The sequence below is a fragment of the Triticum aestivum genome, chromosome 7D (genome assembly GCF_018294505.1).
Source record: "Triticum aestivum cultivar Chinese Spring chromosome 7D, IWGSC CS RefSeq v2.1, whole genome shotgun sequence".
Taxonomy (NCBI): domain Eukaryota; kingdom Viridiplantae; phylum Streptophyta; class Magnoliopsida; order Poales; family Poaceae; genus Triticum; species Triticum aestivum.
The window spans coordinates 105,084,713-105,156,801 of record NC_057814.1 but is presented as its reverse complement, the minus strand read 5'-3'; the positions used below and the strand labels follow the sequence as shown (position 1 = coordinate 105,156,801).

Genomic DNA, 72,089 nt, shown 5'->3' with positions numbered 1-72,089 from the left:
ATAATAAGGAGGCACTTGCGTACGTGAGGCTATGGACCTGGTGGGTCCCCATTGTCATCCTCTCCAAGTAAAGTCATCTCCTCGCCCGCGCGCGCTTTTCGCCCGAAACAGTCAGCGCCGCCCGCCCCGCTTCCCGGTGCAGGCGATTGCTCCGCCTTCAAACGACACAAGTGTCGTCCGTCCGCCCATCTGCCGCCCACATTAATGATACGCGGTTGCCGAGGCGGCTACTCCGGCGCCACACGTCCGTCCCTCCGCCCGCCCACCATTGCTATATAAACTGCTGCGCCGGCCATAGCCGCAGTCATCTGCATCTGTTCCCTTTCTCCTGTCCACACCACTACTGCCCACCATGGCTTCCTCGCGCTCCAGCGCTCTTCGGGACGGGCGGACGACGGACCACAAGGAGATGGCAGCCATTGCTGCCGACCGGCTGGCCGGCAGGCAGTCGAAGGACGACGACGTCCCAATGGAGAACATGGTAGTCGACGATCCGGCACCAACCCTCTCCTCCGCGCCATCCTCGCCGGTGCATTGCACCATGACCATCGGCGAGGCCCGTGCCCAATATATGGACAGGGTGAGGCAGATGTGTGAGGAGCAGTTCCGGGAGGCGCAGGCCGACGCCGCCTACAACCACCATCTCCTCCAGGAGCACCTGCAGGCGGAGGAGCAGATCGCCGCGGAGTGGGCGGAGCAGGAGGCGTTGCTCGACTCGTACCGTCCGCCCACAAGGGCCGCCTCGAGCGCTGGCGGTACCGCATGCGGGTGGCGGAGGCTGCGGCCGCCTACAAAGAGGCTAGCAAAGAGGGCGATGAAGCGGGCGAGGCGCTGTTTGGCGAGACCGAGGACGAGGCAAAGGACAATGCCGGCTCCGATGAGTCCCCGCTCCGCTGGCGTCGACGAGGCCCTGCTCCGCCGAGGCCCCGCGGCGCCAACAACGAGGCAGAGGACACCGCCGGCTCCGCCGAGGCCCCGCCCCGCCAACAACGAGGCAGAGGACATCGCCGGCTCAGCCGAGGCCCCACCCTGCCGGCAACGTGGGGGAGGATTTCCACCGCTCCGCTGAGGCGCCGCCTGCCGGCAATGAGACAGAGGACATCGCCAGCTCCGCCGAGGCCCCGCCCCGCTGCCAACGAGGCCGCGCCACACAGAAAACAAGGAAGAGTAGAACACGGTAGGTCGCCGCCGCTCGGGTCCAAGTAAGGCCACCGCTGCTACCCTCCGGTTGAAGCCAAGCTAGGCGGGTTGACCATTGACGGCCGATTAGCTTCTTGGCGGCGACATGGAGTCGGAGAGCTGCGCTGGAGAAGAACTCTGCTTCTACTTAACTGCTGGTGCAGTTGGCTGACTGACACATGGGCCCAACAGGCCACATGTCAGTTACGCAACTGCACCTGCAGTTAAGTCACTGAAGCTTCTGTTCGGCTCAGCGGGACACAGGTGGGTAGCTTCGGTTAATTAATTATACCTCTAGCGCACCCCTTTTTAGTTGAAGAATGTATGAAATGTAATGAAATCCGGCATGTTTATATGAAATCCGACCGTGTATGAATGAATTTATTTCGATTAGTTCGAATTCCTGTATCACTGGCATTGGATGAACATGCAAAACAATACGTACTAGCATTATTCCCAGGGTGATCACCTCGTTTGCAGCAGTTTCACATGTACTCCCTCCGGTCCTTTCTAGTCGTGCATACAAGTTTTGTCTGCAGTCAAAGTATCTCTACTTTTACCAATCTTATACAAAAAAGTATGCACTTTCACAATGTGCAAAGTAAAAAGGAACAGAAGGAGTACAAAGAGTTTGAGCAGCTTTTTAGCGTTTCTGTACATTGCAATCAAACACACAGGCCTGGCAATTCATAGAGAACATTCAAAACAATCGATGATTATGCATCTTAGCGACTCACATGTCAGAGGCAATATTTACTTCATAACTAAAGAATAAAGAAAAAATTGATCCACGCTGCTGACAGCAAAGGGCGTCCCATTCGAAAATATCAAACGCATGTCTTGCTAAAATCAATGAGCAAAATTTGACAAGGTTGTCCCATTCCAAAATATCAAATGCCTATGATTGTGGAATGGGCAGGGTTTGCCATCAGTTCGGACATTGACATGGCACCTCGTGCTAAATAAACCAGCTATTCTTTTTGTGCAGTTCCACCAAAATCAACCAAATTCGCGCATAGCTTGTATGATTTCGCCCTTATATGTTGCAACGCCTTGAACTTATCGGCACCTCCTTTCTTGTGGTGGAAATGAATGATTTGATGTATTCATGAACATTTTGTGTAGTTCCCATTGAAATCAAGCTGAGCACCCCTGTTTGCACAAATACAAAAAAGTGATTAGTATAAAGCAAACTGTACTATGAATTGACAGTTTCAAGAGGCACATACATGGTCCATGTAGAGCACACTTCTAGAAAAATGGAACTCACCAGAAAGAATCCTAGAACAATGTTGTACTCGCGCGTCACAGCAAAAAATGGAGATTTGTCAGTCCTTCTGAGCTGAAGTTAGTTTAGTCTTGTGGGGAGTAATGTAACCATCCTTCAACTGCTCCTTCTGATGAGAAGATAGACAGGGCTTCTTCATCCTAGCATAATCGGAACTAGTCACTTCACGTACTCCATATTCTTCTTCAGAGGAAGATGATCCTGCTGTGCAAAGATAAGAGGACTACTAAATGCTAGCATCCCTGTTTGCTCGAAAAAAAAGGAAAGGAAATATTTAAAATAGCACAGATGAAGCACTTCTTAAGGACAATACCACTTTTTCATGACAGTATCTAAACAGTAGCACAACACCAATAGAGATGACAAAGCTCAATCATATGGATGAAATCAGTGGGCGAGTACCAACCTTTGTCAGGAGGCTTATTGTGTAGAGCATACAGATGAAGCACTTCTCCGGAACCATCTGTTGCTATCTACGGTGGTGGCCATGCTTACTATATACTCCTCGATTAGTTTAATGTTTCCAACATCTTCTTGTGCAGTTCCACTAAAATATATGGTATCTTCAAAGAAGATCCCTCTTTGCACAAGTAGAGATAATTACATATTACATTAAGAGTGGCATCAAATCAGTGGCAAAACAATTGCTCGTTCCAGCCATAGCAATAAATTAAGATGCAAAACTATATCATTACTTGTGTCATCACAGTTCCAGTGCTTCATTACAGCACCGGGAGTTGATTTTTGTTTTTCTTCCGCTTGTTCTTCCCCTTCATCACTTGGTTCAATAACAGACAAGCTTCGCCTTCAATGTAAGATTTGGCATGTCAATTAGGGAGCACAAGTATAGTACTAAACTTAATTTTCTGATGAAAGTGGCAAAATACAGGCCAGCAGTTGTGAAATATCCTTATCTTACCTCAATGGGATATTACGGTGCACATACAGATTGGAAGTCTTGTCTCCATTTGTGCAGTTCACTAAAATCAAGCAACATTATCATACAAGTAGCACAACATATGAAAGCACACTGCAGAATCATGTGAAAGAAGGCTAGTACTGACCTCTCATGATGCGGAATTCAAACAACTCACAAGAAGAAGATCTAAACCAAATTCGCCTTAACGGATAGGAAGTAAGATCTCCTCTTGTGCAGTTCCACTAAGATCAAGCAATCAAGCGACGTCGTCGGTGTGACATTTTGGTTGAACTGCACAAAACACTCTTAAAACAAAAGTGTTTGTGCAGTGCAACAAAAGGTCACAATGGCAACGAGGTGAAGTAGATAACCCTGTTTACACAGAGGTGCAAAGGAAACAATTAGTGGTCAATAACGGTGGATGACACAGAAGCCATCAAAAAGAAGCATCTACCTTATCTAAATGGGAAAGAAAGCAAGACAGTAGCATTTCTCAAATGGTGGCATTGATTAATATTAACATAGAGATTATATTAACAATAAAATTCGTTAAACATGTAATTTGCTTTTAACTGTGGCATTGCATCAATTTTCCAGCGGCATTATTAGAGGGTGTTTGTTTACAGGGACATTTTGGTGTAGGGACTAAAAAAACTCCGTGTCAGTCCTATCTAAACCAAACAGGAGGGACTTTTAGGGACTAAAAGTGGGCATCTGGGACTAAAGAAAGAAGACCCCGAGGGAGTCTTTTTGGGTCCAACAGTTGCCCCTGCCACGCATCGCACCTTGTCTCTATTAGTTCATTACTAGGGGTAACATGGTCTTTTAGCATGTCATTTAATAACCTCTAGATCATGTTTAGTCCCTGGAACCAAGCAGGTAGGGACTAGGGAGTTTTTAACCAAACAGGGCCTTAGATTAACAACAGCTAATGAGTTGCACGGGACAGTGGACGCACCAGCACCATGTGCATCTACCGATGTACTGTGGTCATCCACAGTCTGTTGCAACAAAGAACAAACAACCAAGGAGCATATTTGTGTTGGTCCCAGTTTTGTTATCTTTAGACACCTTTCCCTATGTGAGCGCAGCAAATCTAGTCCTGCTCAAACTCTACAGCCTTGTCCCTTCCTTTCCTTTTTGAACTAGTACTTTCGCCCCTTCCTTTCCTCTTTGAACCACGTCCTAGATTTATGCGATACAACTTTCCCCACTACTTTCCCCCATTCCTTTCCTCTTTGAACCACGTCCTAGATTCATGCTATACAACTTTCCCCCTTCATTTCCTCTTTGAACCACGTCCTAGATTCATGCTATATACAACTTTTCCCACTACTTTCCCCCACTCCTTTCCTCTTTGAACCACGTCCTAGATTCATGGTATACATGCAGCTAGAGCAATGCATGTGGAGTAAGTAAATTATACCTTAAGGTTCTTGGGGCGTGGTTCGGTGGGCGACGGGACGGCGGCGAAGAAGAAGGGGTCGGAGGCCCTCCCGCGCCGCCGCTGGGTGGAAAGTGAACAGCTGCGCCGGTAGTCCCTCGCCGACGGCGACAGCGTTAAGCCTCCTTCCCTTCCCGGCGGACGGATCCTGCCGGCTCTTTGAGCAGCAGTGAGGGGAGAGAGAGGCCAACGAAGTCTTGTTTAGATCTGGAGAGGGCGAGAGAGTGTGAAGAGAGCAACTACAAGCGCTGAGGCTCCAGCGGGAGAGGGCGAGAGAGTGTGAAGAGAGCAACTACAAGCGCTGAGGCTCCAGCGTGTATATATATACTGGAGAGAGAGTGTGAAGCGTGCAAACCCTAGAAAACATTTTGACCAGTCAAAGAATCCTCCTGGCACAAATTATGCTCAAGTGTAGTTATCGAACCCGAGACCTCAAGTTTGATGAGCGAACAGGCTAACCAGCTACACAACCCTCCCGTTATGTTCAACGAGAGGGAAATAACCTTTTATACATTCCTGCATTCGTGTGACAAGCATGCCGTGTTTTTTGTGTGTGTGTGGGAGTCATTGGGATTTCAATCATAATCGTGTCATGTGGCTTTGGTGGTAAGACTATCCACAGTGGTGCAGAAATAATGCAGCCTTAGTCACCTTACCTCTCTCCACGTAGTACGTTGGGTCCCACCAGTCAGAGGGTGAAACAAACAAATTAATAAGAAAAATTAAAAGCGCCAGCGGTATATCTTACCTCACACATCTCGCTACTGCTCGGGAACACTGTCCAATTGATCCCTCTGTTCGCTCACGTACTATTTTAAGTGAATCCTTATTATAACATGCACACAAATTTTGGGCACTTGTATTCGACTTAAGTCAGTGTGCCACCGTATCTCGTATACTTACTACTCCCTCCGTCTAGGTGTAATAAGTCACGTTAGAAGGTGCAACGGGACCAAGGTGCGTGCGTGTGCGTGTGTGTGTGTTTAACAGCATGTGTGTGTTAGAGAGAGCGACAGATCGACCTACTCCTACAGAGAGATGTTGTGTAGTGTACGATTTTAGCCGCGAGAGTCGGTGCATCCTCTCGTTTCCGGGCGTGTCCGGTAGGGACATGCGGACAGCTGCCACGCCCGCTCCTGACCAGCCTGGCCCACCCAAAGCCCCTCCATCGCCCGCGCGCGCTTCCCGCCCGAAACGGTCAGCGCCGCTCCAAAGAATCGGTGCCGCATTCATGCCCGGGCAGAGCGGACGCGACCTCTCACTGGCGCAAGAGTGATGGTTGCTTCGTCCGTCCAACTTACTGCTGGGTCTATGTGATTTGACGGCTCATTGGTCTTTATTACTGAGGTGGTAGGACTGCTGGATGTCCCACGCTTTCGGCGAAAGGAGGTACTACTACTAGATTACAATTTTCTCCATTCTTACAGCGGAGGCGTGCAAGAGCAGTGAAAACACGCAGGCTCAGTGATTACATGGCCCACCTCACACTATCACCGTGCGACACCTAACTCTTTACATAGTACTCCCTCCGTTCCTAAATATTACTAGATGAGTCCCCGCGCGTTGCCGCGGAACAGCGGTATATCTCTCTGCGCAAAATTATCGATTTCATAGAACTAAAAAAACTCTATAACCGCATGACAAATGTGGTAGCCAAACTAAATAAACTCCCATCATCATTTAGATCATCCCACGTAAGGAAAAAAGATCAGCCAACTCCTACTGCATAATGGGATTATATTTTTCTTTTTGACATGTTAATGGGACTTAAAAGCTCACTTACATGCATGCTACCGGTGCATGCTTGCATGCAGACATGTTGATGTGATTTAAAACCCACTCACATGCATGTGCCACGGTATTTCTGCATGCTTGCATGTGGCTTAGTGCGGAGCCTCTCAACGTCTAGATCAGACGGCTATTATGGACTGATTTACTTCATCTAACGGCTACATCAATTTTGATGATGTGGCTCAAGGAGAGGATAGAGAATTCCTAGTAGTGGGGGCTAGCTATTACTAGTAGATAAGTCTTTGTAGAGATTCCACTACATACGGAACAAAATGAATGAATCTACACTTAAAATGCATCTATATACATCCGCATGTGGTTCATGGTGAAATCTCTACAAAGACTTATATTTAGGAACGGAGGAAGTACTAGTATAGTACGTACTGTAATTTATCAGCGAGATAAATTTGTACAATGCTATGAAGCTTCCAGCTTCTGTTACATGTATCTTGCGTCCAAGGTTGCCCGTTGCAACATTTCATCAAATACAAAGGAGACTAACATGCATGCTATTGCATCTCAATGATTGACAGATCATAGCAAATATGTACTCCCTCCGTTCCAAAATAAGTGTCTCAACTTTGTGCAAACTTTAGTACAAAGTTGTACTACTACTAAAGTTGACACTTATTTTGGAACAGAGGCAGCTAAAGAAAAAAACGATCCATGCAGTCCCTAGCCCTTGAACCGTGAACCCTGACCAGGCTTCAATTTGCTGGCAACGTTCGAGCTTCCTAATAAATGAAGTTTGCAACCTTTTGACCATCGGATCATTTTGTGCAGTTTCACCAAAATCGAGATGAGCATCCCTGTGGCAAAGAAATTGAAGAAGCGTGATTAGAATAAGATTACTGGGACTAGTTGATGAGACATAAACTCATCACAAATACAGTACGTAGAAGCCAGTAGAGGTATGTGCGGGGCAAAGAAGTAGAGAAATATCCACAGGGAGTGATGTGGGCAGCTGGAGCAGTGGTGCAAGCCGGCTGTAAAGGGAGTTGTACCTGAGGGACGTAGCACAACCTTGAGGAGGGCGGCGGGAGGCGGCAACTGCCCACGTCGCGGCAGTGAGCAAGGGACGAAGGCAACCTCACCGGCTTTGTGAGAGAGAACGGCGGGGACCCCTGATCGGGACGTGCCGACAGTGGGTTTTCGCCGTCGGCGACGGCCACCGCATCTACACTAAGCATCCACCCCTTCCCCAAGCGGACGTGATCCGCCGGGATGTTAGAGATGTGGCCACAGTCGTTTTGTGCGAGAGAGTGTGAAGAGAGCAACCCCAGCAAGCAACCGTGTAGGCTGGCCCGTCCTGACTATGTATATAGTGGAGCGGTTTCCTTTTCTCTCCATATGAACCTATCATATTGCGTACGTGCCACTGAAGAAAAAAAACTTTATTTATAAATGACGCGGCACCTACTACTCGTTCTCCTATAACCTTGCGCTTGGCATCTCCAAAATATTAACCTTGCGATTGGCTCTTCGCCTCTTCGGGAAGTCGAGCAATAATGGTAGTGCAGTATATATCGTTCTGGCTATATGAGACCGAATGAATTGCTGCACGTCCACCACGTGGGCGAGGGTCGAGGGGCGAGGGAGAGTGCTACATACGGAGCAAAATGAGTGAATCTACACTCTAAAATACGTCTATATACATCAGTGTTTGGAGTATGTACTAGTAGTTCATATTGAAATCTACTAAAGGACATATATATTCCAAACAATATGATATAATCTCTATAACCAAGGTAGTAGGGACGAGGAGTAAACGGAGGGAGTAGTAAATTTTTCTCCTCGTCCTGCGAGCCACCGCGCGCATGGGCGAGGGAGCGGGCGTAAGGCGGAGCAAGCTTCACCTCATCCTGCGAGCCACCGCGCCCGTGGGCGGGGGAGACGGCGTACTAAGCAAGCTTCTCCTCGTTCTGCGAGTTGACGGGACACATCAAAAGTACTCCAGTGTATAGAGCCTTGCCTCTAAGGTAGGCCCCACATGGTTTGCCTCTTTTTTTAACATAACACGTCAAGTCGCAATTTGTTTGTTCACCCGTGGTAGACGATCCTCCCTCCACCAAGTGGACAACCAGTACACGTGCCAAATTACCACGTGGGCTGCCTTTTTCGTACAGAAATGAGCTCCACCGTGTACCCGCGCGGGTGTGGTTGGGAAAGAGACGGGAGTACGTGCGCCGTGCATGCACCTCTTCTCTTCGTGCACGTCCCCCACCTACGTGGGTGTGTGTGAGAGATACAAACCGCGTTCGTGAGTGTTTTTTGTTTTGGGGTGGGGGTGGGGTGGGGGTTGATTTCGTGAATTATTTGTGGGAATATGTGTCGATGACATCTCAAACAAAATTTTGCATGCAATGTGTGTGAAATGGAGGCCTATCCATATCATACATAGAGGGTCGGGCAATCCACGAGAAGAGAGGGAGGGGTCATAGCTATCGATAGAGTCGAAGAGAGGATCAAGTGGGTGGGTGCGAGATCGATGAAGAGAGCCATCGAAATTGTGTGTGTGTGTGCAAGTCAAAGATATAGGGCGACTGGCCTACCGGAACGTTAGAGGGCACATGTCAAGTTTGTGTGTGGCAGGGAGACATGACTAGAGCGCTCGATGTATCGGTGTGTGTGGGGGGAGGGGGTGGGGGGAGGGGTAGGCAGAGGCCTAACTATAGAGGTAGAACGACTCGTATATGTGTTGAGAAGGAGAGACCCAGCTATGTCTTGAGGGAGATCGGTCGACATCCATACATAACTGAAGGACGGGAAATATGATGGGACAGAGAGAGAGGAGAGAGAGAGGGAGGGAGAGGGAGGGAGAGGGGTAGAGTGCTGGATGGGTGATGGAGTTGCTTCTCGAAGATGGTGGGAGAGGCCTACTAGACAAACTGAGGGTGGAACTGCAATGTTATCAATAAGAGTGGGGATGTGTTTCTGTGTGTGCCTGTGCGTGATAGATCTGTCGGGACGCATCCATGGATGATGAAGGGGAACCATGTGTTTGGTAAGCAAACCTAACTAGATCGGTAGATCAATTGTTGTTTGTCGGAGGAAGGGAGAGACACAACTAATGAGGTAGATCGATTGACGTGTGGGTAAAAACGAGTTATAAGGACCTAGCTAGCTATATGTATAGCGAGAGATCGGTCGGTGTACGTCCATTTGTTAGAGGCAAATAAGGCCCAGCGAGACGGATAGACAGAGAGAATGGAGCTAGGAGGTGGTGCGAGAGGCCCAACTACTAGCTAGATAGGGGGAGGAGTGTGCGGTTGTGAGATCGATGAAAAGAGGGGCGAGAGTTTACACGTGTGTCTGACCGTATGAGAGACACGAGGCAAGGACACATAAAGGAGGAGATTGAAGGTGTGTGTGTATGTTGTAGGCAGGCATCGCTGGAGAGGTTTATCGATCGGTGTGTGTCGGAAAGGAGTTGTGGAGACTCTGGGAGAACGACCTAAAGAAAAAAATGAATGTGCCCGGTGGATAGAATGCCGAGGGAGGGGGAGGGCGAGGAGGGCGTGTGCATGCACGAGAGAAAGTTAGTGGTAGCTACAAAGGTTAGAGGATTGTGTGGGTGTAAGAGACTAACAAAGATCATAATTTGATATGAAAGCGGATTCATATATTTGAATAGGAGATCATAGTGTTTTAAACATTGCATGCATGAATATAGCGGTGATACACGTGTTGTGCACATGTTATACCATAATGTGATAATGCATGGCGTTTGCAACTCACAGCTAAATGCCGAACAATCTAAACCATACTATACATCAAACAATCTCACATTTTATTTGAATTTGTGATAATGTGTGGCGTTTGCAGCTTACAACTAAATATCGAACAATCTAAACAATACTATATATCGAACATTCTCACATTTTATTTGAATTTGTGGTAATGTGTGGTGTTTGCAACTCACATCTAAATACTTGTAGGCGTAGGGGGCGGGGCACCATACATAATGTGATAAACACATTATACATATGAGACATGGTTTAGATTATGAAGATCTAGCTAGAGCTAGAAATGTAATGTGATTTGAAATCAAAATAAAGTGGATTCAAAAAATCTAGTTCGAGTTCATATAGTACACATAGTTCATATGTAACTCGAGACTAATCATGTGGTGTGCTGTGAAGATAATACACAAACGATGGTTTAACTTGACAATAATGATGATTGTAGATCTTATTAAAACAGAGAAACGAATTCAAATGCTTTGACTTCACAACAATCATTACTGTAGATCTTATTCAAATAGAGAAACGAATTCAAATTTAGTTCATATTGAAGCGGTAGTATATACGTTTGGAATGCACTAAAACGTTCATTTGAGTAGTAGGTTGCATGCATTATACACGTAGCGAAATATTTTAATTGAACATAACATGAATTCAAAGTTTTGAATGACATTTGTAGTGCGCATTGATTTGGTACAGTACACGTTAGGCTTGTCCGGAAATTTCAACCCGCGCCTTGTTAGCCCGAAATATTTAAGATATATCTTTGTCTCGTTGTGCTCCGACAACTCCCTCCATCTCAACCCGCGCCTTGCTATTCCGAAATTACAACGCGCGCGAAAACTCCCACCTCCTGTGAAATCCCGACACGCGAAATGCCCGTGGTACCCCTGAACCGAAAGAACCGCCTCAAATCGGTGGGGGTACTTTCGTAACTTACCCCACATTTCGGACAAGCGCGTCTCTAAGCCATGGTTCCCCACTGCCATCCCATCCGCCCACCCATTCGTACACCGAGGCCGCGAAAACCCGCGACGAAACCCCACACCCTGCTCCGTCCGCCACCCAGCCGGAGCCTCTTCCCCGACGACGTCGTCCACAGCAACACCTCGACGTCCCTCATCCACCGTACCGGATGAGGATCCGTCGTCGATCTCATTGTCCCGCCGGTTCAGCCACCCCGTCCTCCACCTCCAAGGAGCTGCCCCGATGTTCCCCTCGTCTTTCGCGCCACCTCCATTCCCACACCGCCGTCTTCACCTGCACCACCGGAAGAGCATCATCATCACCGTTTCCTCGGATGAAGCTGCGGCCTAATCGGCGCCACCAAAGAGGTTGTACACTAATCGCCGCATTTTCTTCTTCATTCGATCTCACGGTGCGGCCGGCGCTCGGTCCCGAGCCGACACGGCGCGGCTCCATCCACGGCGGCGTCGCCGACCACTTCCTCCAGGGCGTCGCCCCCTCGGCGGTGACGTCCACATCAGTAGGAGCTGCTGCTGCTTTAGCTCTCGCTCGCGCTGCTGCTCTGCTCTTGCTCTCGGTCCCCTGCCTGGTCTGCTCTTGCTATTGCTCTTGCTCGCGCTGCTGCTCTCGCTCTTGCTCTTGCTTGCGATGCTGCTCCGATTTAGCTACACTTCAGTCGACTGAATCGACTTTTGGGTCAGTCGGTTTTCAGGGGGGGGGGCTCGCCGGGGTGAAGGAAGAACCAGCCGCAGCGGGGAGGGGGCTCGCCGGAGAGGTACCCCACTATCTATCTTAGGGTTCAGGATGGGGGCGGTGGTCGCCGGCGGTGGCGGGGCGTTGGCGGGGCGGTGGCGTGGGGATCGCCGGAGAAAAAGCTCGGCACGGGGGGGCCTAGAGGGATGGCCGGGGCGGCGGCGAACCGGCGGTGGGGAGTGTTTTCGGGGCGGGCGGGGCGGCGCACCGCCGGCCGCGGGCGGCGGGGGGCTGCTGTTTGGCCGGTGGTGGCTGGCGGCTCAGGGGGGTGGAGGTTGAAGATGAACCGCAGGCCCTTGATTTCGTATCCAACGGCTGCAAAATCGACTGACCAGAGATGAAAAAGTCAGTCGACCGACGTGTAGCCTCACCTTGCTAGTGCGTTCAGTTTCGACAGCAAAATTCAGTTTCGACAGCAAAATTCAGTTTCGACAGTTAAGTTCAGTTTCGAAGTTAATTAGTTTCGACAGTTAAGTTCAGTTTCGACAGTTAAGTTCAGAGATGAGCGGCTGATGTATTTTACATCTAGCACTTTGTGGTTATGTATTTTACGTCATGTATTGGAGATGCTATTAGAATTCCACTCAGGTTAACGTTGTTCGTTGTCTCTCTTGTCCTGCTTCAGCCTCGGCGTCGTACAACTCACCGGAGCTGCTCCAACGACGAAACCCTCCATCACAGCGGAGCAGTACCTCGGGCTCCATCTCCAGACGCCTAAGATCTTCTTCCCCTCCTCCGACAGCAAAGTCAGCCGGAGCATCCTCACCGGCCAACCCAATCACGCTGAGATCGACATGGCTTCGCCAAAGAGGTTGTACACTTGTTGCATCTCTTTTTTACTCTACATGTTATATATATTGTCCACTGAGCACACGGATTTGTTCCTTTAGTGTCTCCTTGAAAGAAAAAACGTAGGAATTTTAATTTTCACTTGTCCTCCTTTTCAAATTCCTATTCATGAAGCACAAGACTAAGAGATAGTAGCATAATAGCATTATAACCGTACATTTTCTTGTGGTTTGACTTAATCTCACCATGCTTCTTTGCATCCTGTGATCTTCCAATTGTTGTGAATCAAACACCCAGATTGGCAGAAATCCTGTGTTTTTAAATTCTCTGTTTTGCACGTGCATTCCTATCCTATTCCTGTCTATTTCCTATCCCTGCATTGTTGGAATCCTCCAATTCAAACGAGCCCTTACAGAATTACTTCTCTTACAGATAGTTGTCAAAGAAAACCTTGCGTGGTTTGTCCCGCTCCTGCTGCGCCGTCGTCCACCCCAGCTCAGCTGCTCCAACGACAGAAGGGTCCAGCACAGCAGGGATCCGGCCTCCAGACTGTCTTTCGCCGCCTCAGATCTTCTTCCCCGCCGCTGGCAGCCATGAAAACTGCATTACCATCATCAACCGAGCAGATGACCTCGAGGACTACACGGGTCCGCAAGAGAGGTCGCACTCTTTCGTGTCTGCTTACGTTATGCATCGCTTAATATTACATGCTACTTTATCGTCCTGTTCACCGATTAGACTCTGAGTCAGCTCCAAACTAATGGTCAAACTTGAGTTTTTAAATGGTTGTGGGGTACATATCGGGGCCGCTATCAATAGTATCTATCTACTATCTGGTTAATCTCCGGTGTCTACTATGAGTTTCATGTTGGGTGGGAAACAAACAGTAAAGAAGCCATTATCTGTATTTTTTAACTGAAGCCATTATCTGCCTGCTATTATTGGTTTTGGGTCTATCCACAGGTTGCTACCATCACTCTGGATTTCTGCATGCACTCCTTACATAATCTCACTATGTTTTATTCCTATGCATGACAGTTATTGTAAACAATGGAACTGAACATGTAGAGCAAAAGAGACGAGCCTTGCGTGGCAATAAAATTTCATGCAGACGTCGCTCCATGGTAGGCGCAAAGGCAGCCCCCCTCCACGCATTTCGGATTGTAATCGAGAGGAAGATATCTGTTCTGAGGGGGATTCAGAAGGAGAAGACAACTCCTATTTACCCCCTGAGGTCTTCGCTCTAACTTGGCATGCTGATGTTGGTTATATCATGCATATGGTGTCTTGCATTGCTTACTTTATACATCAAATATGTCATCTGCTTAGTTTAGACATCCTTTGTGCGAATGCCATCTGTTTAGTTTATTCATCGTTTATGTGAATTATGCAACGCCATCTTGTTTAGCCAGGCATCATATATGTGAATTTTGCAATGCCATCCTGCTTAGCCAGTCATCTTATATGTAAATTATATCAGGCCATCCTTTTTTTCGTTACATATTACATTTGTCAACAATGTTAGTACATTCAACTGCTCTTCGTGTGCATCAGCCATTTGACACGGTGATGGCAAATTCTGGAGTGAAAACAAGGTCTTCAGAGCAGACTATGCTATCTGACGAAGCGCATATCTCGCTGGTTACGGATAGCTCCTCAGAGGAGGATTCAGAGACAGATGACCAGTCCTATCCCCCCCCCCCGAGGTGTATGCTCTAACTTGGCAGGGTTATGTTGCTCATATCGTGCGTATGGTGTCTCGCATTGCTATGTCATTTGATTAGTTTAGACATGCTTTGTGTGAATGCCACCTGTTCAGTGTCTAATTACCATATATGTGAATTATGCATTGCCATCTTGTTGCAAGACATTATATATGTGAATTATACAATGCTATCTTGTTGCAAAGGCATTATATATGTGAATTATGCAATGCCATGCTGTTTAGCCAATCATCATGTATGTGAATTATATCATGCTATCATTTTTTTGTATTACGTGTTCCATTTGTCGACAACGTTTGTATATTCAACTACTCTTCCTGTGCATCAGCCATTTGAAGCGGTGATGGAAGTATCTGGAGTGAAAACAAGGTATTCAGAGCAGACAATGCTACCTGCTGAAGCAGACATCTTGCTGGTTACAGAGAGCTCCTCAGAGGAGGATTCAGAGACTGATGACCAGTCCTATTTCCCCCTGAGGTCTATGCTCAAACTTGGCAGGGTTATATTACCCATGTCATGCATGTTGTCTTGCATTGCTTAGTTTTTACATCATATATGGATTGCCATCTGCTTACTTGCTTACTATATAAATCATATATTTGAATTATATCATGCCATCATGTTTACATAGTACATACACATCATCTATCTGAATTATGGCATGGCAACCCATTTAATAAAGACATCATATAGTTATATCATCTCATCCTGTTTAGTGTTTACAGTCATCATATTTTGAATTATGGCATTCTATCCGTGAATGTATGTGAATTATGGCATGCCAACCTATTTAATAAACACATTATATAGTTATGTCATGTCATCCTGTTTACATAGTCTCATATTTTGAACTATGTCTTTCCATCTTTTTTAGTTAGCCATCATAATGTGAAATTGTGTCATGCTATCCTGTTTAGTTAGCCATCATATATGTGAAATTGTGTCATGCTATCCTGTTTGGTTAGACAACATAAATATGAATTATTTCATGCCCTCTTTTATTCCCCACTATCCATTGCACCTGTCTATCATACAATGTCTATACTTTCAATTACTTTTCTTGTTTATCAGCCATTTGAATTGGAGAGCGTGATGGCAGTATCTAAGGGAGTAACAACACGGTCTTCAGAAAAGATAGTGCTACCAGTTGATGCAGATAGAACCACGGTTGTACTTGCCCAAGGACCAGATCCACCACACATAACCCAGACTCTCGCAGATTGTACCCCTACCCAGTTGGACAGAGAACCAGCTACACCCCTTCTAACCCCAACCCCGGCAGATAGTAACCCAGTTCCAGTTGACACAGCACCGTCTCCACCACAGAGCACCCAAACACGAGCAGTTAGTAAGGGAACTGCAGTGCCCAAAGCACGAGGACCACCACTCCGAATCCCAACTCAACGCTTACAGGAGAAGAAGATTTGTTCTCAGGTCAGGTTCTGTAGCTATGGTTCATACTCCTTTGCTCTTGCATTACTGTATTTACTCATACCAACTATTTTCAAATTTGAAGGATGGAATTGAAACTCCAATGGCGCAACAGGTATGTTTTAAACCTGTTTCTTTAACTGGTTTGCTGTTGTAACCTGCTCTATGTTGATTTCAGTTTCAATTGAATAAACAGTTATGTTCTCATGTCATGCACATTACAAGTGTTGTTATTGCTCTATAGTTACCCACACTTATATTCTGTCTATTCTGCTTTGTCTTGAACAAATATTATTTGAACTGTGTCTCTATCTTGATTTGGCAACAAAAACTAGAATGATATAGACCATAAAGTGACCATGGTACATAGATATATGTTTGTTTCATGCTGTTATCCTGTCCACTTTACTACTGAACTCATTTACCAAAATGAGTTTCATATACAACATGGTAAACATGTGATGTGTCTGCTTGTTTCTCTTTTAGAATGCGGACAAAATATTGGAGAACAGTACCGCGTTATCCAATGGTAAAGGAAGTAATGCAGATAAGGTTCAAGATAGTGAGACATCCCTGTTGGTCTCCAAGAAAGCTGATAAAAACTATCTTGACGACAGTGAGGGAACCCAAAAGTCATGTCTTGATGTAGTGTTCGAGTTACTGGCCACTACTGCTGGCACAAGCTCTTCGAACTCGCTGCCTGAATCAGTTCGTCTTCTTGAGTCTCAACTTCAAGTTGAAAGACATCGATCAGATGTGCTGCGATAGGAAGCTGAAGGACTGAGGAAGTCCCTGCAGAATTCAGATGCATATTTTCTGGTGCAACAGCAAGCGCTGGAGGATTTAAGCGCCAAACAAGAGAAAGTTAATAAGCTTGCTAAGCATCTTGCCAGCATTATGGGTACCCAGGATATTGTTTCTTGAGATCTTCTGAAGTGGTTTCAGTTCTGGATTTGTTTTGCTGCGGTGTTTATTTGCGCTGGTCGCCAACTTTGACAACCAGTGTATATGATATGCTGCTTTGTTCCCTATATTTGCACTGGTGGTGAACTTTGATGCCCAGTGGATGTAATATGTGTAATAGCCGTGATAGCCTAGCGTTAGTTGCTTGCTTATTTATTTCCTTGTTGTCTTGTTTATTTGTTTGCTTGTAGTCATTGCAGTTCTTTTTCCGCGGTTAGCTAGTGGCTGCAATAACCTATTTTTTAAAACTAGGCCACAATAACCATGGGCTAATATTTATTGTAGTGACACTGGGCCTCCTACTAGCCGTAGAACAATGGGCCTTCTACGGGCCATAGAAACAATGGGCCTTCTATGGGCCGTAGAAACAATGGGCCTTCTGCGGGCCGTATCATCAATGGGCCTTATACGGGTCGTATGATCGATTGGCCAAACATGGGCCAAACAGACCGCATTATGGCCGTAAACGGGCTAGAGTTGGAATCGTCCGTTCATGGGCCGACCATAACAGGCCATCGTTAATAGGCCGTATTTGGTGATGCTATGAAAATGGCCCAACAGATTAACGGTCCACAAACGGGCCGACTGTAACGACGGGCTGAATTTGGCCCACAAGCAGAAAATGACAGTAACGGGCCGTAAGTAACCGAATGCTGCAAATGAGCCCAAGAATAAATGGGCCCTCAGAAGGCCGAAAGTTAACTTGGGCTGGAAACGGCCCAACGAAATAACGGGCCGTTAATGGGTATAAAGTGATACACTGCTCATTACGGGCCAGTTTCACCACGGGCCGTTAATGGGTGTAAAGTAATACACTGTTCATTACAGGCCAGTTTCAGCACGGGCCGCTAATGGACCAAGAGTTACAAAGGGCCTCATATGGGCCGAAAGACGTCATGGGCTATACATGGGCCAGAAGTGAAAACGGGCTGGAATCATATTGGATGGCCCAGATGACGCTACTGGGCCTAATTCGGATAGGGCGTAACGGGCCTTCGGTTAGCGGGCTGTAAATGGGCTATATGCGAACATGCCGTTAACAGGCTTTCCATGGGCCGGCCCGCCAGCTTTTGACCAAGTCAAACGGGCCGGCCTTTTCACAGGAATGGGCCACTATTGGGCCGTGCCACGTGTCGACGTATCATAGGCGCCTTCTGTCCAGTGAGTGGATGACATCTGTCCCAACGATGAGCCGACACGTGTTTCCTCTAGCCAATGATGATTTCACACGTGGAAAATCCCCATTGGTCGGGGATGTTAACGGGTTATCGGATCCAAAACCCGACCCAATAGCTTAACGGCGTTCCGTTACGGTGGATGCCACGTGTCGGTCACCCTTGACGAAAGCACTTCTGTGACGCGCGATTTATCGTCATGGAAGTGGACACTTCCGTGATGATAAGTTTGGTAATGTCATGGAACACTTCTATGATAGCACAGGTATTACTATCTTGATTCTGTCATAAATTTGTCATGGATGTACATGCATGACAAAAAACGCGACCTACTGTGACAAACACGTATCATCACGGAAGTGTATTTTTTTTGTAGTGTGCGCCTACAATCCCATTGTCAAACTCCTATGGCTAAGTGAGAGCGATAAAGCCACATAGTCTGATTGCCTGGTTCGCCGCACTAACACCTCCTTCAAGGACCAAGCCGTTGGGTCAAGTGTGTTCAGGTGCTCTTCCGAACACCCCCGTACTACCTACGTGGGGGCTGAAGCCGACGACTGGCCAACTCTCAGATACCATGAACGGCTGCACAGGAGGAAAAGAATTTGAGGTAAAACAAGCAACATATTATACATAAGCCTTGTTTCATAATACAAACTTCGGGTAGCATGGATACATTCATTCAAAAATAATGTCCTTCGAACACTGGCCCTCTACAATGCGGGATCCTTCCAGGACTTCATCAAAATACCGCTCCGGCGTGCGGTGCTCCTTGCCTGCGGGCGGCCCCTCGGTTGCAAGCTTGGTGGCATGCATCTTCGCCCACTGCACCTTGACACGGGCGAAGGCCATCCGGGCACCTTCGATACAGACCGACCGTTTTATAGCGTCAAGCCGGGGGCAGGCATTGACTAGCCGCTTCACGAGCCCGAAGTAGCTGCTGGGTATGGGTTCGGCTTGCCAAAGGCGGACTATAATATCCTTCATGGCCAATTCAGACACCCTATGCAGTTCGGTCAGCTACTTCAGCTAATCACTGAAGGGCACTGGATGCTCTGGCGCAAGGTATTGCGACCAGAACAGCTTCTCCGTTGAGCTGCCCTCTTCGGCTCAGAAGAACTCCGCAGCATCAGCAATACTCCGGGCTAGATCCGCAAACAATCCTGGAGAACTCCAAACGCGGGTCAGTAAGATGTACCTTCTCCTTACAAATTTGCTCTACATATTAAAGGCCTTACCCGCCGCGATCTACTTTGCCTCTTGGATCTCCCAGCAGATACTTTGGGCTTCAACCCGAGCTTCCTTCGTGCTTTGGAGGGCCTTAGCAAGTTCGGAATCTTGATCCGAAATCTTGTGCTCCAAGGACTCACATTTGCTTATGGCATCCTTGAGCTCTTGCTAGACTTCCTCCACCCTTGATTCATGTTTTCGGCGGGCGGCTCATTCCTCCGCCTCTTTCTTGGCTTCGGCCAGCGTGTTATTGAGGGTCTCGAGCACACACACATCAACTATGAGCATAATCATAAAACTCATTCAGATAACCAATCAGAGCTCATATCATTTCAGATATGTTTCGGTATCACATACCTTGCTTTTCCTCCAATTTCCTCTTTAGTTTGGACACTTCGGCGGCATGGGAGGTTGCCGCTAACATCAAAGCCTGTTTATCCTAATAGACATGTATGTTATCTCCTGTGAAGAACTACTCGATCCTCTATTCGGCCTTTCTTTGCGAACGCCAAGCAGAGTCTCAGGGGCTACTATCTATACACAGGCATTCCTTTTACATATACAAATAGCTAAAAAATATTACATCACATACCTCAAAGCCTATTAGAAGGCTAGTATAGGCCTTGTTCAATCCGTTTTTAGCGGACCGAACCTTTTCAACCACCGTACCCATAAGGGTACGATGTTCCTCCACAATGGAAGCGCTCTGAAGCGCTTCCACCAGAGTGTCCGGCGCCTCCGGATTGACAGAGGTCGCCGGTGGAGTTGATGCACCCCCTTCTTTCAAAGGAGGCTGCTCACCTGATTCCGGAGCCGTGCGGGTCTCCGGAATGACATTCGGTTGGGGGCTGAATTGGGCATGGCCCCCATCGCCAGTCTCCATGGGGGTCGGTTCCCCCATGTTTTCGGCAGCAGAGGTATTACCCTCTGGCGCCACCTTGACGGCTTCCCGCACCTCTCCATGGCCTGGAACGGTCCTTTGGGACAACACTTCAGTGTTGTCCATAGCAGTGGGAGCTCGCTCTCCATCATGTTCAGACCCAGCGAATTCCCAAAAGATGATGATCGTTGGGGTATATCACGCGCCAGACTATAGCACGCAATTCAATGTGTTAGAACCACAAGGCGAAAAGCCGGATATATGTACGGTGTCTTTGGATACTTACGATCCGGCCATGGGCTTCGGCCTGGGGCGCCACTCGGGGATGGCGTCGGCGTCCGATTCAGAATCGTTCGAAAGGGAGATTCCCCCTTCTTGGACGCCTCCGCCTCTAGATCCATGGAAGCCGCCCTTTTCTTCTTTCCCCCTTAAGGGGAGAATTGCTCTCTTCCTCCTGCTCTTCATCTTCGCCATCAGAGGAGAGAGTTTCAGTATCTTCGGACACTACGTCCGAAGCGCCTTTACGGCGGAGGCCACCTTTGGCCTCCTTGCCCTACTTCTTGGCCTTCCTTTCCGGCGCTTGATACGGCGCCGGAACCAGCATCCTCGTTAACAGAGGAATGGATGGGTCTTCGGGTAGCGGATCCGGACATTGGATCCGCTCCGCCTTCTTCGTCCAGCCCTGGGGGAAGAATGGAAAGCTCAGTATACTCCTTGTATCTACAAATTAAGGTTATCATAAAACTTACGGGAGTGGCCGAATGAGTGCAGTCGAGGCTGAGGTCTTCGGTCGTTTTCGGCCACGACTCCTGGGTCTTGAAAAGTAGCTTCCATATGTCTTCGTGCGTTGTGTCGAAGAACCGCTGCAGGGTCCAGGGACTGGCCGGATCGAACTCCCACATATACAGAGTCCGGCGTTGGCAGGGGAGAATCCTGCGGAAAAGCATCACCTAGATCATGCTGGCAAGACTGGTGTTCTTGTCTAACATACTCTTGACGCGCTTCTGCAGCATCATCACCTCGTCGGACGACGCCCAATCCAGACCCTTGTTTAGCCAGGATGTAATTCGCATTGGAGGCCCGGACTTGAACTCGGGAGGGGCGGCCCATGTGGCGTCACGGGGTTCCGTGGTATAGAACCACTCATGTTGCCATCCCTTCACGGTCTCCACGAAGGTACCCTTGGGCCAGGTGACATTGGGAAGCTTGCTCACCATGGTGCCGCCGCACTCCGCGTGTTGACCATCAACCACTTTTGGCTTCACATTGAAGACCTTGAGCCATAGGCCGAAGTGGGGGGGATTCGGAGGAATGCCTCACACACGACGATGAACGCCGAAATGTTGAGGAAGGAATTGAAGGAAATATGCCCTAGAGGCAATAATAAAGTTGTTATTTATATTTCCTTATATCATGATAAATGTTTATTATTCATGCTAGAATTGTATTAACCGGAAACTTAGTACATGTGTGAATACATAGACAAACAGAGTGTCACTAGTATGCCTCTACTTGACTAGCTCATTGAATCAAAGATGGTTAAGTTTCCTAACCATAGACATGAGTTGTCATTTGATTAACGGGGTCACATCATTAGAGAATGATGTGATTGACTTGACCCATTACATTAACTTAGCATTTGATCATTTAGTATATTGTTATTGCTTTCTTCATGACTTATACATGTTCCTATAACTATGAGATAATGCAACTCCCGAATACCAGAGGAACACTTTGTGTGCTACCAAACGTCACAACGTAACTCGGTGATTATAAAGGTGCTCTACAGGTGTCTCCGATGGTGTTTGTTGAGTTGGCATAGATCAAGATTAGGATTTGTCACACCGGTTGTCGGAGAGGTATCTCTGGGCCCTCTCGGTAATGCACATCACTATAAGCCTTGCAAGCAATGCAACTAATGAGTTAGTTGCGGGATGATGTATTACAGAACGAGTAAAGAGACTTGCCGGTAACGAGATTGAACTAGGTATTGAGATACCGACGATCGAATCTCGGGCAAGTAACATACCGATGACAAAGGAAACAACGTATGTTGCTATGCGGTTTGACTGATAAAGATCTTCGTAGAATATGTAGGAACCAATATGAGCATCCAGGTTCCGCTATTGGTTATTGACCGGAGATGAGTCTCGGTCATGTCTACATAGTTCTCGAACCCGTAGGGTCTGCACGCTTAACGTTCGGTGACGATCGGTACTATGAGTTTATGTGTTTTGATGTACCGAAGGTAGTTCGGAGTCCCGGATATGATCACGGACATGACGAGGAGTCTTGAAATGGTCAAGACATAAAGATCGATATATTGGAAGCCTATATTTGGACATCGGAATAGTTCCAGGTGAATTCGGGAATTTACCGGAGTACCGGGAGGTTACCGGAACCCCCCGATAAGTGTATGGGCCTTATTGGGCCATAGTGGAGAGAGAGAGAGGAGGCTAGGGCAGGCCGCGAGCCCCCTCCCCCTCTGGTCCGAATTGGACTAGGAAGGGGGGCGCCCCCCTTTCCTTCCTCCCTCTCTCCCCCTTCCTTCTCTCCTAGTCCAACTAGGGAAGGGGGGAATCCTACTCCCAGTGGGAGTAGGACTCCTCCAGGGCGCGCCATAGGAGGGCCGGCCCTCCCCCCTCCTCCACTCCTTTATATACGAGGGACGGGGCACCCCATAGACACACAAGTTGATCCTTGATCTCTTAGCCATGTGCGGTGCCCCCTTCCACCATAATCCACCTCGGTCATATCGTTGCAGTGCTTAGGCGAAGCCCTACGCCGGTAGCTTCATCATCATCGTCATCACGCCGTCGTGCTGACGAAACTCTCCCTCGAAGCTGTACTGGATCGTGAGTTCGTGGGACGTCGCCGAGCTGAACGTGTGCAGATCGCAGAGGTGCCGTACGTTCGGTACTAGGATCGGTCGATCGTGAAGACGTATGACTACATCAACCGTGTTGTCATAACGCTTCCGCTTACAGTGTATGAGGGTACGTAGACAATACTCTCCCCTCTCGTTGCTATGCATCACCGTGATCTTGCGTGTGCGTAGGAATTTTTTGAAATTACTACATTCCACAACAGGAATTCGGGGCTAGATCATGGAAATCTAGCCCGTAGTAAAACATGAGGCCGCGGACGAAAGGATGGAGGGGAAACCCTAGTCCGCGAAGGAAATGGGGGATAAACACTACCCTCTCATTGGGCTCCGGGGTGGGAATGATCTACTTTTTGGTAGGAAGCCGGTGGGCTATGTCCGCGGCCAAGTACCCCGCTCCTCGGAGTTCCTTGACGTTCCCCTCTGTAACGGAGGAAGCCATCCACTTTCCCTGCGCTCCAGATCCGGACATGGCAGGAGTATTTGGTGGCGAGGGAAAATGATCAAAACTTGGGCGCTAGAGCTCGGGGACGGAAGGGCATAGGAGGAAGAAGGCGTGAGGTGAAAAGAGGGGTCCTATCCTCTTATAAAGGTAGTGAATATCAAGCGCCCCCTCACAAGCCTTAAAACTTGCCTATTCCCAAGGGGTCGTGCGGATGGCATGGTTGGATTACCCAAGCCCTCATTGACGAGAATCCCGCAATAAGGGGACACGATCTCTGCTTTGACAAGACGTGTCACCGGAGGTTGCGTCTCGAAACGCGAAATGGGAGGTCGAAAAATGATTCGAAATAATGAAGTGGCCAGACGTAACGTCTCACCAGTAAAACTGTCAATAAAGACATACCATGTTCTTTGATTAAGTATTATGCCCTTGCGGCTGTGGTTTGTAACCGTTAAACAGAGCCGAATACAGTTCTCATGTTCGGAAGACTACTTTGGAGTATTCGGAGGAGGAACCCGCCTTGCAACGTCAAAGACAATCTGCACGCTGAACACATCGTCATTGAAGCCTAGTTCAGGGGCTACTGAGGGAGTCCTAGATCAGGGGGTCCTCGGGCGTCCGGGCTATGTCACCTGAGCCGGACTAATGGGTCGTGAAGATGCAAGACAGAAGGCCTTCCCCCGTGTCCGGATGGGACTCACCTTTGCGTGGATGACAAGCTAGGCATTCGGATATGTATTTTCCTTTCTCTGTGCACCGACTCTGTACAACCCTATGCCCCTTCGGTGACTATATAAACCAGAGGGTTTAGTCCGTAGAGGCAATCATAATCATACAGGCTAGACATCTAGGGTTTAGCCATTACGATCTCGAGGTAGATCAACTCTTGTAAGCCCTATACTCATCAAAGTCAATCAAGCAGGAAGTAGGGTATTACCTCCATTAAGAGGGCTCGAACCTTGATAAACATCGTGTCCCCTGCCTCCTGTTACCTTCGATCCTTAGACGCACAGTTCGGGACCCCCTACCCGAGATCTGCCGGTTTTGACACCGACACCCCCCGCCGTCTATATATGCTATGGGGTTTAGTCCATAGAGGAACGACCAAAATTACTATCACCTAAACCCTAGGGTTAGATGAAAACTCACGATCTCGAGGTAGATCAAGCTTGTACTCGATACACAATCATCAATACAATCAAAGGAGGACGTAGGGTATTACCTTTTCGAGACGGCTCGGACCTGGGTAAACATTGTCTCCTTTGTCCCCCGTTACCCATAGATCAGAGATCCATAGCTCGGGACCCCCTACCCCGAGGTCTGCCGGTTTCACTACCGACATTGGTGCTTTCATGGAGAGTTCCATTGTGCGATCGACAAGGATCAATGGCTCGCCTGTAGATCAACTGCAACACCGGCTGTGGTGACATCTGTTGGGGAACGTAGTGGAAATTCAAAATTTTCTACGCATCACCAAGATTAATCTATGGAGTAATCTAGCAACGAGGGGAAGGGGAGTGCATCTACATACCATTGTAGATCGCTATGCGGAAGCGTTGCAAGAACGCGGATGAAGGAGTCGTACTCGTAGCGATTCAGATCGCGGTTGATTCCGATCTAAGCACCGAACCACGGCGCCTCCGCGTTCAACACACGTGCAGCCCGATGACGTCTCCCACGCCTTGATCCAGCAATGAGAGAGGGAGAGGTTGGGGAAGACTCCGTCCAGCAGTAGCACAACGGCATGGTGGTGACGGAGGAGCGTGGCACTCCAGCAGGGCTTCGCCAAGCACTGCGAGAGACGAGGAGGGAGAGGGGTAGGGCTGCGCCAAGAGAGAGATGTTCTCATGTCTATGGCAGCCCCAAAACCCCCACTATATATAGGGGAGGGGAAGGGGCTGTGCCCCCATCTAGGGTCCCCCCCCCCAAGGGGTGCGGCCAGCCCTAGATGGGACTTGGGGGGCGGCCAAGGGGGGAGAGAGGGGGGCGCACCACTAGGTGGGCCTTAGGCCCATCTGAGCCTAGGGTTTCCCCCTTCCCCCCTTCGTGCGCCCTGGGCCCCTTGTGGGAGGTGCACCAGCCCACCTAGGGGCTGGTCCCTTCGCACACTTGGCCCACGCAGCCCTCTGGGGCCGGTGGCCCCACCTGGTGGACCCCCGGGACCCTCCCGGTGGTCCCGATACGTTATCGATAGCACCCGAAACTTTTCCGGTGACCAAAACAGGACTTCCCATATATAAATCTTTACCTCCGGACCATTCCGGAACTCCTCGTGACGTCCGGGATCTCATCCGGGACTCCGAATAATATTCGGTAACCACATATATCTATTCCCTATAACCCTAGCGTCATCGAACCTTAAGTGTGTAGACCCTACGGGTTCGGGAACCATGCAGACATGACCGAGACGTTCTCCGGCCAATAACCAACAGCGGGATCTGGATACCCATGTTGGCTCCCACATGTTCCACGATGATCTCATCGGATGAACCACGATGTCGGGGATTCAATCAATCCCGTATACAATTCCCTTTGTCAATCGGTATGTTACTTGCCCGAGATTCGATCGTCGGTATACCGATACCTTGTTCAATCTCGTTACCGGCAAGTCTCTTTACTCGTTCCGTAACACATCATCCCGTGATCAACTCCTTGGTCACATTGTGCACATTATGATGATGTCCTACCGAGTGGGCCTAGAGATACCTCTTCGTTTACACGGAGTGACAAATCCCAGTCTCGATTCGTGCCAACCCAACAGACACTTTCGGAGATACCTGTAGTGCACCTTTATAGCCACCCAGTTACGTTGTGACGTTTGGTACACCCAAAGCATTCCTACGGTATCCGGGAGTTGCACAATCTCATGGTCTAAGGAAATGATACTTGACATTAGAAAAGCTCTTAGCAAACGAACTACACGATCTTGTGCTAGGCTTAGGATTGGGTCTTGTCCATCACATCATTCTCCTAATGATGTGATCCCGTTATCAACGACATCCAATGTCCATGGTCAGGAAATCGTAACCATCTATTGATCAACGAGCTAGTCAACTAGAGGCTTACTAGGGACATGGTGTTGTCTATGTATCCACACATGTATCTGAGTTTCCTACCAATACAATTCTAGCATGGATAATAAACGATTATCATGAACAAGGAAATATAATAATAACCAATTTATTATTGCCTCTTGGGCATATTTCCAACAGTCTCCCACTTCAACTAGAGTCAATAATCTAGTTCACATCACCATGTGATTAACACTCACAGGTCACATCACCATGTGACCAACACCCAAGAGTTTACTAGAGTCAACAATCTAGTTCACATCACTATGTGATTAACACTCAATGAGTTCTGGTTTGATCATGTTATGCTTGTGAGAGAGGTTATTAGTCAACGGGTCTGAACCTTTCAGATCCGTGTGTGCTTTACGAATATCTATGTCATCTTGTGGATGCTACCACGCGCGACTTGGAGCCATTTCAAATAACTGTCTACTATACGAATCCGGTTTACTTCTCAGAGTCATCCGGATTAGTGTCAAAGTTCGCATCGACGTAACCCTTTACGACGAACTCCTTTTCACCTCCATAATCGAGAAAATTTCTTAGTCCACTAGATACTAAGGATAAGTTCGACCGCTGTCATGTGATCCATTCCCGGATCACTATTGTACCCCTTGACCAACTCATGGCAAGGCACACTTCATGTGCGGTACACAGCATAGCATACTGTAGAGCCTACGTCTAAAGCATAGGGGACGACCTTCGTTCTTTCTCTCTCTTCTGCTGTGGTCAGGTCTTGAGTCTTACTCAATACTCACACCTTGTAACACAGCCAAGAACTCCTTCTTTGCTGATCTATTTTGAACTCTTTCAAAATCATGTCAAGGTGTGCGTTCTTTGAAAGTATCATCGGGCGTCTTGATCTATCTCTATAGATCTTGATGCCCAATATGTAAGCAGCTTTATCCAGGTCTTCCTTTGAAAAACTCCTTTCAAACAACCCTTTATGCTTTCCAGAAATTTTACATCATTTCGGATCAACAATATGTCATTCACATATACTTATCAGAAATGTTGTAGCGCTCCCACTCACTTTATTGTAAATACAAGTTTCTAACAAACTTTGTATAAACCCAAAAACTTTGATCACTCCATCAAAGCATATATTCTGACTCCGAGATGCTTGCTCTAGTCCATGGAAGGATCGCTGGAGCTAGCATACCTTTTAGCATCCTTAGGACAAAACCTTTCTGATTGTATCACATACAACCTTTCCTTACGAAAACTGGTAAGGAAACTTATTTTGACATCCATCTGCCAGATTTCATAAATGCAGCTAATGCTAACATGATTCCGACGGACTTAAGCATCGCTACGGATGAGAAAATCTCATCGTAGTCAACTCCTTGACCTTGTGAAAATTCTCTTTGCCACAAGTCGAGCTTCATAGACGGTACATTACCGTCCATGTCCGTCTTCTTCTTAAAGATCCATTTATCTCAATGGCTTGCCGATCATCGGGCAAGTTCACCAAAGTCCATGCTTTGTTCTGATACATGGATCCTATCTCGGATTTCATGGCTTCTAACCATTTGTCGGAATATGGGCCCACCATCGCTTCTCCATAGCTCGTAGGTTCAGTATTGTCTAACTACATGATATCTAAGACAGGATTATCGTACCACTCAGGAGTAGTACATATCCTTGTCGACCTACGAGGTTTGGTAGTGACTTGATCCGAAGTTTCATGATCACTATCATAAGCTTCCACTTCAATTGGTGTAGGTGCCACAGGAACAACTTCCTGTGCCCTGCTACACACTAGTTGAAGTGACGGTTCAATAACCTTATCAAGTCTCCACCATCCTCCCACTCAATTCTTTCGAGAGAAACTTTTTCTCGAGAAAGGACCCGTTTCTAGAAGCAATTACTTTTGCTTCCAGATCTGAAATAGGAGGTATACCCAACTGTTTTGGGTATTCTATGAAGATGCATTTATCCGCTTTGGGTTCGAGCTTATCAGCCTGAAACTTTTTCACATAAGCATCGCAGCCCCAAACATTTATGAAACGACAACTTAGGTTTCTCTAAACGGTGTCGTCTCAACGGAATTGCGTGGTGCCCTATTTAGAGTGAATGCGGTTGTCTCTAATGCCTAACCCATAAACGATAGTGTAATTTGATAAGAGACATCATGTTATGCACCATATCCAATAGGGTGCAGTTATGATGTTCGTGTTGGGGATCGTAGCAGAATTTTAAAATTTCCTACGCGTCACCAAGATCCATCTATGGAGTATACTAGCAACGAGGGGAAAGGAGTGCATCTACATACCCTTGTAGATCGCGAGCGGAAGCGTTCCAATGAACGGGGTTGATGGAGTCGTACTCGCCGTGATCCAAATCACCAATGACCGAGTGCCGAACGGACGGCACCTCCGCGTTCAACACACGTACGGAGCAGCGACGTCTCCTCCTTCTTGATCCAGCAAGGGGGAAGGAGAGGTTGATGGAGATCCAGCAGCATGACGGCGTGGTGGTGGATGTAGCGGGATCTCGGCAGGGCTTCGCCAAGCTTCTGCGAGAGGGAGAGGTGCTGTAGGGGGAGAGGAAGGCGCCAGGGGCTGTCGTACTGCTGCCCTCCCTCCCCCCCACTATATATAGGCCCCTGGGAGGGGAGGGGCGCCGGCCTGGATCCCATCTAAAGGGGGGCGGCGGCCAAGGGGGAAGGGGGGTGGCTTCCCCCCAAGCCAAGTGGGGCGCCCCCCACCCCTAGGGTTTCCAACCCTAGGCGCAGGGGGAGGCCCAAGGGGGGCGCCCCAGCCCACTAAGGGCTGGTTCCCTTCCCACTTCAGCCCATGGGGCCCTCCGGGATAGGTGGCCCCACCCGGTAGACCCCCGGGACCCTTCCGGTGGTCCTGGTACAATACCGATAACCCCCGAAACTTTCCCGGTGGCCGAAACTGGACTTCCCATATATAATTCTTCACCTCCGGACCATTCCGGAACTCCTCATGACGTCCGGGATCTCATCCGGGACTCCGAACAACTTTCGGGTTTCCGCATACTCATATCTCTACAACCCTAGCGTCACCGAATCTTAAGTGTGTAGACCCTACGGGTTCGGCAGACATGCAGACATGACCGAGACGCCTCTCCGGTCAATAACCAACAGCGGGATCTGGATACCCATGTTGGCTCCCACATGTTCCACGATGATCTCATCGGATGAACCACGATGTCGAGGATTCAATCAATCCCGTATACAATTCCCTTTGTCAATCGTATGTTACTTGCCCAAGATTCAATCGTCGGTATCCCAATACCATGTTCAATCTCGTTACCGGCAAGTCTCTTTACTCGTACCGTAATGCATGATCCCGTGACTAACTCCTTAGTCACATTGAGCTCATTATGATGATGCATTACCGAGTGGGCCCAGAGATACCTCTCCGTCATACGGAGTGACAAATCCCAGTCTCGATCCGTGCCAACCCAACAGATACTTTCGGAGATACCCGTAGTGGACCTTTATAGTCACCCAGTTACGTTGTGACGTTTGGCACACCCAAAGCACTCCTACGGCACCCGGGAGTTGCACGATCTCATGGTCTAAGGAAAAGATACTTGACATTGGAAAAGCTCTAGCAAATGAACTACACGATCTTTGAGCTATGCTTAGGATTGGGTCTTGTCCATCACATCATTCTCCTAATGATGTGATCCCGTTATCAATGACATCCAATGTCCATAGTCAGGAAACCATGACTATCTGTTGATCAACGAGCTAGTCAACTAGAGGCTTACTTGGGACACGTTGTGGTCTATGTATTCACACATGTATTACGATTTCCGGATAACACAATTATAGCATGAACAATAGACAATTATCATGAACAAAGAAATATAATAATAACCATTTATTATTGCCTCTAGGGCATATTTCGAACAGTTTGAACACACCATCACACTATGGTGTTCCAGGCGGTATTAGTCGTGAAACAATTTCCACAATGTCTTAATTGTGTGCCAAACTCGTAACTCAGATATCTCTATGATCATATCATAGACATTTTATCATCTTGTCCCGACGATCTTCAACTTCACTCTGAAATTACTTGAACCTTTCAATAATTCAGACTTGTGTTTCATCAAGTAAATATTCTCAGCATCTACTCAAATCATCTGTGAAGTAAGAACATATCGATATCCACTGCGTGCCTCAGCACTCATTGGACTGCACACATCAAATGTATTACTTCCAACAAGTTGCTCTCTTGTTCCATCTTACTGAAAACGAGGCCTTTCAGTCATTTTGCCCATGTGGTATGATTTGCATGTCTCAAGTGATTCAAAATCAAGTGAGTCCAAACGATCCATCTGCATGGAGTTTCTTCATGCATATATACCAATAGACATGGTTTGCATGTCTCAATCTTTTCAAAAACGAGTGAGTCCAAAGATCCATCTACATGGAGCTTCTTCATGCGTTCTATACCAATATGACTCAAATGGCAGTGCCACAAGTATGTGGTGCTATGATTACTATTTTATATCTTTTGGCACGAACATGTGTATCACTGCGATCGAGACTCATTTTAGGTGCAAGACCATTGAAGGTATTATTCAAATAAACAGAGTAACCATTATTCTCCTTAAATGAATAACCGTATTGCGATAAACATAATCCAATCATGTTTATGCCCAACGCAAACACCAAACTCGATGGTAGAGGGAGCATGCGATGCTTCATCACATCAACCTTGGAAACACTTCCAACACATATCGTCATCTCACCTTTAGCTAGTCTCCGTTTATTTCGCAGCTTTTATTTCGAGTTACTAACACTTAGCAACCGAACCGGTATCTAATACCCTGGTGCTACTAGGAGTACTAGTAAAGTACACATTCATATAATGTATATCCAATATACTTCTGTTGACCTTGCCTGCCTTCTCATCTGCCAAGTATCTAGGGTAGTTCTGCTTCAGTGACCGTTTCCCTCATTACAGAAGCACTTAGTCTCGGGTTTGGGTTCAACCTTGGGATTCTTCACTAGAGCAGCAAATGATTTGTCGTTTCATGAAGTATCCCTTTTTGCCCTTGCCCTTCTTGAAACTAGTGGTTTTACTAACCATCAACAATTGATGCTCCTTCTTGATTTCTACTTTCGCGGTGTCAAACATCGCGAGTTGCTCAAGGATCATCATGTCTATCCCTGATATGTTATAGTTCATCACGAAGCTCTAATAGCTTGGTGACAGTGACTATGGAGAACCATCACTATCTCATCTGGAAGATTAACTCCCACTCGATTCAAGTGATTGTAGTACTCAGACAATCTGAGCACATGCTCAACGATTGAGCTTTTCTCCCTTAGTTTGCAGGCTTAAGAAACTTGTCAGAGGTCTCATACCTCTTGACGTGGGCACTAGTCTGAAATCCCAATTTCAGTCTTCGGAACATCTCATATGTTCTGCGACGTTTCAAAACCGTCTTTGGTGCCACAATTCTAAACCGTTAGCATTACGCACTGAACTATCACGTAGTCATCAAAACGTGTATGTCAGATGTTTCGCAACATCTACAGACGACGCTGAGGTTCAGCACACCGAGCGGTGCATTAAGGACATAAGCCGTCTGTGCAGCAATGAGGACAATCCTCAGTCTACGGACCCAGTCCGCATAATTGCTACTATCAACTTTCAACTAAATTTTCTCTAGGAACATATCTTAGTAGAACTAAAGCGTAAGCTACGACATAATTTGCAAAGACCTTTTGACTATGTTCATGATAACTAAGTTCATCTAATTATTTAATGAACTCCCACTCAGATAGACATCCCTCTAGTCATCTAAGTGATACATGATCCGAGTCAAACTAAGCCGTGCCCGATCATCACGTGAGATGGACTAGTCATCATCGGTGAACATCTCCATGTTGATCGCATCTACTATACGACTTATGTTCGACCTTTCGATCTCTTGTGTTCCGAGGCCATGTCTGTACATGCTAGGCTCGTCAAGTCAACCTAAGTGTTTCACATGTGTTCCGAGGCCATGTCTGTACATGCTAGGCTCGTCAACACCCGTTGTATTCGAACGTTAGAATCTATCACACCCGATCATCACGTGGTGCTTCGAAACAACGAACCTTCGCAACGGTGCACAGTTAGGGGGAACACATCTCGTGAAATTTTAGTGAGGGATCATCTTATTTATGCTACCGTCGTTCTAAGCAAATAAGATGTAAACATGACAAACATCACATGCAAATCATAAAGTGACATGATATGGCCAATATCATCTTGCGCCTTTTGATCTCCATCTTCGAGGCGCGGCATGATCACCTTCGTCACCGGCATGACACCATGATCTCCATCATCGTGTCTTCATGAAGTTGTCTCGCCAACTATTACTTCTACTACTATGGCTAACGGTTAGCAATAAAGTAAAGTAATTACATGGCGGTTTTTATTGACACGCAGGTCATACAATAAATTAAGACAACTCCTATGGCTCCTGCCGGTTGTCATACTCATCGACATGCAAGTCGTGATTCCTATTACAAGAACATGATCAATCTCATACATCACATATATCATTCATCACATCCTTTTTTGCCATATCACATCACATAGCATACCCTGCAAAAACAAGTTAGACGTCCTCTAATTGTTGTTGCATGTTTTACGTGGCTGCTATGGGTTTCTAGCAAGAACGTTTCTTACCTACGCAAAAACCACAACGTGATATGCCAATTTCTATTTACCCTTCATAAGGACCCTTTTCATCGAATCTGATCCGACTAAAGTGGGAGAGACAGACACCCGCTAGCCACCTTATGCAACTAGTGCATGTCAGTCGGTGGAACCTGTCTCACGTAAGTGTACGTGTAAGGTCGGTCCGGGCCGCTTCATCCCACGATGCCGCCGAATCAAGATAAGACTAGTAACGGTAAGTAAATTGACAAAATCGACGCCCACAACTACTTTGTGTTCTACTCGTGCATAGAAACTACGCATAGACCTAGCTCATGATGCCACTGTTGGGGAACGTAGCGGAAATTCAAACTTTTCTACGCATCACCAAGATCAATCTATGGAGTAATCTAGCAACGAGGGGAAGGGGAGTGCATCTACATACCATTGCAGATCGCTATGCGGAAGCGTTGCAAGAACGCGGATGAAGGAGTCGTACTCGTAGCGATTCAGATCGCGGTTGATTCCGATCTAAGCACCGAACCACGGCGCCTCCGCGTTCAACACACGTGCAGCCCGGTGACGTCTCCCACGCCTTGATCCAGCAAGGAGAGAGGGAGAGGTTGGGGAAGACTCCGTCCAGCAGCAGCACAACGGCATGGTGGTGATGGAGGAGCGTGGCACTCCAGCAGGGCTTCGCCAAGCACTGCGAGAGACGAGGAGGGAGAGGGGTAGGGCTGCGCCAAGAGAGATGTTCTCATGTCTTTGGCAGCCCCAAAACCCCCACTATATATAGGGGAGGGCAAGGGGCTGCGCCAACATCTAGGGTTCCCCCCCCCCAAGGGGTGCGGCCAGCCCTAGATGGGACTTGGGGGGCGGCCAACGGGGGAGAGAGGGGGCGCACCACTAGGTGGGCCTTAGGCCCATCTGAGCCTAGGGTTTCCCCCTTCCCCCCCTTCATGCGCCCTGGGCCCCTTGTGGGAGGCGCACCAGCCCACCTAGGGGCTGGTCCCTTCCCACACTTGGCCCATGCAGCCCTCTGGGGCCGGTGGCCCCACCTGGTGGACCCCCGGGACCCTCCCGGTGGTCCCGGTACGTTACCGATAGCACCCGAAACTTTTCTGGTGACCAAAACAGGACTTCCCATATATAAATCTTTACCTCCGGACCATTTCGGAACTCCTCGTGACATCCGGGATCTCATCCGGGACTCTGAATAACATTCGGTAACCACGTATATCTATTCCCTATAACCCTAGCGTCATCGAACCTTAAGTGTGTAGACCCTACGGGTTCGGGAACCATGCAGACATGACCGAGACGTTCTCCGGCCAATAACCAACAGCGGGATCTGGATACCCATGTTGGCTCCCACATGTTCCACGATGATCTCATCAAATGAACAACGATGTCGGGGATTCAATCAATCCCGTATACAATTCCCTTTGTCAATTGGTATGTTACTTGCTCGAGATTCGATCGTCGGTATACCGATACCTTGTTCAATCTCGTTACCGGCAAGTCTCTTTACTCGTTCCGTAACACATCATCCCGTGATCAACTCCTTGGTCACATTGTGCACATTATGATGATGTCCTACCGAGTGGGCCCAGAGATACCTCTTCATTTACATGGAGTGACAAATCCCAGTCTCGATTCGTGCCAACCCAACAGACACTTTCGGAGATACCTGTAGTGCACCTTTATAGCCACCCAGTTACGTTGTGACGTTTGGTACACCCAAAGCATTCCTACGGTATCCGGGAGTTGCACAATCTCATGGTCTAAGGAAATGATACTTGACATTAGAAAAGCTCTTAGCAAACGAACTACACGATCTTGTGCTAGGCTTAGGATTGGGTCTTGTCCATCACATCATTCTCCTAATGATGTGATCCCGTTATCAACGACATCCAATGTCCATGGTTAGGAAACCGTAACCATCTACTGATCAACGAGCTAGTCAACTAGAGGCTTACTAGGGACATGGTGTTGTCTATGTATCCACACATGTATCTGAGTTTCCTACCAATACAATTCTAGCATGGATAATAAACAATTATCATGAACAAGGAAATATAATAATAACCAATTTATTATTGCCTCTAGGGCATATTTCCAACAGTCTCCCACTTCAACTAGAGTCAATAATCTAGTTCACATCACCATGTGATTAACACTCACAGGTCACATCACCATGTGACCAACACCCAAGAGTTTACTAGAGTCAACAATCTAGTTCACATCACTATGTGATTAACACTCAATGAGTTCTGGTTTGATCATGTTATGCTTGTGAGAGAGGTTATTAGTCAACGGGTCTGAACCTTTCAGATCCGTGTGTGCTTTACGAATATCTATGTCATCTTGTGGATGCTACCACGCGCTACTTGGAGCCATTTCAAATAACTGTCTACTATACGAATCCGGTTTACTTCTCAGAGTCATCCGGATTAGTGTCAAAGTTCGCATCGACGTAACCCTTTACGACGAACTCCTTTTCACCTCCATAATCGAGAAAATTTCTTAGTCCACTAGATACTAAGGATAAGTTCGACCGCTGTCATGTGATCCATTCCCGGATCACTATTGTACCCCTTGACCAACTCATGGCAAGGCACACTTCATGTGCGGTACACAGCATAGCATACTGTAGAGCCTACGTCTAAAGCATAGGGGACGACCTTCGTTCTTTCTCTCTCTTCTGCTGTGGTCAGGTCTTGAGTCTTACTCAATACTCACACCTTGTAACACAGCCAAGAACTCCTTCTTTGCTGATCTATTTTGAACTCTTTCAAAATCATGTCAAGGTGTGCGTTCTTTGAAAGTATCATCGGGCGTCTTGATCTATCTCTATAGATCTTGATGCCCAATATGTAAGCAGCTTTATCCAGGTCTTCCTTTGAAAAACTCCTTTCAAACAACCCTTTATGCTTTCCAGAAATTTTACATCATTTCGGATCAACAATATGTCATTCACATATACTTATCAGAAATGTTGTAGCGCTCCCACTCACTTTATTGTAAATACAAGTTTCTAACAAACTTTGTATAAACCCAAAAACTTTGATCACTCCATCAAAGCGTATATTTTGACTCCGAGATGCTTGCTCTAGTCCATGGAAGGATCGCTGGAGCTAGCATACCTTTTAGCATCCTTAGGACAAAACCTTTCTGATTGTATCACATACAACCTTTCCTTACGAAAACTGGTAAGGAAACTTGTTTTGACATCCATCTGCCAGATTTCATAAATGCAGCTAATGCTAACATGATTCCGACGGACTTAAGCATCGCTACGGATGAGAAAATCTCATCGTAGTCAACTCCTTGAACTTGTGAAAATTCTCTTTGCCACAAGTCGAGCTTCATAGATGGTAACATTACCGTCCATGTCCGTCTTCTTCTTAAAGATCCATTTATCTCAATGGCTTGCCGATCATCGGGCAAGTTCACCAAAGTCCATGCTTTGTTCTGATACATGGATCCTATCTCAGATTTCATGGCTTCTAACCATTTGTCGGAATATGGGCCCACCATCGCTTCTCCATAGCTCGTAGGTTCAGTATTGTCTAACTACATGATATCTAAGACAGGATTACCGTACCACTCAGGAGTAGTACATATCCTTGTCGACCTACGAGGTTTGGTAGTGACTTGATCCGAAGTTTCATGATCACTATCATAAGCTTCCACTTCAATTGGTGTAGGTGCCACAGGAACAACTTCCTGTGCCCTGCTACACACTAGTTGAAGTGACGGTTCAATAACCTTATCAAGTCTCCACCATCCTCCCACTCAATTCTTTCGAGAGAAACTTTTTCTCGAGAAAGGACCCGTTTCTAGAAGCAATTACTTTTGCTTCCAGATCTGAAATAGGAGGTATACCCAACTGTTTTGGGTATTCTATGAAGATGCATTTATCCGCTTTGGGTTCGAGCTTATCAGCCTGAAACTTTTTCACATAAGCATCGCAGCCCCAAACATTTATGAAACGACAACTTAGGTTTCTCTAAACGGTGTCGTCTCAACGGAATTGCGTGGTGCCCTATTTAAAGTGAATGTGGTTGTCTCTAATGCCTAACCCATAAACGATAGTGTAATTTGATAAGAGACATCATGTTATGCACCATATCCAATAGGGTGCAGTTATGATGTTCGTGTTGGGGATCGTAGCAGAATTTTAAAATTTCCTACGCATCACCAAGATCCATCTATGGAGTATACTAGCAACGAGGGGAAAGGAGTGCATCTACATACCCTTGTAGATCACGAGCGGAAGCGTTCCAATGAACGGGGTTGATGGAGTCGTACTCGCCGTGATCCAAATCACCGATGACCGAGTGCCGAACGGACGGCACCTCCGCGCTCAACACACGTACGGAGCAGCGACGTCTCCTCCTTCTTGATCTAGCAAGGGGGAAGGAGAGGTTGATGGAGATCCAGCAGCACGACGGCGTGGTGGTGGATGTAGCGGGATCTCGGCAGGGCTTCGCCAAGCTTCTGCGAGAGGGAGAGGTGTTGCAGGGGGAGAGGGAGGCGCCAGGGGCTGTCGTACTGCTGCCCTCCCCCCCCCCCACTATATATAGGCCCCCTGGGAGGCGGGGCGCCGGCCTGGATTCCATCTAAAGGGGGGGGCGGCGGCCAAGGGGGAAGGGGGTGGCTTCCCCCCCCCCCCCAAGCCAAGTGGGGCGCCCCGCACCCCTAGGGTTTCCAACCCTAGGCGCAGGGGGAGGCCCAAGGGGGCGCCCCAGCCCACTAAGGGCTGGTTCCCTTCCCACTTCAGCCCATGGGGCCCTCCGGGATAGGTGGCCCCACCCGGTGGACCCCCGGGACCCTTCCGGTGGTCCTGGTACAATACCGATAACCCCCGAAACTTTCCCGGTGGCCGAAACTGGACTTCCCATATATAATTCTTCACCTCCGGACCATTCCGGAACTCCTCGTGACGTCCGGGATCTCATCCTGGACTCCGAACAACTTTCGGGTTTCCGCATACTCATATCTCTACAACCCTAGCGTCACCGAACCTTTAGTGTGTAGACCCTACGGGTTCGGGAGACATGCAGACATGACCGAGACATACCGATACCTTGTTCAATCTCGTTACCGGCAAGTCTCTTTACTCGTTCCGTAACACATCATCCCGTGATCAACTCCTTGGTCACATTGTGCACATTATGATGATGTCCTACCGAGTGGGCCCAGAGATACCTCTCCGTTTACACGGAGTGACAAATCCCAGTCTCGATTCGTGCCAACCCAACAGACACTTTCGGAGATACCTGTAGTGCAACTTTATAGCCACCCAGTTACGTTGTGACGTTTGGTACACCCAAAGCATCCCTACGGTATCCGGGAGTTGCACAATCTCATGGTCTAAGGAAATGATACTTGACATTAGAAAAGCTCTTAGCAAACGAACTACACGATCTTGTGCTAGGCTTAGGATTGGGTCTTGTCCATCACATCATTCTCCTAATGATGTGATCCCGTTATCAACGACATCCAATGTCCATGGTCAGAAAACCGTAACCATCTATTGATCAACGAGCTAGTCAACTAGAGGCTTACTAGGGACATGGTGTTATCTATGTATCCACACATGTATCTGAGTTTCCTATCAATACAATTCTAGCATGGATAATAAACGATTATCATGAACAAGGAAATATAATAATAACCAATTTATTATTGCCTCTAGGGCATATTTCCAACAACATCATTGTCCCCGGCCAACTCTTTGCATTCGGCAACATTGTTTTGCACGCCAATTCGACGCGTCATCTCGCCTAGATCAAAAACTTCGCCCGGACCAGGCGGTTACATTTGGGAGTTTGGAATACACTGCAGACGCGCCTGGTGAACTCGTCCTGTCTTGTCGGATGTCCAATCGAGTCGAAGGCCCTTCGGCCACCGCAGGTTTGACCTTGGAGCCAACCTCTGACCCAGGCTACGGATCAGATCCCCAGGTTGATCTGGGCTCAACCCCAGAGCCGGTCGTCGTTGTGCCAAGCATGGATCTTATTCCCTCATCAGGTTTTAACCTCGATCCGCACGCGAATACGGACCCAGCGTCAAGCTTAGACCCGATCTCCCCAGTTGGCAGTCCGGGATCAGCCCCAGCCGACCAACACGCCGAGGTCGCATCAAGCGACCCACAAATCACGCTTCAGATCTGCCCGGCCCTTGGCCGGGCTATGAACTTCGAGGACTTGTCTCACCTTAATAAGATGCTGGATCGCATTCAGAGGATGTCAATCTCGATGACCATACCTCGCTCTATGACAAGATCGAACTTAAAGCCGATGACAAGGAAATTTACGTCCCACCCACCACCCACCTAGTCGCCACTTTCGATGACTTGATCGATGTGTTGTACTACACACTTCCGAGGATGCCACGGACATGGATGAAGATGCCAGTGCCACACTCAGAGCAGCCACGCCCTCAACTAACACTGGCAGATGGGCCGCCACGTCCACTTACGATGTCTATATGGTTGACACCCCCGACAATCCCTCAAGACACCATTGCCGACGCCCTAGAGGTTCCGGCGGCGGCCCAGGCGGGCACAACACGGGCGCCGCCGATAGCGACACCACAGTCAGTGATGCCGAAGACCTGGGGGAGGACATTGAAGCCTCCGCAGGACGGAAAAATAGCCCCACAGGAATACCCGAGGATGAAGATCCCGACGATCTCTTCGATGGAGCCGACAGTAACTATTTGCCGGAATCCGAGGAGGATGTGAGAACCTCGGACCCGAGGAATACATAGTCCGCGAAGACCCGTTTGAGCAAGAGAGGTTCAGACGGCGACAGGTGGCAACCGCTAGGAGTATGAAATAGAAATAGCACCGGCTGCATGCCGACTAGAACGAGCTCAATGACAAATGGGTGGAGGTTCATCGCATGTTTCCAATCCCCCTCATTGCCAAATTGAACTTCAAAAGTATTTGAGCCAAGCTCTCTGAACTTGGCCTCTCTGTGCAATCCCCCATGCCCTTTGCATTTTTTTTCCACGGCACTCATTATCATTGGCCTTGTCGAGCACACCAGTCCAACCGCCGACCACCTTGAATTCTTTGGAACTACCTTTTCTGGCTCAGCAACACAAACCCCTCTGCTTCCTTGCCCATCAAAACCATACCACCCAGCTGTAATGCCCCAGACACACCCGCCGGTAGTCGTTACTCCTGGCGGGATCTAGACTGGCCCCACAGATCAATTATAGTCTTTTCTGCGCACTTTGTCCTCACTCGTGCGCACCCGGGAGAAACTTCTCGGTCGGTTACCCATCCTGAAACTACTCCAGGCTGAGCACGCTTAACATTGGAGTTCTTTCCGAATGGGCTCCCGGAAAAGAAGGAATTCCTTATTGATATGAGTAGTCTATCATCCCTAATTAGCCAGGCTATCACACCAGCCTTGCCAAAAGACTCGACGTTGAGTCTGGGGTCTTGCTCTCCACCGGGGATTTGGAGGAGCCCCGGCTAGCAGATTCTCCCACCTTGCGCGTTGGCGTAGATGCCGATCCCCCTGCTGCAGTCTCCACATTCTTCTTATTGGAGGCCAAAGCCTCCGCCGCCCTGGATGGGGTCGCCGTCCTCCTCTGGTTCGTAGCTCCTGACTTCGCAGATGCAGGGCATGTAATAGTTGCCACCTTCTTTTGGATCGCCTCCCCCGCCACCGCCGCGGAAGGTTTGGCTTGATCCTTTGAAGTAGCCGCCGCCGCCGATGAAGATCCCCATCTTCTCCGAAACCCTAGTCGTCTTTCCAGTTGTTTTCTCTGCCATCAGCTCCGCCCCTAGCGGAACAGAAACACCACCTGTTTGTGTCTAGGGCTGTGCCGTCGCCTCCCTAGCCACCACTGTAGCCACACCACCCCCGCAAGCCAAAACCCTAACCCTAGCACAGGTGGACAATCGCCATGCAATCGCCTCCTGTTGCCTTAGAGCTTTCCTGCATGGTGGACCCTCGTGCCTTAGCAATCGGTACTTTATTAGTTTGTGGCTTGCCCTAGGGAATTTATTCACTGTTTTTTTCTTTTACAGATTATACACATCATCCATGAGCTCATGAAACCGCTGCAAGAACGTTGCCAAGCGGCGCCAATTCGTCACCAAACACCGCACCATGATCTAGCAAACAGACAACCATGCCCGGTTGCACAACCGATCGCAGTCATCGGCGACAACCATGCTAGCTGCCTACGCGAGATCGCCGGCCGCCCCCGAAACCTACAAACGCAAGCCCCCAATCGACCAGTGCAGCAACATCATAACGTTCTTATTATATATACTATATACGTGCGCGCATGGACACAATCATCAACAAATCAACCATTTCCCAAGAGCTGAGCTGCACCGATCGATCGTCGCACGCCATGGTGGCTATGGCGCCCGCTGCAGGGCTGGTCCTGGCTTCGCTCGCCGTGGTGCTGGCAACCACGCTGTGGAAGGCGGCGGTGCACCTGGTGTGGCGCCCCTACGCCGTCGCGAGGGCCTTCCAGCGGCAGGGGATCCGCGGGCCGGCGTACCGGTTCTTCGTCGGCAACAACGAGGAGGTCATGGCGATGCGCGCGGCGACGGCCGACGACGTGCTCGACCTCGGTTCCCACGACATCATCGCGCGCGTGATGCCGCAGTACAAGGCGTGGGTCGCGTCGTACGGTAAGATTTTCCTCTCGTGGTCGGGGTACACGCCGTCGCTCTGCGTCGGCGACCACGACATGGTGAAGCAGATCCTGTCCAATAAGACCGGGCTGTACGCCAAGCCCAACCCAGGGCCCAACTTCCTGGCCCTGCTGGGCAAGGGCCTCGTCTTCTCCGACGGCGACGACTGGGCGCGCCACCGCCGCATCGTGCACCCGGCGTTCACCATGGACAAGCTCAAGATGATGACCAGGACGATGGCGGAGTGCGCGGGGGACATGGTCCGGCCGTGGGAGGCGCTCGCCGCGGCGAGCGACGGCGGCGTGGCGAGGGTGGACGACGTCGGGCAGCAGTTCGTGGAGCTGACCGCCGACGTGATCTCGCACACGGCGTTCGGGAGCAGCTACAGGGAGGGGAAGGAGGTGTTCATGGCGCAGCGGGAGCTCCAGTACATCGCCTTCTCCACCATGAACAACGTCCGCGTCCCGGGCCTCGAGTACCTCCCCACCAAGATCAACCTGCGGCGGCGGCAGCTCACGGGCAAGGTGCGCGGCACGCTCATGGCGATCATCCGCGAGCGGCAGGCCGCCGCCAAGGAGGCCAAAGGCTACGGCAACGACTTGCTTGGCCTGATGCTCGAGGCCAACGCGTCGGCCGGCGCCGGCGGGCAGAAGGCGGCCGCCATTAGCATGGACGAGATCATCGACGAGTGCAAGACCTTTTTCTTCGCCGGGCACGACACCACCTCCCATCTCCTTACCTGGGCCATCTTCCTCCTCGGCACGCACCCGGAATGGCAGCAGAAGCTCAGGGAAGAGGTCCTCCGAGAGTGCGGCGGCACGGGGACGCCGCTGCACGGCGACGCGCTCAACAAGCTCAAGCTGGTAAGCCCCTGCCTATCCCATCATTCTGACCCACTTAATGCACACTCCACAACGACGAGTGACACGCACTTCACCTGTGATCGATGATGGCAGACGACGATGGTGCTTTACGAGACGCTGAGGCTCTACGGCGCTGTGATCATGATCGCGAGGGAGACGACGGCGGACACGGAGCTCGGCGGCGTGAAGATCCCCAAGGGCACGACCACCATGATACCGATGGCGATCATGCACCGGGACGAGGAGGTGTGGGGCGCGGACGCCGGCGAGTTCAAGCCGGACCGGTTTCAGAACGGCGTGGGCAGAGCGGCGAAGCACCCGAGCGCGATGCTGGCCTTCTCCGCCGGCCCGCGGTCGTGCATCGGGCAGGACTTCGCGATGCTGGAGGCCAAGGCGACGCTCGCCGTGATCCTGCGCCGGTTCGAGTTCGAGGTGGCGCCGGAGTACGTGCACGCGCCGGCCGAGTTCCTGACGCTGCAGCCCAAGTGCGGGCTCCCCGTGCTGCTCAAGCTCCTGGGTCAGTAGAGCAGCTGCCTCTTTGAACGACTACTGCTATAGTAGAAGTACAAAATAAGTACATGAGTGATTTGGTCACAAGTGGGCTTGTACTATCATTTTGGTTTTGGTTTTTGAGCTGTGAGCTTGTATCTTCACTCCGTATACCTCTAGCATTTGTGAGCAGAACACCGTGAGGTGTTTTTATAAGTACTGCTCATTGAGGTTTATCCTCACTCCAGCTAAAAAGAAAAAGGTTTGTCCTCACTCTAATTAAACTAATCATAAAGGTTTACCAGCCAGGATTAAACTAATCACCCACACTGATTAAACTAATCATGCAGATCTAAGATCATAAAGGTTTACCAGCCAGGATTAAACTAATTATACAAAGGTTTTAGCCACCGTCAGCCAAGAGGGATTTCACAGCGACCCCTCCATCTCACCCATCGATTTTGTTTGCACAAATCCTGCCACAGGATCCTTGCCAGATTCGCAAACCCGTTCGCTATAAATGAAACGCCAGCGAACCATATATTCAAAGTACTAGAGCAAGCCCATTGACTAGCAACGCAACCCTTCGCCCAGGTGTTACAGGTAATTTTTATTATTATTATAAGAGATGGCATTTTTATTTATTTAAGAGACGGCATTTTTATATTAATAAAAAGTATTTTGTTAATATTAAGAAATGACATTTTTTATTTTTTTTATTATAAGGGATGGTATTTTTATTTATTTAAGAGATGGTATTTTTATATTAAGATATGGCATTTTTTAATATTAAGCGATAGAATTTTTTATTTACAAAGATGGCGCTTACAATTTTGAAGAGATGGCATTTTTTATATCAAGAGATGAAATTTTTATTTTAAGAGTTGGCATTTTAAATTTTTACGAGTTGGCATTTTTGTAATATCAAGAGATGGAAATTTTATTGTAAGAGATGGCATTATTCAATTTTAAGAGATGCCATTTTTAAAATATCAAGAAATGGAATTTTTAATATTTAAGAGATGAAATTTATTATTATTAAGAGATGGAGTATTTATATTAAGAGATTGTATTTATTGTAAGAGATGACATTTTTAATTTTTAAGAGATGGCATTTTTTATATCAAGAGATGGCAATTTTATTATTAAGAGATGGCACTTCTAATATTTAGGAGATGACATTTATTACTATTAGAGATGGCATTTTTGTATTAAGAGATGGCATTTTTATTATTAAGAGATGGGATTTTTTATGTGGCATATTTATTATTAAGAGATGGTATTTATTATTATTAAGATATGCCGTTTTTATTATTAAGAGATGGCATTTTCCATTATTGAGAGATGGTATTTATTATTATTGAGAGATGGAACTTTTATTATTAAGAGATGACATTTTTATCCCGAAGAATGCCATTTAAAAAAAATAGCATGGCATTTTTCATTTGTGTAGTTCATATAACTTTTTTAAATCATACTCATTTGCATTTTTTATATAGTAGCCTTACTTTTTTTCATAAGTTAGTTCATGGCAATTGAGTGTCTTTTTTGTTGATGGCATTTTTTCGAAGAAAAAAAGGTTAAACTCGGCTGCTAGCCAAAACACGGGGTCACGCTGGAGGCAACGAGCTAACTAGGCGAAAATGTTCGCTGGAGGCAAACCCCCTAGCTGACGATCGCCAGGTAAGGGCGTCCAAGGTTTATTAGGGCATCTCCAAAGCGGACTCTCAAACCTCCCGCAAGCGTCCAGGTCGCCATGTCCGAACGCAGTTTGCCATCCAACGCGGTCCTGTATCGGTCCGATGACGCATCCGCACATCCGTTTTCCCGCAAACCCAAAACAAACAAAGAAGGGCTTTGCGGGAGTCAAACCACCATGTACCCTCTCCTCCCTGTCTGGATGGCAGAAGGTTGTGCTGCTATTTGGATGATGCATGTTGCTTTGGCAGAAAGTGATCAGACGGCGTGTTGTTTGGCGGAAGGTTATAACATGCATATATGTTGTTTGGCACTTCATGAAAGATACAATCAGATCATTAATGAAGGTTGGAAGATTGGGATGGATGGTTGGAAGGAGTTCACAATTCGCTAGCTAATCTTAGGACACTACTGGAATTGTGGAGCAGAGATGAATTTGGTTTAGTTACTAGACAACTTAAAGAGATGAGAGCTAAACTTGAACATGTAAGTTCTGTTTCACTTGGGACAGGTCCTTCACATTCAGAGAAGAACTTGATGAGAAGAATTTCTGAACTTTTATCCCGGGAGGAAGCTATGGCAAGGCAAAGATCGAGGATATCATGGCTGGTGGAGGGAGACCGCAATACAGGGTTCTTCCATGCACAAGCACGGCAACGTCATCGCACTAACAAAATCAAGTGTTTGCATCGTGCGGATGGAACATATGACTATGATCAAATCTGTATGGAAAACATGGCCATCAATTATTTTATAAAAATTTGTTTACTGCTCAGGAGGTGACACAACCTGAGGTGGTGACGGAGTGGACCCAAAGTAAGGTTACAGATGGTATGAATGCTAGTTTGTGCACGCCTGTAAGAGATATGGAGATTGAACGGGCCCTCTTTATGATGTATCCGCACAAGTCACCTGGACCGGATGGTTTCACTGTTGGGTTTTATATCAAGCACTGGAGTATTCTTAAGAGGGAGGTTTGTGGCGCCAACAGGGGATTTCTGAATGGAGATGAGATGCCACAACTTGTTAACAGTACTATATTGGTGCTTATTTTAAAGATAAAATCCCTCAAGATTTAACTCAGTTTAGACCTATTGCTCTTTGTAATGTGTTGTACAAAATAGCCTCTAAAGTTCTTACGCTCCGGCTCAGGCCTGTGTTGGAAGAGATAATTTCAGAGGAACAAAGTGCATTCATACCAGGGCGTTTAATCACTAATAATGTGCTTACTGCCTACGAATGTATTCACTATCTCAAGGGGAAGAAACATATGTCTGGAGCTTGTGCCATTAAGCTCGATATGGCGAAAGCCTATGACCGAGTCGAGTGGGCATATTCAAGAGCAATTATGACAAGGATGGGTTTTGTGGATGCTTGGGTAAATAGAATAATGGCATGTGTTGAAACTGTAAGTTTTTTGGTTAGAGTAAATGGAGTCTTTTCTAAACAATTCAAACCAATAAAGGGAATTCTCCAAAGGGATCCAATATGTCTGTATCTCTTCCTGTTATGTGCCGAACAGCTTAGCAGCATGCTGAAGTTCAGAGGAACAAATCACTTGGCTCGAGGCATTAGGGTAGGCATCCATGCTCCATGGGTTTCTCACCTTCTTTTCGCTAACAACTGTCTAATTTTTTCACACGCCTCAAGTGAGGGTGCTCATCAGTTACAGGAGATTCTAGAGCTTTATAGACTTGGATCTGGGCAGATGGTTTATAAGGAAAAGTTGGCAATCTTCTTTAGTACCAATTGCACCAATGAGACGAAAGTGGAGGTTCACATAATGTCAGGTATGTTGGGAAACGTAGTGGAAAACATAAAAAGCATGCCTACGCACACCCAAGATCAATATGAAGGTGCATAACGGGTTGGGATCACGATCGTTACCATCACCGAGTTGCAGCGAAAGAAGAACGTGTCGGTGTAGATCGTACTTGGAGTCCCTCGAGCCGTCGATGAAAGATCCCACGAACAGTTCCCTCGAACTGAAGACTGAAAGCACGGCCTCTTTACTTGGTTGCAAACGTGCAGCCTTCACGATCTGGCAGCACTTCGTCGTCCAAAGCTAATAGTCGCCGGGGAATTAGAGGGATGAGATTATAACCACATGAGGCTTCTAATTATGAGGATTAGAAGACTACTCTAGCTCTAATTAATCAACTAGGGCCAACTAGAACTAGAAGAACTAGAGGAGGCTCCAAAACTTGTATATACAAAAGAGCAAAAAACCCTAGTATATATAGGTTGGAGGGCAGAGGTAGGGCTTCCACCAAGGAGGGAAAGCCTCCTTGGGACGCTGGCCCAGGTGGGGATGATTTGGACTCCTCCCCTACCCCAATTCAGCCTCCTTCCTTAAGAAAGGGAGGCGCCTTCCCACTTGGGTCCTTGTGACCCAAGTTTCCCTCCACCTCTTGGCCTTTTAAGACCCATTGATATAAAATTAAATATAAAATAAATATTTTCAGAGCATTTTATATATAATTTAACATCCTCAAAAACATTTTCCACCTATATATATTTATCGGTAATACCCGGTATTACTCGATACTCTCTCAAACCCTTCCGGTGACCCCGAAACGCTTCCGGATCCTCTCAGGACTATTTCGAATATTAATGAAACAATTTCACAAATATATTCTCATCACTCCTGTCCTACTAACACTTAGCAGATCATTATTTCCTTAAGTTTGTGACCTCGTAGGTTCGCTAACTCATAGACATGAACGGAACCCCTTTGTTCAATGACCAATAGCGGAACCGTGGACGTCCATATCGATCCCTATGAGGACACGAATAATATTAGAGTGAACCTTTGGTTATTATGTGGCGTTCCATTTGCTTCGTGATACTTTACAAAACCTGGGATGCATCGGTATCCACCTGAGTCAACACATGCTCATTATACGAAATCCTCGGTACTGGTTTTGTTCCTTTTTCTTGTTGTTGTGTTCTGGCATCCCCGTGACATAGTCGTCTATGTCTGGCCAGACGATTATGGATTTCGTCACACCAAGAGGGCCCTAATAATATCTCTCCATTGTTGGAGGAGCAAATCCCACTCTCAAGCAATCTATCCCATTGTCAAACTTTCCGATGAACCTATAAGTTGCCGTTATGATCACCATGTTACAGATGATGTTCGAGCAACCCCAAAGCCCACCATACGGTAAGAAGTGACTACAACGCTCTCATGGTCTAAGGAGAAAAATCACACGCTAACACTCTGTGTTATTAAAATTGATTATAGATGATATTACTCAATTCATAACAGACAAATTTGGGTTGATTCAATATGATCGTTCTTCTAAAGTCATAATCTCAATGTTGTTTTAGGACTATCTTTTAACACTTAAAACAATATCTTAAGATCCGGAAAATGTGATCACCAACAACACTTGAGCTAGTCCCAGAGGAAAGACTAGGAATCATTTATTTAACCGTTTATCATTCCACATGTGCATATGAGTATTCCGCTGAATCGCGTATTCCAGTATCATAGTGATACGCCTCCAACATATCTATAATTTTCTGTTGTTCCATGCTATTTTATTACCCATCTAGGATGTTTTATATGCATTTATATGCTATTTTATATTATTTTTGGACTAACCTATTAACCTAGAGCCCAGTGCCAGTTTTTGTTTTTTCCTTGTTTTAGAGTTTTGCAGAAAAGGAATATCAAACGGAGTCCAAATGAGATGAAAATTTACGGTGATTTTTTATGGACCAGAAGAAGCCCCCGAAGCACAAGAGTTGGGCCAGAAGAGTCCCGAGTCAATGACAAGGGTGGAGGGCGCGCCCACCCCCCTAAGGCGCGCCCCCTGCCTTGTCACTGACTCGTGGACCCCCCCTGACTTGAAACCGACCCAAAAATTCCTATAAATCCAGAAACCCCCAGAAAGAAACCTAGATCGGAAGTTCCGCCGTCGCAAGCCTTTGTAGCCATGAAAAAACAATGGGAGCCTGTTCCGGCACCCTGCCGGAGGGGGAAACCATCACCGGTGGCCATCTTTCATCATCCCGGCGGTCTCCATGACGAGGAGGGAGTAGTTCACCCTCAGGGCTGAGGGTATATACCAGTAGCTATGTGTTTGATCTCTCTCTCTCTATCATGTTCTTCATTTGGCACGATCTTGATGTACCGCGAGCTTTGCTACTATAGTTGAATCATATGGTGTTTCTCTGCCTCTATCTTCTTGTGATGAATTGATTTTACCTTTGAGGTTTCACTATTATCAGATTAAATACTATTATGGATTTGAGAACACTTAATGTATGTCTTACGTGGGATACCCGTGGTGACAATGGGGTGTTCTATTGATTCACTTGATGTATGTTTTGGCACTCAACTCGCGGAATCCCGAGGTGACATTCGGGTAATCTATGCATAGGGGTTTATGCATGTTTTCGTCCTTGTTTCTCCGGTAGGAATCTTGGGGCACTCTTTGAGGTTCTTTATGTTGGATTGAATATTATGAATCTGAAGTTGTTTGATGCATATCGTATAATTGACCCACGGATACTTGTGGTGACATTGGAGTATCTAGGTGACATTAGGGTTGATTGATGTGTATCATATGGTGTTATTTTACTAGAACTCTAGGGCTGTTTCTGACACTTATAGGAATAGCCCAATGGATTGATCGGAAAGAATAACTTTGAGGTGGTTTCGTACCCTACAAGCGATTTGATCTTATGTTCTCCACGATAGGAACTTTGGAGTGACTTTTGTCGCACGTTGAGGGATTGCCATATGATCTAATTATGTTATCATTGTTGAGAGAACTTGCACTAGTGAAAGTATGAAATCTAGGCCTTGTTTCCAAGCATTGCAATACCGTTTTCACTCACTTTTGTTACTAATTACCTTGCTGTTTTTATATTTTCAGATTACAAAAACCTATATCTACTTTCCATACTACACTTGTATCACCATCTCTTCGACGAACTAGTGCACCTATACAATTTACCATTGTATTGGGTGTGTTGGGGACACAAAAGACTCTTTGTTATTTGGTTGCAGGGTTGTTTGAGAGATACCATCTTCATCCTACGCCTCCCACAGATTGATAAACCTTAGGTCATCCACTTGAGGGAAATTTGCTATTGTCCTACAAAACTCTGCGCTTGGAGGCCCAACACGAGTCTACAAGAAGAAGGATGCGTAGTAGACATCAAGCTCTTTTCTGGCGCCGTTGCCGGGGAGGTGAGTGCTTGAAGGTATATCTTTATATCTTGCAATTGAATCTTTTAGTTTCTTGTTTTATCACTAGTTAGTCTATGAAAGAAAACTACAAAAAAATGGAATTGAGGTTGCCTCATATGCTTCATCTTTTTAATATCTTTCGTGAAAATGATGGAAAGGAAAATTGTGCTCAAGTGTTAGAAGAAGAAGTCTATAAAATATTTGGCACTATATTTTTGAATGATGAGCATGATTGCAATGTTGTTAGTATGAATTCTTTGAATGTCCATGATGCTAATGATATGCAAAGTCATAAGGTTGGGGATGCTATGTTTGATGAAGATGGTATTTTTAGTCCCCCAAGTTTTGATGAGCAAATTTATTATGATGAAAGCATGCCTCCTATTTATGATGATTGCAATATTTATGAAAGTGGGTTTGGAAGAGTGTAAACTTTATATAATAATTATCCCACTATTTTGGAGAGTGTTAAATCTTATTATAATGATAAAAGTGGATTTGGAGAGGTCATGACTTTATTTAGTGATGAATCCACTATTTCGGAAGAGGTTCCAATTGATTATGAGAACAAAGTTGCTATGTATGATGATTATTGTGATGACATGTATGCTATAAAGAATAATGATAACCATGAAACTTGTCATCATGATTTTAATTTTCAATTGGATTATGCCTCACATGATAGTTATTTTGTTGAGTTTGCTCTGACTACTATTCATGAGAAGAATTTTGCTTATGTGGAGAGTAGTAAAATTTCTAAGCTTGTAGATCATCAAAAGAATGATTTATGTGATGGTTATATTGTTGAATTCATTAATGATGCTACTGAAAATTATTATGAGGGAGGAATATATGCTTTTATATATTGCAACAATATCAAGTTTCCTCTCTATGTGTTGAAAGTTTTGAAGTCATGCTTGTTTTGCCTTCCTATGCTAGTTTATTCTTGTTCCCATAAGTTGTTTGCTCACAAAATCCCTATGCATAGGAAGTGGGTTAGACTTAAATGTGCTAGTCATATGCTTCATGATGCTCCCGTTATGTTTCAACTCTTACCTTTTATGTGAGCATCATTGAAATCATCATGTCTACTTAAAAGGCATTAAAGAAAAGCACTTGTTGAGAGACAACGCAATATTTACCCCTACTATTTTTGTGTGTTCACATGATTAAGCTACTGTAGTAATCATGTTTTATAGTTTTTGTTTGAATAAAGTGCCGAGTAAAGCCTTTGGGATAGTGTGGTTGATAGTTGATTTGGTTTTGTGCAAAAACAGAAACTTTTGCATCCAGTAACAGAATTTTTAAAATTCATTGGAACGTGGAAAAATACTGAAATTTTTATAGTTGATTAATATAAAAATTGTCTATGCTGTCCTAATTGTTCAGAATTTTTGGAGTAACAGAAGTATGAGCTTAATTCAGATCTTTACAGACTATTCTGTTTTTGATAGATTCTGTTTTCGATGCATAGTTTGCTTGTTTTCTAGTTTCTATGGCTTATATTGCTTAATATAAATTGTAGAAATTATAGGTTACAGTAGGAATCATGTGAGAAAAATTATGAATCTTGTCTTGACAGTACCAAAGTGAATGATTTGTTTTATCATACTAACCCATCTCACAAAGTTCGGTTAAATTTTGTGTGATTGAAGTTTTCAAGTTTTGGGTAAAGATTTGATGGATTATGGAATAAGGAGTGGCAAGAGCCTAAGCTTGGGGATGCCCAAGGCACCCCAAGGTAATATTCAAGGACAAACAAGCATCTAAGCTTGGGGATGCCCCGAATGGCATCCCATTTTTCGTCTTCAATCCATCAGTAAATTTACTTGAGGCAATATTTTTATTCACCACATGATATGTGTTTTGCTTGGAGCGTCATTTTATTTTGTTAGGATTTAATTGTTGTTATTTATAGTAATGTTTTGCATCTATTAGTTCAATAAAAAGGTCAAGTGTAGCCTTTACCATGCTTATTTCGCAAGTCTATATGTTGCGATTTTGAAAACAGAAAGTTTTCTATCATTATCTGAATTCTTAAGGAAAGTAAGAATGTGATAAAATCTTGAAATTTTTACACAATGAGTAAAAACAAATTTTCTATAGTGTGGTAATTTTTCAGAATTTTTGGAGTTAGGGAAGTATGATTCCTCTTGTATTCTTTACAGATTGTTCTATTTAGACAAATTGCTGTTATGTTTGCATATGTTCGCTTGTTTAATGATTCTATTTGAGGATAGGACTATTCAATATGCAGAGGCATTTAGTATGCAATGTAAAATAATAATTTTAGTGATTTTCTACAGTGAGAATGATAAGGTTTATGCGTTGATTTATACTAACTTATCTCACAAGTTCTTGTTGAGTTTTGTGTGGATGAAGTTTTTAAGATTTAGGGAAACTGCGATATGATAGGAATTAAGGAGACACAAAAGCTCAAGCTTGGGGATGCCCAAGGCATCCCTAATTAATATTTCAAGAAGTCTCAAGCATCTAAGCTTGGGGATGCCCCGGTTGGCATCCCAACTTTCTTCTTCAACAGTGATCGGTTAGTTTTGGTTGAACCTAAGTTTTTGCTTCTTCACATGATATGTGCTATCCTTGGAATGTCATTTTATTTTGTTTTTCTTATTGTTTGAATAATATCCCAAGATCTGAAATTATTAAATGTTAGAGAGTCTTCACATAGTTACATAATTATTCGACTACTCATTGATCTTCACTTATATCTTTTGGAGTAGTTTGTCATTTGCTCTAGTGCCTCACTTATATCTTTTTATAGCACGGCGGTGGTTTTATTTTGAAGAAATTGATAAACTATCATGCTTCACTTATATTATTTTGAGAGTCTCTAAACAGCATGGTAATCTGCTTAGGTTATGAATTTAGTCCTAATATGAAGGGCATCCAAGAGGGATGTAATAAAAACTTTCATATAAAGTGCATTGAATACTATGAGAAGTTTGATTCCTTATGATTGTTTTGAGATATGAGGATGGTGATATTAGAGTCATGCTAGTGAGTAATTGTGGATTGTAGAACTACTTGTGTTGAAGTTTGTGATTCCCGTAGCATGCATGTATGGTGAACCGTTATGTAACGAAGTTGGAGCATGATTTATTTATTGATTGTCTTCCTTACGAGTGGTGGTCGGGGATGAGTGTCGGTGTCGAAATCGGCTGATCTCGGGTAGGGGGTCCCGAACTGTGCGTCTGAGGATCAAAGGTAACAGGAGACGGGGGACACGATGTTTACCCAGGTTCGGGCCCTCTTAATGGAGGTAATACCCTACTTCCTGCTTGATTGACTTTGACGAGTATAGGGGTTACAAGAGTTGATCTACCTCGAGATCGTGATGGATAAACCCTAGATGTCTAGCCTGTATGATTTGTGATAGCCTCTACAGACTAACCCTTCTGGTTTATATAGACACCGGAGGGGGCTAGGGTTGTACAAAGTCGGTTTACAAAGAAAGGAAACTAAACATCTGGCCGCCAAGCTTGCTATCCACGCAAAGGAGAGTCCCATCCGGACACGGGGGAAGGCCTTCTATCTTGTATCTTCACGACCCATCAGTCCGGCCCATGTCACATAGTCCGGCCACCGGAGGACCCCTTAATCCAGGACCCCCTCAGTAGCCCCCGAACTTGCCTTCAATGATGATGTAGTATCCGTGTGACCCCTTAATCCATGTGTCAATGTTTGCCCTAGGTTGTGAAGCAACCTATATTTCTGTCATTCCCAAAATTCCCAAAAAAAATTGGGCATTATTTACTATCCAAAATCATTGCCTCATGACAATATTCAACTCCATTTGCTTGGTAAATCTTCCTCGGCAAATTTCCAAAGTTTTTGTTCAGCTCGAACTGTTGTGAAGGAAGTACTAACTAGGCATATCCTAAAGAGCTAAATTTTTGCCACATATTCATATTCCAAAATCATATCTCTCCACCAAATTTGAGCCCCATCTAACAATCCATGTGAGCTCAGCATCCAATCTTTGTTTCTGGTGATATTTTTAGTTTGTGAAGCAACTATATTTTATGTTAATTTATAATTCCTGAAAATTTACCACGACATGACCCTGCCCATAGAACCTCCCTCCACCAAATTTTAGCTCATTTATTCTAGCCAATTTCCCTCAACATTTTTCCCAATTTTCTGTTCAATGGAGAGCACTTTGAAGTAAGTACCATTTTTATTTATCCAAATGGTATGAAATTTTTAAAGTGCCTTAATATGCCCAAATTATCATCCTCCTCCAAATTTCAAATCAATCCATTCATTCATTTGAGTCTAGCTTCAACATTCATATTTCTGTCCAATGTGGTATGTTGCAAAGCAAGTGACACCTGGGATCCTCCATTTGAGCTGCAAATTTTCCAAGATAGTGTCCTTAGTAGATGATCATCCTCGGCCAAAACTCAGGCCCATTGGCCATGTGCATTTTCCCCACCACTAATCAAACACTTGGGTGCTAATTCATGCTTGAGTTCAGTTCAGTCTCCTCGTGAGATTCTTCTATTGCCTTCTTGTTCCTGACACCTATCGGGGGAGTGCCCAACACACTAGACATGCCTAGGCCGCCCGGAACGCGTGGCAACACCACGGTCATGCGGTGACCATGCGGCGGGCATGTGAGTTTACGCGCTCTGGAGTTGCGGCCCTCGGCCACCATCCAAACATCAATGTATCGCCACCAAACCATGTATTTATGATTAAATAGATACTTATGTACCTATAAATGATTTTTGTAAACAATAAAGACCAAACTATGAGGCAGCTGCAGTTCAAATTTGACCCGGTTCCTACTGAATCGGCGGAAATTTGTCTTTTTCACCAGAGGTGAATAAATACTTTTGACGATTAACCATTTTTTCAATTGTACATTAAATATGGCCTAATATAATATAAAATTGATTTGGTCCAATTTTGCAAGAAATATATGGTAGTTCCTTCACAAAAAACTCATTTCGGGCACTCAAAAATTGGAAAATGAATTTTTCGTGCAAAGAAAATGAAAACTCCCTTAGGCAACATTGTTTGAATTCCAATGCACCCACAATATGAGATCATTTGAAACAAACTATGCCATGAATGTGGCCATAAGATTAATCATTTGGCTTGAAAGCCATGAATCTTCACGCATGATAGCTCATTTCTGAGAACACTTTTTTAAAATAATTGCCGTATTACATGTTTATTATTTTTCCTGAAAACTTGGTCACATATGACGACACAATGTGAAGGTTTTCCAATTTTTTGATTTTTTTAATCTTTTATGCCCGTTTTAAAATGCGGTCAAAACGGCAGGCTTGACCGTTCCTAGCTAGCGGTTGAATCTTAGAAAACTTTTGGTGTTTCTCTGATTAAATAGATACCTATGTACCTGGAAATGATTTTTGTAAAAAATAAAGAACAAACTATGAGGCAGCTGCAGTTCAAATTTGACCCGCTTCCTACTGAATCAGCGGAAATTTGTCTTTTTCACCAGATGTGTATAAATACTTTTGACGACCAACCATTTTGTCAATTGTACATTAAATATGGCCTAATATATTATAAAAATTGATTTGGTCCAATTTTGCAAGAAATATATGGTAGTTCCTTCACAAAAAAACTCATTTCGGGCACTTAAAAAATGAAAAATGAATTTTCCGTGCAAAGAAAATGAAAACTCCCTTAGTAAACATTGTTTGGAATTCCAAGATGCGCCCTTGTGCACAATATGAGATCATTTGAAACAAACTATGCCATGAATGTGGCCATAAGATTGATCATTTGGCTTGAAAGCCATGAATCTTCACGCATGATAGCTCATCTCTGAGAACACTTTTTAAAAATAATTGTCGTATTCCAAGTTTATTATTTTTCCTAAAAACTTGGTCACATATGATGACACAATGCGAAGGTTTTCCAATTTTTAATTTTTTATGCCTGTTTCAAAATGCGGTCAAAACGGCGGGCTTGACCATTCCTAGCTAGTGGTTGAATCTTGGAAAAAATTTGGTGTTCCTCTGATTAAATAGATACTTATGTACCTGGAAATGATTTTTGCAAAAAATAAAGAGCAAACTATGAGGCAGCTGCAGTTCAAACTTGACCCGCTTTCTACTAAATCGGCGAAAATTTGTCTTTTTCACCAGAGGTGGATCAAGGATTTTGACACCCAACCATTTGGTCAATTGTGCATTAAATATGTCCTAGTATTTTATAAAATTGATTTGGTCCAATTTTGCGACAAATATATTGTAGGTCCTTCACAAAAAAACTCATTTTGGGCATTCCAAAAATGGAAAATGAATTTTTCGTGCAAAGAAAATGAAAACTCCATTAGGCAACATTGTTTGCCATTCCAATATGCATCCTTGTGCACAATATGCGATCATTTTAACAAACTATGCCATGAACATGGCCATAAGATTGATCATTTGGCTGAAAACCATGAATCTTCACACATGATAGCTCATTTTTAAGAACACTTTTTTTAAATAAGTACCATATTACAAGTTTATTATTTTTCTTGGTAACTTGGTTACATATAATGGCACAATGCGAAGGTTTTCCATTTTTTGATTTTTTGAATTTTTAATGCCCATTTCAAAATGCGGTCAAAACGGCTGGCTTGACCGTTCCTAGCTACTTGTTGATTCTTGGAAAACTTTTGATGTTTCTCTGATTAAATAGATACTTATGTACCTATAAATGATTTCTTGAAAAAATAAAGAGCAAACTATAAGGCAACTACAGTTCAAATTTGACCCGCTTCCAACTAAATCGGCGGAAATTTGTCTTTTTCACGAGAGGTGGATAAAAGCTTTGGACACCCAACCATTTTATCAATTGTGCATTAAATATGACCTAGTATTTTGTAAAAATGATTTGATACAATTTTGCAACAAATATATGGTAGGTCCTTCACAAAAAAACTCATTTCGGGCACTCGAAAAAATTGAAAATGAATTTTTCGTCCAAATAAAATGAAAACTTCCTTAGGCAACATTGTTTGCAATTCCAATATGCATCCTTTTGCACAATATTAGATCATTGGAACAAACTATTCCATGAATGTGGCCATAAGATCGATCATTTGCCTTGAAAGCCATGAATCTTCACACATGATAGCTCATTTCTGATAACACTTTTTTAAAATAATTGTCATATTATAAGTTTATTATTTTTCTGGTAACTTGGTCACATATAAACACACAATGCGAAGGATTTCAATTTTTTTGATTTTTTTTAATTTTCTATGCCCGTTTCAAAATGCGGTCAAAACAGCGGGCATGACCGTTCCTAGCTAGTGGTTGAATCTTGGAAAAAAAATTGTGTTTCTCTGATTAAATAGATACTTATGTTTCTACAAATGATTTTTGGAATAAATAAAGAGCAAACTATAAGGCAGTTGCAGTTCAAACTTGACCCGCTTCCACCTGAATCGGCGAAAATTTGTCTTTTTCATCAGTGGTGGATCAAAACTTTTGACACCAAAACATTTGGTCAATTGTGCATTAAATATGGCCTAATATTATAGAAAATTGATTTGGTACAATTTTTGAACAAATATATGGTAGATCCTTCACAAAAAAACTCATTTCAGGCATTAGAAAAATGGAAAATATTTTTTTTGCCAGAAAACTCATTTCTCACGACACCTTTTAAAAGATATTTATCTTTTTTCATGTTTGTTATTTTTTTATGAAAACTTGTTCACATTTTGGTGACACAGTGAGAAGATTTTCCAATTTCTCAGGTCATAAAATAGCTGGCATGATTTTAACACATTATTTTTAGGCAACTATGACCTATTTAGATGGTCATAACATCATACTGCATTCTGATTGGTCTGTGGGCGTCTCACGCGGATCATGCATCGTACGCCGTCGGATGCTCGCGGATCCAACGGCCCTCCTCAACCCTTTCACACCAACCCTGAAACCCTAGCTGGTCATTTTTCATCCACCCCCTGCCTCCTTTCTTTCCGACATCCATCCATCGATCCCCTTCCATCTCCTCGCTGTCTCGCCCGATGGAGAGAGAGAGAGCGAGAGCTCGCCTCCTCCCTTCCAGATCGCCGCCGCCACCTCCCTCTGGCGGAGCTCGCCGTCGTCCATGGCCTCCCCCACGCCCTACTCCTCTCGCCCCTCCCCTTCCTGGCCGAACCAACCAGCCCACCCAGCACCCTTCCTCCTCCAAGAAAGCAAAGCCGTGCCCTCTGACCGGGGGATGAGATCTGCGCCTGCGGGGAATTTATTGGCGCTCTCCACCGGCGGGGCTTGGAGAGGCCGGCGTTCCCCGTCGAGATCCGTCGCGCGCATCCTCCAGCGCCACCCGCAGCACGTCGAGTACACCACCACCCTGGACCGCCTCGGCCTGGCCGACCTCTCGTCCCCGCACTCCCAGACGCGCGCCGCCGCCATGGGGATCATGCCCCCTCCAAGTCCAAGCAGCGGGCAGCGCCGAGGAAACGACGCAATGGTGCGTGGATCTCCTCAACCTCCTCTCTTATCTGTTCCGAGGCGGTTGCTTTCTGACGAATTTCGAGGCGGTTGCTGCGTTGTTTCCGCTGCTCTAGATTCTGCTCGTGCTTTGCGCCTCTTAGGCTTAGTTTGGCAACGAAGTTTTTAGAGAACCATGGTAATTGAAAACCACAGTATTCAGATGTGCACACAACGAAAACTACAGTTTCTTTAAACCGTGTTTTTTCTCAGTTTTAGCGAAAATACCTAGGTGTTTGGCTGGTGTTGTTATACTACAGTTTTGACCAATTGTAACGCTGGGTGACATCTGAAACTCACTGAGCTACAAGACCTAACGGCCGCCGGGTGCATGCAGCTTCTACGCACAAGGTCAGATCGTCCGCACCTATGTAGCAGATTTGTGTACTGCTATGCTAACTAGGCAGGCGCAAGAAACGGATCGATCAGCCGGCCTTCAATGGCTGGACTAATTTAACCATGAGGTGCATGATTGATCAAGAGCCTGTGGCAACTTAAGTTCATTAATCAACTAGATTGAAGTAATACAATCCTAGGAGCGTGTTGCTATCATATGTCTATACGTTCATGTACTCTTGGAGGCGGACCAAAATTCTTTGCACGTGTACGATGCGCCATTTATACTGAATTGGCTACCTAGCATATATACCCGGTTGCATACAAGTGTTCTCCTGATCTAATCAGTGCGCTACTAGTCCGAATTAATCGACAGCTAAGGACTCCATGGAGAAGCATGCAAGATCACTAGAAACTAATCAGTTTTGTCATCCCATCCAGCGGCGTCATATCTAATATATATGCCACCCCTTGTAGCAGTCTTGCAATCAGACTGGACAGATGGAGGAAAATTAGAAGACGATCGCATCTAATATTCTTATCCCAACGTAGATGGCAACGTCAATTGCACTTTCTCTCTGTTCTGTTTAGAAAAAAGAGGTCTAGACCACTTTTTCAAATACTTCAAAAATACCACAGTTTCTGGAATATTATGGTTTACAAAACTTCAGTTTTTGTTGAAGCCAAACACATCGAAGTATTCAAAACCAAAGTTTTTTTCGGAAACCACGGTATTCTAGAAAAACTACAAAAATACTTTGCATCCAAACGCACCCTTAGTTTTTGCTCTTGTGTGCCGATCGATGGGTTTATATTTCCAATTCTGAACGAGTTACGCGTGCAGGTTCTCCCCAACACCCCGCCCGTGGACTACCCCACCTTCAAGCTCATCCTCGTCGGCGACGGCGGCACCGGCAAGACGACGTTCGTGAAGAGGCACGTCACCGGGGAGTTCGAGAAGAAGTACGAATGTAAGTGAACCTGTCGACGATTCTAGTTCGGTTCCTTCCCCGCCCCTCGGTCGCATCTCGTGTTTCTGTTGAGGGATGAATGGATGATGTTGCCTTTGATGTTGCTGACGGTTGTTGTTGATCTGCACGGTGTTCTTAAGCGACGATCGGCGTGGAGGTGCGGCCGCTGGACTTCCAGACGAGCCACGGCAAGATCAGGTTCTACTGCTGGGACATTGTTCGGGAATTCGGTAACTGGTAACTGCTCGGTCGACTACTGATTAGCGATTAATCGGTTAATCGGCCATTTAACTGAATTAATCGGTCGATCATTAATCAGCTGCACATGAGAATATATTGGCAACATGTAACTAGTTTTTCACGTATTGTACCACATAATCCAATGCTCACAGCTACGTATTATACATTTATACTAAAATATAATGTCGTAGGCATATAAAAAGCATGGACAAGAGGTAGAATTGTTACCTGGACGGTTTGGTCATGATGCATCCAAACCGGAAGGCAACAAACCTACAGAATTGATGATAGATATGCATTTGTATATGCTCTAAACTTGTCAAGATAAATGAGTAAATGACAGCCATACATGTGACAACAAGCAGCCACACATGAGACATGATAAGATAAATTAAAATGACAGCCACACAACTTGGCAATATGCAGCCACACATAACAAGATTAATGGATGTCGCTTCAGTTACTTGACCCATCACCGATTAATCGGTTTGACAACCAGTTAATCGTCTGACAACTGATTAAATGCCAGTTAATCGGCTTGACCATTTAATGAACCGAGTATGTGCTATTCGCCTCAGTTAGGCACCGAGTAGCGATTAAATGGGCATTTAAATGGTAACTCGGGAGTTCTTGAATAGTGGCTGGGACACGGCCGGACAGGAGAAGTTCGGTGGCCTCCGTGACGGATACTAGTAAGTTCGGTGGCCTCCGCGACAATTGCATACATGTTTTTACCTCTTGCATATTTAACATACATGACAGTAGCACTAGGTATTGAAATATATGCAAAGGTAGAAGCTATCGCTGCTGCTTGTCTCTTAAATAAATAAATAAATTATGTAATCATGATCTGAAATCTCATGCAGGTGATCATTGGTTTCGCTGCTGCCGATGTGCCAGTCGGAGGTGCCGCTGCTACATTTGGCGGAGCTAGTGCTACCGCTCCAAAGGGCAACCTTCATCAGACACTACCTCATAACAGTGCCTCAAAGTTCTGTGCCCCATCTCCCCTCTTTCTAAATTACTGAAATAAAAACATTGTTAATACTAGTAGGAAAACATGTTAAATCTTTTGTGTATAGAACTGGAATAACCCTGTAGTTTGGTTCCACAGAGTGGTAAATTCAACCTTGACGCTTTATGGGTTTGTGTTCCTTTGTTTTATTTCCCTTTTGATCTGTATTGTCAGTTGACTAGTTCTGCATTTGTCTTTTTTTTCAACCTTGTTTCATACTGGTAGAAAATATGGAACCGGAACATCATCAACTTTTGTGGGAAATACTGTTTTGACATTGTGACAATTCATCCTGGGACTCTTCTCTGATCTCCAATAAAGAGAAAAAACTTGGCCCAATTTATTTGTCTGCAAATGATTGGGTGTGACCCATAAAGAATTGCTCTGGTTCCTTAATTTTTTAGGGTGGTTCCTCTTTTTTTACTGGTTCGTCCGCTCCTTCGTGATTGATCTACTGGTTCCGGCCGCTCCTTCGCAATAGATTCGGTTAACTCTTTATTAGCCTTGTGGGTCGTAATTCTTCCTCTACAGACGCGTATGCTGCCTGATGTATTGCTCATGCTCATTCTGTACCGAGATAGTCCTAATATCCGTAGGGTTGTAGATTGATTTCCCTTGAAAAAGCTACGCTTCTTTCCTTGGATGATAAGCATGTTCGGCATCTATGTTTAATCCTTAAGATAAATGGTCTTTAGTTTCTTTTGGTGCATCTGCGTGCACATAACAGTCTGTTAGTTTCTCTTTATATAATGAAGAAAATATGCTGCTGTCGTTTGTTTATTATTATCTATCATCTGTAGATTGAGTTTTAGGCCACCGATATTTGTATGTATAATTTCTTGTCTCTTGAATGAATAATTTTTCTTTAGGTGTCATGCGTCTTGTGTTACTACATACATCTGTCGTGAAGTGCATGGTTCCGGAACTATGGTAACCCGTAGTTTGCTCTACTGGTGATAGTAGGATGATGGAAACATTGCTACTGAATGTAGTTCCTGTTTCTTCAACTAATCATCATTTACTAGAGTTTCTCTTCTTCTTGCTCCTGCTTGGTTTTTGACGCCACTAGCTTGTACTGAAACATGCAGACTTTACCTCTTGCTAGATCCTTCGGTGGAGGTGACCCATGTGATGGTGATTCGCTCTAGCAGTTCTGGTTCCGGCAGTGGTGGTGCTACACTGCTACTGCTCCTATGATGGCTACGCATTGGTAGGCTCGGCTGCCTCCCTTGGCTGTCGCTGTCATCAGCCTAGTCTACAACCACTTCCGATGACTCAGGTCCCCTTCTACCTCTCCTACTTGCTCCATGATTCTTTGCTTTGCCTTTATGACGTGTAATTGTTTAATTTTTGTCATAGTCGAGCATTGGATGATATATTGTATCTGTCATGAGGTACATGGTTCATGGATATGCCAACCTGCAGCTTGTTGTCCATACATATTCCCGCATGTTAGTGTCTCTCCGTGTATGTACGAATTCTGGTGATGCCTTCATCTATGATGATGCTCTGCCTTTCGCTTTCATTCATTCTCTGATTGTTCTAGGAGTCCTCATATTTATTTGAAAATCTGTGCAAATGTACATCATTCTAGAGAAGCATCCCCATACCAGCACATGTATTTGAAAAATCTATTCAAATCTCCTCACTTCATATGTTGCTAAGAGATGCTGTAACTCCAAAGTAGACAATTAAAACATATTAGTAAAATCAATATGCATCCCTAGTGATGCTTTATCTTGTTATTTTAGTCCATGAGTGATGTGTTGGAGCATCACTGACTACTATGGTTTTTTTCCAAGGTCTATACAAGTGTCATCTTTGTCTGGCAATATCTGCCTCCTGTGTCGTGTCATGCATCTATTTCACTTTAGATGTTTTAATTGAATGATGTATTACTTGCGAGTGTCGATGTACTGATGCAAACAGTGCTTGTGTACTTGTGGCTAATCTGTTTACCCTCTCATTTATAGGAGTTCCTAGGCCAAAGAAATTTTAAGAAGCTCGAAACCCCAGTCATCGACTCGCTTTATATGTTATTGAACTTGTAATGCAGAATTTGCTTGAAATTTTGATGTAATGCTGATCTTGCTGGGAATTGGGTGTATATTTACTTGTTGTACATGTAATTCAATGTTGGGTGTACTTGTTATTCAAATGATGGGAATTTGAATTTGTGCTAAATGTATTTAGTTGGATGTGAACATAATACTAAAAGAGTCCTTGGCCCAAACACTACTGGACCTTAAAAAGGCTATAGCCCAAACATAGTTGGGGTCCATTAAGCAATGCCAATATATTAATTTTCAAAAATAAATAAAATAGACTGTAAAAGGGCTGAGTTCTAAAATTTAAAAGAACCGCAAAATTGCCGAGGTCTGAACAAGAATTGGACTGAAAAAAGGCCGAGGCCCGAACAAGAATTGGACCGTAAAAGGGTGCGGCCTAGAAAATAAATGGCTGAAATGTTGGGCTTGGCCCGTCAAGCCGACCAAAAATTCATAGAAAAAACAATAAGTAGGCTGAATTAATGGGCTTGGCCCATATAGACACCGAACTGGACCGGGCTGAATCTTATCAACGACCAATTCAATTGGTCGCAATTTTTCCATGTCAGCTTGCCACGTCGGATCCGACGTGGCCTGAGTAGACAGCTAGCGACTAAAACAGAATGTCATAGAATCAATGGCCTTTTGTTTTCGTCGTTGCCTTCCACGACCTTCTCACAGAGAAGGTTGTTAATTTCAGTTTACGATCGTCAGCTTTTGACCATTTGTTTTTGGTCAAAAAATGCCGCAAATGAAAAATGATGACATTTCAGCGACCAATAGTGATGGTCGCAAGTTGACATATTTCTTGTAGTGTAACCGCTCGACCATGCAAGAAAGGCGTCTATTTAAGGAGATTAGATCTCAGATGCCATTCCACACCATGCAGAAATCCTTAGAGCTCGCCATAGGAAATCATCTAAACATGGCCGGCACTCCTAGCTCTTCCTCACGTCCCCATGGCCCTCAAAAAGGCGACTGGGAAAGCTGCTCGGTGTCCCTCGCCCATTTAAAAAAACTTCAGACGCAGGGATATCTTCCTCCCACGGATCTGGTCTCCGTTCGGGCTAGATTAACCTCCCTCAATGGCGAAGCCCTAGCGGAGAATTTTCCCAATCCTTCTAAAGAGGAGCGGGTGTGCTTTGTCTCCTTCCTTTTGAGAGGCGTAGGATTTCCTATCCACCCTTTCCTCAGAGGTCTCCTGGAGTATTACGGCCTCCAACTGCACAATCTGACGCCAGGCTCCATCCTGCACATCGCGGGCTTTGTTGCTCTTTGCGAGCTGTTTCTAAGCTGTGAGGCTCGTCCCCCACTCCCAAAAGGGATCTATATTCGAGGTGGGCGGCACCAAAGTATGGCACATAGCCGGGACAGGATACCTGTCTGGCACTCCGAAGAAGGCATCCGAAGAGTGGCCCTCGGAATGGTTTTATATTGAAGACGTCGTTCTTCCGGACCCAATCCGGCGTGGTCTTCCCGAATTCTCCAGTGCTCCTTTAAAGAAGCACGCCAGCTGGCGTCCCCGAAGCCTTGAAGAAGTAGAAGACAGTGCGGAGGTTACGAGGTTAGCAAGCAAGATCAGAGTACTTGCCAACTCCGGGCTGTCTATAATCGAGGTAATGGAGATTTCAATAACGCGATGCGTTCAGCCGCTCCAATCTAGAGGTTTTCCTATGTGGAATTACAACGGGGAGGACGATGCATCCCGTTGTCTACGCAAGGGTCTAGATAATTTTGCCGCCCTGGCCACCATCTTAGCTGACCTTTAGAAAGGGGAGAAGGAAGACTTCACTCGCTTGAAATGTCGGGAAGGTTTTTCCATGTATAACCCCATCGACTAGGTGAGTTTTTTGATTATTGGCCTCAATCAATCGTTTTCCAGAATCATGCTAGTCGAATTTAATCCAGCTACTTTTAACAGGAGTGGAGAAAGGTCGTCGAGGGGGTCTACAGCCCCGCTCCGCAGCCAGAGGACCATATTCGAGACCTGGATCCCGGATATGAAGAAGATCCGGACATATATTATAGAACTTAAGGAGGGAGTCTTTTATCAGGCGAGCTACGACGACACGGAAGTGGCCAATATAGCCGATTACCCCGGCCTTCTTCCCTCCTCCCATGTAAGTACCCAGCAGACGTCTCCTCCAAAAGAGTTTTCCCATTGTGCCTCACCTGCCGCACTGTCTCATGCACCGAAGGGGCGGCGCTCGTCTCGCTGAGCTGTATCAGAGGCGTCCTCTAAGAAGGAGACGCCCGCGCGGGGCGAGCCTTTGAAAAGAAGGGCAAACGGTGATACTACCGGGCCCCCGCCTTCACCGAAGAGGTATAGTTTTTAACATTGTTCGGGAATTCGGTAACTGGTAACTGCTCGGTCGACTACTGATTAGCGATTAATCGGTTAATCGGCCATTTAACTAAATTAATCGGTCGATCATTAATCGGCTGCACATGAGAATATATTGGCAACATGTAACTAGTTTTTCACGTATTGTACCACATAATCCAATGCTCACAGCTACGTATTATACATTTATACCAAAATATAATGTCGTAGGCATATAAAAAGCATGGACAAGAGGTAGAATTGTTACCTGGACGGTTTGGTCATGATGCATCCAAACCGGAAGGCAACAAACCTACAGAATTGATGATAGATATGCATTTGTATATGCTCTAAACTTGTCAAGATAAATGAGTAAATGACAGCCATACATGTGACGACAAGCAGCCACACATGAGACATGATAAGATAAATTAAAATGACAGCCACACAACTTGGCAATATGCAGCCACACATAACAAGATTAATGGATGCCGCTTCAGTTACCTGACCCATCACCGATTAATCGGTTTCACAACCAGTTAATCGTCTGACAACTGATTAAATGCCAGTTAACCGGCTTAACTATTTAATGAACCGAGTATGTGCTATTCGCCTCAGTTAGGCATCGAGTAGCGATTAAATGGGCATTTAAATGGTAACTCGGCCGAGTTCTTGAACAGTGGTTTTTAACATGTACTCGGCGGATAGACCGAATTGTGACGTTTTCCGCTGGGCCATTCTTTAGGAAGAGCATACCCCGGACTGTATCTGGGGACCTCGCCGGCCATGCATCGACCAATCCGGCCCTGGACCCTATGATACGTCTCCAACGTATCTATAATTTTTGATTGTTCCATGTTGTTTTATTATCAATCTTGGATGTTTTATAATCATTTTATATCATTTTTTGGTACTAACCTATTGACATAGTGCCAAGTGCCAGTTGTTGTTTTTTCCATGTTTTTTACATCGCAGGAAATCAATATCAGACGAAGTCCAAATCCCACAAAACTCCACAGAGAATTTTTATGGGCCAGAAGGAACACAACAGGCCCTGATTGCACCTGGGGGGAGTCCCGAGGAGGGGACAACCCACCAGGGCGTGCCATGAGGCCCAGGCGTGCCCTGGTGGGTTGTGCCCACCTCGGGTGCCCCCCAGACCGCCTCTTTGATATATAAATACCCCAAAAATTCCAGAACCCTAGGCACGTCGACGAAATATTCATCCAGCCGCCGCAGAGTCCAGAACCACCAGATCCAATCTAGACACCATCTCAGATGGGGTTCACCACCTCCATTGGTGCCTCTCCGATGATGCGTGAGTAGTTCTTTGTAGACCTTCGGGTCCGTAGTTAGTAGCTAGATGGCTTCCTCTCTCTCGCTGAATTCTCAATACAATGGTCTCTTGGAGATCCATATGGTGTAACACTTTTTGCGGTGTGTTTGTTGGGATCTGATGAACTTTGAGTTTATGATCAGTCATATCTTTTTATATCCATGAAAGTTATTTGAGTTTCTTTGATATCTTATATGCATGATCTCTTATAGCCTCGTATTTCTTCTCTGATATTTGGGTTTTGTTTGGCCAACTTGATCTATTTATCTTGCAATGGGAAGAGGTGCCCGGTAGTGGGTTCGATCTTACGGTGCTTGATCCCAGTGACAGAAGGGAACAACACGTATGTATCGTTGCTACTAAGGATAAAAAGATGGGATCTATATCTACGCAATAGATAAACGGATCTTGTCTATATCATGTCATCGTTCTTATTGCATTAATCCGTTTTCCCATGAACTTAATACACTAGATGCATGCTGGATAGCGGTCGATGTGTGGAGCAATAGTAGTAGATGCAGGCAGGAGTCGGTCTACTAATCTTGGAGGTGATGCCTATGTAATGATCATTGCCTGGATATCGTCATAATTATTTGAGGTTCTATCAATTGCCCAACAGTAATTTGTTTACCCACCATTTGTATCTTCTCGAGAGAAGCCACTAGGGAAACCTACGGCCCCCGGGTCTTCTTCCTCATATATTTGCTTGCGATATACTTTTCCTTTGCATTTTTATTCAGATCTATTAAACCAAAAATACAAAAATACTTTGCTGCACTTTATTTTATTTACGATCTATTATTTCAATCTATTACAAATTTCTGGCATCGTTACCCGAAAGGGATTGACAACCCCTATAACACATCGGGTTGCGAGGTGGTGTTATTTGTGTGCAGGTGTTGTTTACGTTGTGTTGATTGGTTCTCCTACTGGTTCGATAACCTTGGTTCTTCACTGAGGGAAATACCTACAGTCGCTGTGCTGCATCATCCCTTCCTCTTTGGGGAAATACCGACGTAGTCCTAGCAGACAGGAGCTTTTCTGGCACTATAGTCACAGAGCAATCAAAAGGAATTTCTGGCGCCGTTGCCGCGGAGGATCTTCAACATATACCAGGTTCCTAATCACAAATCTCATCTACTTGCAATTTACATTATTTGCCATTTGTCTCTCGTTTTCCTCTCCCCCACTTCACAAAAATTTGCCGTTTTATTCGCCTCTCTTTTTCGTTCGCCTTTTTCTTGTCAGATCTCCTGTTTGCTTGTGTTACCATGTGTCTTCTACTTGCTTGCATCTTCGCTTGCTAAAAATCTATTGATGTGGATCCTCATCCACTAGCTAATATTTTTAAGGGATCTAATTATGTTGAATCAGTTCCTAGTGATTTCAGTGCACTTGATTATCTCTATGAAGTTTTGCCTGAAATTTCGTGAATCTGAAAATTGTGATGAAGAAATTTATGAAGTGATTCATGATAGCTCCTTGAATGAAAAGCATGATTGCAATAATTTTACTATAAATTCTATTAATGTCAATTGTGCTAATAATATGCAAAACCCCAAGCTTGGGGATGCTTGTTTTGTCATGTCCGCTACTTATTGCAATGATCATGATTGGGGTGATAATGTTTCTTATGATCTTTAAAATTTATTTAAGCCTAATGATGAATATGTTTGTGATAATATTGAAAGTGGGTTTGGAAGAATGTCAACTTTAGCTAAAAATAATCCCACTATTTTGGAAGAGTGTTAACTTTGCATGCATGTGGATCATAAAGAGAAAATTTTATATGATAGTTATATTATTGAATTTGATTATGATCCTACATATAATTATTATGAGAGAGGAAAACATGGTTGTAGAAATTTTCATGCTACTAAATTACCTCTCTTCATGTTGAGATTGTCTATGTTTTATTCTTCTTCCTTGCATATGCTAGTCTTTGCTTGTTTTGATAATTTGTTTGCTTATAAAATGCCTTTGCATAGGAAGTATGTTAGACTTAAATGTTTTTTCACATGCTACATGATGCTCTCTTCGTTTCAATTACTATCTTTCATGTGAGCATCATTGAAATCTTATGCCTAGCTAAGGGCGTAAAACTATAGCGCTTGTTGGGAGGCAACCCAATAAATAAAATTTATTTTTGATTTTTGCTTGCTGTTATTGAGTGTTAGCACAATTATGCTCCTGTTATGATTGTGTTTTTTGTGTTTTAATTAGTGTTTGTGCCAAGTAGAACCAATAGGATCTTCTTGGGTGATAGTTGTTTGATCTTGCTGAAAAAGACAGAAACTTTGTGCTCATGAAAACAATTATTAAAAATCACCAGAATGTGATAAAATGCCAATTATTTTTGCATAAGATTAATATACAAATTACCCAGGTTTTCCTAGTTTTTCAGAATTTTTGGAGTTCCAGAAGTATTCGAACAAATCAGATTGCTACAGACTGTTCTGTTTTGACAGATTCTGTTTTCTTTGTGTTGTGTGCTTATTTTGATGGCTCTACGGTTTTCTTTGATGAGTTTTTGCCATAGAAAAGTTGGAATACAGTAGATATAATACAAAAACAAAATAAGAATTGGTTTGATACAGCACTTATAGTAGTGATTTTTTTACACTAACGGATCTCACAAAGGTTTTGTTGAGTTTTGTGTGATTGAAGTTTTCAAGTTTTGGGTTATCTTACGATGGATGAAGGAAGGATGTAAGAGCCTAAGCTTGGGGATGCCCCGACATCCCAAGCTATTATCCATGAATGAGCAACCAACTAAGCTTGGGGATTCCCCCGAGTGGCATCCCCGCTTTCTTCCAACAACTATCGGTATTTTACTCGAGGCTATATTTTTATTCGTCACATGATATGTGTTTTGCTTGGAGCGTCTTGTATGATATGTGTCTTTGCTTGTTTTATTTTGTCTTTTAAGTCATCAATCCTTGCTGGACACATCTATTTGAGATGGCCAAAATTATATCATGACTTGTTAGAATTGCTCTCTATGCTTCACTTAAATCTTTTATGAGCTAGGACTTGCTCTAGTGCTTCACTTATATCTTTTTTTAGCACGGTGTGCTTCGTATTTTTGAAGAAATGCTCTCTTGCTTCACTTAGATTTATTTGAGAGTTAGTAAAATTTTGAAGAAATTCTCTCTTGCTTCACTTAAATTATTTTGAGAGAAAGAAAATTTGTTATGCTCATGATCTTCACTTATATTTGTTTGAGCTTATGAAAAGCAACACATGAAAGTTACTCCCAAAGTGATAGATATCCAAGAAAGATAAAGAAAAAGGAAAAAATGTCATGAAGATCATTGGACAAAATAAACTTGATTCTTAGTAATAGTTTTGAGATATGATGATGTGATATGTGAGTCATGTTGATGAGTAATTGTGCTCTAGTAAGAATATTGGTGTTAAGGTTTGTGATTCCCTATGCATGCACGAAAGTCAATAATCATGCAATGAAAATTATATCCTACTTGTGGTGCATTACTCGGTGTTAATTATGCTTAATGCTTGCTTATGAGATTATTCGTTTCTTGGTTGGTCGCTTCTCAATCTTTTGCTAGCCTTCATTTTGCACTAAGTATGACCTCTACTTGTGCATCCAAAATCCTTTAAACCAGTTTTGCCATAGGAGTCCACTATATCTATCTATATGCAGTATTCTTTTGCCGTTCTAAGCAAATTTTCATGTGCCATCTCTAATTTTCAAAATAAACTTCTCTTTTGTGTGTTTGTTTCGCTCGCGGAACGGTAACGGGTGGCTAATATTTTCCATGCTGGATGTGGTATTCTCCCGATGAGTGTTTATTCACTTGTCATTGCACGAGAGTAAGGCAAAGGTTTTAGGGATTCCCAGTCCCGAAATGCAAAATGAATTTACTTTATGTTGTCAAATAATAAATTACTTGGAAAGTGTTGGTATGGAGGGCAACCTTGGATACGGCTAGCCATGGAAAGTGAAAGAATGGTGGAAAAAGGAATAAACTTTATTTTCTGTTTGGGAACCGCCTATGGCATATCTAGCATGGAAAGTGTTCGGAACTCTGAGTCGTTTTCGTTGGTGGGATGGATACACCTCCCAAAATGTTTTTATCTCTATTTTTTCGCTTTGAGCTCTGGCACCTCTGCAAATCCCTACTTCCCTCTTTGAAGGGCCTTTCTTTTACTTTATGCAATTTTTATTTTGAATTTGATTCTCCATCTTCTCTTATAAAAGCACCAACTAAGAGGCAATATTATCGTACTTAAGTATTGGGTGTAGCTAATATTCGAGTGTTTTTCATGAATGGATCAATGTTTGAGCATGATGGGCTAGGGATAACTTGTTTTAGCGTTGATATTTTGAAAGACATGGTTGCTTGTTGATATGCTTGAGTATCTAAATTATTATGTCAAAACTAGACTATTGCTTTGAATCACATAAAAGTCCAAATGTCCATGCTATAAAGAAAAGAATATGATATGACATGATAAACAACACTCCACATCAAAAATTCTGTTTTTATCACTTACCTACTCGAGGACGAGCAGGAGTTAAGCTTGGGGATGCTGATACGTCTCCAATGTATCTATAATTTTTATTGTTCCATGCTGTTTTATTATCAATCTTGGATGTTTTATAATCATTTATAGTCATTTTATATCATTTTTGGTACTAACCTATTGACATAGTGCCAAGTGCCAGTTGCTGTTTTTTCCATGTTTTTTACATCGCAGGAAATCAATATCAGACGATGTCCAAATGCCACGAAACTCCATGGAGATTTTTTATGGGACAGAAGGAACACAACGGGCCTTGGTTGCACCTGGGGGGAGTCCTGAGGAAGGGACAACCCACCAGGGTGCGCCAGGAGGCCCAGGCGCGCCCTGGTGGGTTGTGCCCACCTCGGGTGCCCCCTGGACCGCCTCTTTGCTCTATAAATACCCCAAAAATACCAGAACCCTAGGCACGTCGACAAAATATTCATCCAGCCGCCGCAGAGTCCAGAACCACCAGATCCAATCTAGAAACCATCTTGGATGGGGTTCACCACCTCCATTGGTGCCTCTCCGATGATGCGTGAG

At 45.2% G+C, this 72,089-nt stretch overlaps 2 protein-coding genes across 28 annotated transcripts; both read left to right on the top strand.

Annotated features, from left to right (window-relative positions):
• Positions 1 to 41,635: 41,635 nt before the first annotated feature.
• LOC123167746 (cytochrome P450 709B1) lies at positions 41,636 to 43,600 on the top strand. The gene is made up of 2 exons (XM_044585606.1): positions 41,636 to 42,856; positions 42,950 to 43,600. The coding sequence occupies exons 1-2, from the start codon at positions 41,636 to 41,638 to the stop codon at positions 43,379 to 43,381; spliced, it is 1,653 nt and encodes a 550-aa protein (XP_044441541.1). The 3' UTR covers positions 43,382 to 43,600.
• A 14,619-nt stretch (positions 43,601 to 58,219) lies between these two features.
• Positions 58,220 to 63,518, top strand: LOC123163749 (ras-related protein Rab-12). 27 transcript variants are annotated; one of them, XM_044581120.1, is made up of 7 exons: positions 58,220 to 58,727; positions 59,928 to 60,054; positions 60,195 to 60,252; positions 60,933 to 60,986; positions 61,161 to 61,270; positions 62,413 to 62,588; positions 63,283 to 63,518. In XM_044581120.1, coding segments are annotated over exons 1-5 (606 nt in total). In that variant the 5' UTR covers positions 58,220 to 58,361; the 3' UTR covers positions 61,162 to 61,270; positions 62,413 to 62,588; positions 63,283 to 63,518. The 27 variants fall into 27 exon arrangements, with proteins under 27 accessions (XP_044437055.1, XP_044437065.1, XP_044437071.1 ...); XM_044581130.1 differs by having other exon boundaries at positions 60,877 to 60,986; positions 61,161 to 61,285; positions 62,398 to 62,588; XM_044581136.1 differs by having other exon boundaries at positions 60,873 to 60,986; positions 61,161 to 61,285; positions 62,398 to 62,588.
• The last annotated feature ends 8,571 nt before the right edge of the window (positions 63,519 to 72,089 follow it).

Excerpts from the sequence above, each read along its gene's own strand:
- LOC123167746 (XM_044585606.1), top strand. The coding sequence starts at position 41,636 with ATGGACACAATCATCAACAAATCAACCATTTCCCAAGAGCTGAGCTGC. Across the intron at positions 42,857-42,949 it reads CGCTCAACAAGCTCAAGCTG|ACGACGATGGTGCTTTACGA; the intron begins GTAAGCCCCTGC and ends CGATGATGGCAG.
- LOC123163749 (XM_044581108.1), top strand. The coding sequence starts at position 58,362 with ATGGCCTCCCCCACGCCCTACTCCTCTCGCCCCTCCCCTTCCTGGCCG. Across the intron at positions 58,728-59,927 it reads GCCGAGGAAACGACGCAATG|GTTCTCCCCAACACCCCGCC; the intron begins GTGCGTGGATCT and ends TTACGCGTGCAG. Across the intron at positions 60,055-60,194 it reads GTTCGAGAAGAAGTACGAAT|CGACGATCGGCGTGGAGGTG; the intron begins GTAAGTGAACCT and ends GGTGTTCTTAAG.